Genomic DNA, 72,089 nt, shown 5'->3' with positions numbered 1-72,089 from the left:
GTAACCTTTTATAAACCATTTATAAATGTTTCCTTAATATAACGTAACTAAGATAGCTGAGAGTAGAAACTTACTGAACTGAAAGACTGAGGTTGTCTTTGGACTGTTTTTCAGGTACACAGCTTGGTTTAAAATGTTAAGAGTTTTTAAAAAAATGAGTTGGTTGTAAGAAGACAATGTTTCTGCATATAGGGTGTGTAGTAATTAGTGAGAAGACAGAAAAATAAACTAGCTAAAGTACAGGGTTACTGACTGTGGATGCTGTGCCAACAATGCATATGTTCAAGAAGTGAATGTCTTAAGAAACAGAAAAGCAGGAAAGTGGATTATTGAAATATTACAATGTTTTTAAGACATAACTTTGGGGACTAGGCATTCTCTATGAGTTTTTGTAATAGATGAGCATGAAAGGCAGTAGTTACACTGTAGGAAGCCAGACGATAAAGCAAAACCTTTGTACCTCTGATTCACTTATTATTTTTCAGTACTAAAAAAACAGTACCACTTACTCAAATCCTAAGCACTTGAGTCAGTTCATCAAACGTAAAGTTCACTTAATTCAACCTCGTACACCACAACTGATCAGGCAGTAGGTGGGTGGAGTGCACTGGGGTGAGCTAAATTCACCACCTCACTTGGACTGCAGTACAGTACTGAAGAGATGCCCACAAGCCCTGCTGTGGAACTTAAGTGGTTTGCAGGGCCTCATATGAGGTGAATTTTATCAGAAGTATTCAGTTTTTCACCAGGTGCAGTATTAGTCAATACAGTATACAAAGCCCCCTCCCTCTATTTATTTTTCCTTGGTAGGGGTAGAAGTGTTGATTAATAGCTTAAATCTGCTTTGAATATAGAATATAGTGTTTAGCAGCTTGAACTGGTTGCATGCTACATGCAGTATTGAGGAACAAACAGATGGAGAGTTATTAAGGGGTTATATATTCTGTAGATTGTGTACTTGTGTGCCTAATGATATAGTATTTTCTGGTTACATAGAACTAATACAAAATGTTACAGGGCAAAATTATGCCTTCAGTTACCTAGGTTCATATGCAGAATAACTCCACTGACTACAGGGGTTACACTACTGTAACTGAGAATTCATCCTTGGCCATTGTTTGTACAGTACTCTTGCTTATTTTAATTAGCAAAAATTACTATTACAGGTATTGTTCCATAAATATATTTTAATAAATGTAATATAGCATACCCTGTTAATGTAAGAAAATAATTCTAACATGCAGCCACTACCCACTGCATGGTAGCACCCTCTGCTCCCCCCAACACACACACACACAGTATTCTGTGCTATCTAACGTATGGCTTCCTTGTTTCAATGACAGTTTGGGCCATTTATGGCTTTAATGAATTTCAGAAGACTAAATAAAGTGTCCCTGCAGTGTTTGAAGTGATTTTAGCAATTACAATGCATTTTTACACTATAAAGCATAAAGCACACTACCATCAACACTTACATATTTATAATTCATCCTATTTACAAAACCCTAGTCTTCCTTTAAATTAGTTAGAATGCACCTTTTATAGGACTATTGTTGGAAGCCAAGCAAGTTGTGTGTTTACAGATGAAGCATTGTTTTGTAGACAGGCTTAGTGTGAGTCTGTGCCAAAAAAAATATTTGAGAAGTCTCTGTATGTTAAAGACACTTTAGGTTGAAATGCAAGTCACTGATTGATGTGTCCTGGATTTTTGGAGCCCTGTTCTATAGTCTTAAAGATATGCAGACTTATTCTCCCTCTGATCTACTGATAGGTAGGATGGTTTCAACTGCATAGCACTTTATTTATATAAGCTTAAATGGCTACTGGTTTGGGGGTTTTCAAAAATATATCTGCATGTGAATTCTGTGAGAATTCGCTAATTTTCTTAGATTTTTATTTAAATGATAAAATACTACAATTAGTATACTGTGTATAAGTAATATTGTATTTGTGCTGCAAATACAAAGTTGATGGAAAGAGATTTCTTTGCCTCTATGTAGTTCCATTCTTTCTCTGCAAAAAACACACACACAAACAAAACAAAAACTGGCATGGTTGACTTTTGTTCCTGAATGTTAAACACACTTTTGCAAAGTAATCGATTCTCCTCCCCTCCGCACTTCATGTAAAAAGGTGGTACAGCAATTCTTTTAACCCCCCCTGTGGGTCAATACCTGCTAACAAGGTAGTTAACAGAACAGCTTGCAGAATGATACTGACAAATTTCTGCTGGCTCATTTTGGCTCATGCACCTTCTTAATTCCTCCAGGGTATGAGAGAAGTGGGAGTTGCACTTTTGGTACAGAACACGGTGGGCTAGGATGAAAAGGACCGTCAAGGAAGTTTTAGCATCAATTTTGGGTTACTTTTTATTATTTGAGTTACTAAAAAAGCTAGACCCCAGGAAGGATTTTAGGTAGGGACTAAACATAGTATTTGTGGATTCTGTTCAGAGTAGGGTGAGGAGGACTTCATCTGCTTATATCACCCTAAAAATGTCTTCTGTTTCTCATGCAAATTGCTTATCAAAAGATTTCATATAAACCACTTTAAACTTCAGCATTTAAGGGGGAGATTTTCAAAGTCACAATGGGTAGTTAGGCACCCATCTCCCATTGACTCATAGACGCCAACTCTGTGAGTGCTGCAGGGTTCAAGTAACCACACACAAAAATATTGGGTGCTCAGCAGCCATGAGCCACCAGTAGATGGCAGGAGCACATACATGGCAGACAGTGAAACTGGAAGGCAGAAAGCACCAACTGGCAAAAACAAAAGTCAGTTGACTGTAATATTGAACTGCCCTTTATGCCTTTTGACTGTTCTTAAATTTTAAGGGTGATATTTTCAATCACCTACATATGTCTATCCTTTTGTCTTACCTTGATGTAGGAGGACATATGAACCTCCCACAACTTTGCCTGAGGACTATTACTTTCCTGAGTAAACTCATACTTTTCAACTAAAGGACCTGCAGTCATAATGCTTATGTTTGTTCTGTTCTTAGCTGACACCAATTTTGAATCATGCAATCACAGATCAGGGAACTAAGACAAGACCTTTTGGACCATCTAAACTAATCTGCTGTTTTCTTGAGGGTTGTCCTCAACATTAATTTATTAAGGGTTTAACTAGTCCGTTTTTTGTACTATTGCAATGATGATTTAGGCCTCAATCCAATTCAAGTCAGTGGGTGTCTTTCCATTGATTTCAATAGGCATTAGATTAAGCCCTCGGAGACACTTCTAGGCAAATTACCCCATTGTTACAATTAGAATATGTTCCTATTTTAACCCCCTGGATTCCCTTCTGCATTACTATCATTAATGAGTTCTGGTTGTTCCAATTAAATTACTTGTCTATCTCCCACTTCCCTGCATTACTTTGAATTTTTCTTAATCAAATCTGCTCTTTGGGGGCTTGGAACTGTAAAGTACAGTGGACCTCCTTACTTAGTCAATAGAAGTTATGGCCACCTCACCTCTTGGGAGGCTCTCAGCTTTCTATGAGTGAACACTGAAAGGCGCAAACTTACCATTATTTTCCCATGCAGCTCAAGTCCGTCATTTGTAATCAGCATCACCCAGCCCTGGGACCAAGAGAGCCAAGATCCAGCAAGCTGCCAGACTGGCTGTTTGTCACCATGGTGAATCTTTATGGCTTCAGATGTGTTTAGAACAAGCAGTCTTGAATGCCTTCAATCAATTTGAATTTCCAAAGAATCCTGGTTTCAGAGTAACAGCCGTGTTAGTCTGTATTTGCAAAAAGAAAAGGAGTACTTGTGGCACCTTAGAGACTAACCAATTTATTTGAGCATAAGCTTTCATGAGCTACAGCTCACTTCATCCGATGCATACTGTGGAAAGTGTAAAAAGAAAAGGAGTACTTGTGGCACCTTAGAGACTAACCAATTTATTTGAGCATGAGCTTTCGTGAGCTACAGCTCACTTCATCGGATGCTGTAGCTCACGAAAGCTCATGCTCAAATAAATTGGTTAGTCTCTAAGGTGCCACAAGTACTCCTTTTCTTTTTGCAAATACAGACTAACACGGCTGTTACTCTGAAACCTGTGGAAAGTGTAGAAGATCTTTTATACACACAAAGCATGAAAAAATACCTCTCCCTACCCCACTCTCCTGCTGGCAATAGCTTATCTAAAGTGATCACTCTCCTTACAATGTGTATGCTAATCAAGTTGGGCCATTTCCAGCACAAATCCAGGTTTGTGTGGGGTGGGGTGGGGGGGGTGAGAAAACCTGGATTTGTGCTGGAAATGGCCCAACTTGATTAGCATACACATTGTAAGGAGAGTGATCACTTTAGATAAGCTATTGCTAGCAGGAGAGTGGGGTGGGGGGAGGTATTTTTTCATGCTTTGTGTGTATAAAAGATCTTCTACACTTTCCACAGTATGCATCCGATGACCTGAGCTGTAGCTCACGAAAGCTAATGCTCAAATAAATTGGTTAGTCTCCAAGGTGCCACAAGTACTCCTTTTCTTTTTGCAAAGAATCCTGGTACATTTTTGAAGTCTTCTACAAATGCTGTTCTTTAAAGACCACATTACTTTCAAAGTCAGCCAATGTAATATTAAGTACAGTACTCACATTTTGTGTCCAAAAGGTTTGGTATTTTAAAATATTAAACATCACTAAATCTTTGTTTAAAAAAAAGCATGTTTTAAATAGTAATTTTTGCTCTAAGGTAATTGACCTTGAAGCTGCTACATCTTCTTGCATTGCTGTAAAGATGCAAAAGAAGGGACTCATTTGTAAAACACATTTTGATGAAAGGCAAGCATTTAGTAAATTTAGCATGCCTATTATGTAGCTCCCAAGAAGGGAGTATGCATAATGACAGGTAATTGAAGAAAACAGAATGTTAGAGTACAAACCAGAAAATATGGCGTAGTTTTAAACTGTGGCACCAGGAGCTTCTGGAGTAAAATATTGGGAATTTTGCCATTTATTTCAGTGGTGCCAAGGTTTCATCCCTGGTGATAGTTTTTTATTCACTATGCAAATTTCTAAAAGGTTTGTGCATGTTTTTAAATTTCATTGCATATCCTTAGGTCTTGATTCATTCACATTAATAAGTGTGTAGAAAGAAAGTGGTTTCACTAAACACTGCGGTCTTTCCATCTTCCAGATTAACTAAACTATCTCTTTTGAATGTCCTTTCCTTGACACATAATAATGACTATTGTTCATGCTCAAGTAAATCATCATTTTATGGCATTCACAACGAAAGTACATACGGATATAACTATAACATGGTGCTTTATCCTTGTAATGTAATTAATGAAAATAAATTCTGATCAAGCAGTTACATCAACACATTTGGAACTACGTCTCCTGGGTTGTCTTTTTGGCTTTACCATTTATGCACTGGTTGACATTGTACATATTACTTAACATCACCATGTATCAATTGACTCATATAAGAAAGGAGTCCCAATAATATTGTTTATGTACCAGGGTAGGGGAATGCTGAGGTAGTAGTATGTATAACAATTATTGTACTCACCTTCTTTGTGCACCTAACTTTAACTCTTTAATGAAGCACAGGCCCCAGTTTTATCTATTCATAAGTTTTTGAAAGGCACAGAGTATTCCAACTAAAGTCCATGTCTCCTGCTCACTGCTTATCTCCCTTTCTTTGGGCAAAAGTCAAAAGCTGAAGTATAAAGTATGTGTTATATTTACTTTCCTCATAGGAGTCTAGTAAGCCATAATTAATATTAGATCTTCTAACTAAAGGTGCTATATAAAAGCAAATTATTCTTTTTTACTTGAATCATAGATAATAAATTAACTGTACATAGTGTCAAAGACCTTGTGAGCTATATATTTAGAATGGAGGATTATTTTTAATACACTCACTACCCATGAAAAACCATTTGTGCTACAGTGTGTTGAGATACCCCAAACTCCCGAAGGTACAGTATTTCAGCGCTCTTCTAGTTATGACCCAAATGTATTATCATCTGTTATCTTAGCTTTCTTGTTGTCCTCACTTGTTCATATGTCTCTTGTGATGAGAGATGTCACTGGAGCACTGTTCCGGTTCCTTGCCATTAAAGAAATTTTGCACTGCCTTACTTTGGTACAACTTATCTAAATTATATCCTCAGAGACTATTTGCAAATGAAATTCAGTTCCTCACCGTCATGCCCTTCAAATCTGTTTCTACCTGTAATGACTGGGGACATTGTTTCAGAACTTCCTTTAGGTAGTACATAGCTATACATGACCCAAAAACCTAATGCTTCTGAACTCTCAAAGAAAATGTTTGTTTGTGAGATTGACAGAAGAAGAGGGTATTAAAGGAACTTCAATCTGAAAAGCAAAAGGTTTGGAGTTATTTACATAAAGTAAAATAAATTAAATTATGTTTAAAGCTCATTAAAATACCTTACCTGTAATAATTAGGCAAAGGAAAAAATCCCTCCAATGTTTCCCAAAGTAGATGATTTTTCTGTGATATTTAAATGAATGAGTGGTGCATTTTGGCCACAAGCAACATCAAAGTGTGCTATTCATGTTCTGGGATTAATGCCCTTCCGGTGCTGAAGTTAATCATCTTCACAATTATCCAATTATATGGGGAAAGTTAAGCTATCTTTTCATAGAGGAAAAGTGAAAGTCCCTGGGGTTGCTATTCAGATTGGAAGTAAACCAAATCTCTCTGAGAAACAGAAAAGATCTTATTCATTTTATGATTCCTGGGATGATCTGTGCACATAACCCTAGGCAATTTCATTGCACCTCTGGTGAAAGTTAAAGACTTTAAAAATGCTTCACATCATATTCATTAGATTTTCTTGGGTTCCGACTTCCAATGCGGTATTACTTACAGAATATTAGGAGAAAACCTACAATTAGTAATGAGTAACTGAGGCTCTAGAAGCTTTGGTTTCCCATTACATTTGAATTATTCATTAGAATTTACTGCACTGTAGCCCAGATTATAAAAACCGAGCAAAACACCCTACCCCCAAATATCAACAACAACAAAAACCCCTTTGTCTTTCTTCATCCAGAGGGAGATGGAACTGGGGACAGAATGCATAAAACTAACCAGCAAGATCATTTTCCATTCGGAGCTCATTGATTCATCTGATAGCAGGAACCTTCCTTCATATTTTGTCCGTAAATTATATGTCCTGATGTTACAGAATTAAAAGGAGGTATATTAGATTGTATGAATTATTCACAGGAAACCATGGAAATAGGAAAGACCATCAGACACAATGAATAGCAATGGTATTAATTCCAGTTCAGATTAATATTCAGCAAGTCATATATGCAGTAGATGAAACCATGAAAGCTATGATCAAATAATACTGAGTTTAATTTCAATCCACAACATCATTTACAGCAGTGGTTCTCAACCAGGTGTATGAGTACCCCTGGGGGTATGCAGAGGTCTTCCAGGGGGTACATAAACTCATCTAGATATTTGCCTAGTTTTACAACAGGCTAAATAAAAAGCGCTAGCAAAGTTAGTAGAAACTAAAATTTCATACAGACAATGACTTGTTTATACTGCTCTATATACTATACCAGGGATTCTCAAACTGGGGGTCAGGACCCCTCAGGGGGTCGTCAGGTTATTACATGGGGGGGGTCATGAGCTTTCAGCCTCCACCCCAAGCCCCACTTTGCCTCCAGCATTTATAATGGTGTTAAATATATTAAAAGGCGTTTTCAATTTATAAGGGGGTCACACTCAGAGGCTTGCTATGTGAAAGGGGCCACCAGTACAAAAGTTTGAGAACCACTGTACTATACACTGAAATGTAAGTACAATATTTATATTCCAGTTGATATATTTTATAACTACATGGTAAAAATGAGAAAGTAAGCAATTTTTCAGTAATAGTGTGCTGTGACACTTTTGTATTTTTATATCTGATTTTGTAAGCAAGTAGTTTGAAACTTGGGGGTATGCAAGACAAATCAGACTCCTGAAAGTGGTACAGTAGTCTGGAAAGGTTGAGAGCCACAGATTTAGAGCAGCAAAGCATAAAATTACAAGCTTCCTTCTCCCCAGCTTTTTCCCAAAGCATTATACTGGACATAGAGATTTTAGCACTTTGTTGTGCAAAATAACTTTCCCTTTAAAGACTTCTGCAATATTATATTATATATGCATAACTGGATGAAGGAGAGACAGAAGGTTTTTTTGCATAAGGAATAAACTGCAATTTTGGAGAAATCCTAATATAAGTCTGCACTGAAGCTGCAAGGTGAAACTTCCAGCCCGAGTAGAGATACCTGTGCTAGCTATAACGGAGATAGCGAGCTAAAAATAGAAGGGTAGCCACTCAGGTGTGAGCTGCGGAAGGGGCTAGCTGCCCAAGTATGAATCTGGATTATACTTGGGTGGCTATTTGCTGCAGTCTCGCGCCACACATAATATCACAGATACCTGCATTAGCTCTGATAACACTAAAAATAAAAGAGTATGTCTACTCAAGATGGAAATTTCCTCTTCCAGCTTCAGGGTAGACATACCTGTAGTACTATAAATAAAGACTGTATCACAATTAATATGCAAAAGAGGGCAGAATTAAGGTTGCACATACATTAACTTTAGCATTTTCTCACTTTTGACTACTTCATTTTGCAAGTTTAACATTTTCACCTATACGACAATAAAATATATTATTGTAGCCTAAATCTTTCTCCCGGGTGCTGTTAGTCTAGGGGTTCTTCTTAAAATGAAGACAAAGCTCACTGGCTCACATCCCTACCCAGAGTTTATGAGAAAACTAAATATTTTCTTTGGGCAACCTTGACAGGCATCACTTCCCCACTTGCAAACACTGAGGCTGATCTACAGTACGCGGGTATTTCGGAATTAGCCGAGTTACTTCGAAATAAAACTGATTACCTCCACACGACCAAACCAGTTTTTTTTATTTAAAGGGCTCTTTAATCCGATTTCTGTACTCCATCTTGGCAAGTGAAGTAGCGCTAAAATCGAGATCGCAGTTACGGGTTACAGGTACTGTGGATGCAATTCGACATTATTGGCCTCCGGGAGCTATCCCAGAATGCCCCCTTGTGACCGCTCTGGACAACACTGTCAACTCCGATGCACTAGCCAGGTAGGCAGTTAAAGCCCCGGGAACTTCTGAATTTCCTGTTTGGTCACCATCAGCACAGGTGACCATCAGCACAGTCCACCATCACAGGCGACCATGCAGAGTCCACCATCGCAGGAGACCACGCAGTCCTGGATTCGCAAACGAGCTCCAGCATAGTCCGAACGGGAGGTACTGGATCTCATTTCATGTTGGGGAGACAAATCTGTTATGGCAGAACTATGTTCCAAAAAAAGAAATGCAAATATGTTCGCTAAAGTCTCCAGGGCCATGATGGAAAGAGGCTACTCCAGGGACACGGAGCAGTGTCGTACAAAAATCAAGGAGCTCAGGCAAGCATACCAAAAAGCCAGGGAGGCGAATGGGCACTCTGGGTCACAGCCCCATACATGCAACTTCTACCGTGAGCTGCATGCAATTATGGGGGGTGATGCCACCACTACCCCACCACTGTCCATGGACACCTGACAGGGGGGAGTGGCACGGAGTAAGGAGGATGAGTTTTTGGAGAATGAAGAGGAGGAGGAGGAGGACAGTGCACAGGTGGCAAGTGCAGAATCTGTTTTCCCCCCTGGCCAGGAACTATTCTTAATGCTGCAGCCAATAGCCTCCCCCCACTCCCAAGGCATGCTCCTGGACCATGACCCTGGAGAAGGCACTTCTGGTGAGTGAGAGCTTGATCGGAGCCACGTGGTGGGGGGTGGGGGAAAACCCGGCCGCGCTGGGCTGTTAGCGTTTAGTTTAAAGGACTCATCCCTGCTCAGAGCCTCATTAGAGCCCCACGGTGGGTGGGTGTGGGGGGAGGGTGTTGTGTGAAGTGATCATCCCAGAGAGCCCGCAGGCCCTCCTTTTATATGGCAAACCCACCAGGCATTGCTTGCTATGGGAAAGGGTGCCTGGCAGTTTGAAAGCATTGAAATGAATGCGGAAGAAGCAGAACCCCGCGTGACCCTAGGGCTTACCATGGCTGGCTGCAAGCTGAATTCTGTTGCCCAGCCACATGTGATGGCTTACTCACACCAAAGTGGCAGGCACTTCAGTATAAGAGGCAAAATGCGACCTTATACAGAAAGAACATGTGCAGTGTACTATGAATTGCCTGTTTCACTGAGAAAGAGTGCCCCCTTTGTTCTCTAAAATGTATCTTTTAAAATACTACCCTCCCTTTTTCTCCTCCCACAGCAGGTGCAAATGTTTCAACTCAGCCCCTCTCTATTCCATCCCAGAGGCTGGCCCAGATTAGAAGGCATAAAAAACGGACTCGGGACGACATGTTTGCCGAGCTCATGCAGTTCTCCCGCACTGATCGGGCCCAGCTGAATACGTGGAGAAAAACAATTGTGGAGTCACATAAAGTGTTACATGAATATGAAGAGAGGAGGGCCATGCGTGATGAGAGCAGGTAGGATGCTATGGTCAAGCTCATGGGGGAGCAAACTGACATGCTCTACTGTATGGTGGCTTTAATGTGGGAAAGGCAGCAAGACCACAGACTGCCGCTGCAGCCTGTGTAAAACTGCCCTCCCTCCTCCCCAAGTTCCATAGCATCCTCACCCAGACGTTGGAGAACATGGGGGTGGGGAGGCTATGGGGACCCACAGTGTCAACCCCAGAGGATTGCACAAGCAGCAGAAAGCTGGCATATCCTAAATTTTGATTTGGTTTCTGGACTTGTCCTTCCCTCTTCCTCCACCCCCCCAACCCAATACCCCCCCTCCGCCATCTAGCTTCTGATTTCTCTCAATGTTTTGTGCAACAAATAATAAAGAACAGTTTTTAAACAATTGTGACTTTATTTCCTTTCATATATATATAGGGGGTGGGTAACTTTAAGAGAAACAAACACAACTGTCACACCGTACCCTGGCCAATCATGAAACTGGCTTTCAAAGCTTCTCTGATGTGCAGCGCACCATGCTGTGCTATTCTAATCACCTTGTTTTCTGGCTGTGCGAAACTGGCCACCAGGCGAGTTGCCTCAGCCTCCCACCCTGCCATAAATGTCTCCCCTTTACTCTCACACATATTGTGGAGCACACAATAAGCAGCAATTACAATTGGAATATTGGTTGTAATTTTCTGCTCTGGGAAGTAACTTCCTTCCTGTAGCTGTTCAAACAGTCCAGAGTTCCTGAAGATGCGAGCATCATGCACCTTTCCCGGCCATCCCACGCTGATGTCGGTGAAACGTCCCTTGTGATCCACCAGTGCTTGCAGCACCATGGAAAAGTACCCCTTGCGGTTTATGTACTGGCTACCCCGGTTTTCCGGGGCCAAGATAGGGATATTCATTCCATGTATCACCCCGCCGCAGTTATGGAACCCCAGCACATTAAAGCCATCCACAATGGCCTGCACATTTCCCAGAGTCACTTCCCTTGATAGCAGCTGGTCAATGATTGTGTTGGCTACTTGCAGCACAGCAGCCCCCACAGTAGATTTCCCCACCCCAAACTGATTCGCAACTGACCGGTAGCTGTTGGGCGTTGCAAGCTTCCACAGGGCTATGGCCACTCACTTCTCAACTGTGAGGGCTGCTCTCATTTTGGTGTCTTTGCGCTTCAGGGCAGGGGACAGCAAGTCACAAGGTTCCATGAGAGTGGCCCTACGCATGTGAAAGTTTCTCAGCTACTGGGAATCATCCCATACCTGCAACACTGTGCGGTCCCACCAGCCTGTGCTTGTTTCCCGGGCCCAGAATCAGCATAAACCTTGCCCAACGCCACCATGATCTCCCAATCACCACATGCCATGCTTCTAGGAATGTCTGTGTCCATGTCCTCATCACTATTATAATCGCGCTGTCGTCGCTTCCTCGGCCGGTTTTGCAGGTACTGCTCATACTGCTGGATAATGCGCGAGGTATTTAAAATGATCAAAACTGCAGCCGAGATCTGATCAGGCTCCATGGCTATGGCACCTGCATGGGTAATCCTGGAAAAATGGTGCAAAACATAGGAGGGCAGAGTGGCAGCAGAAGAGGTGCTGTTCGGTTCATGATAGCCGAAAAAAGGCTGGAAATGGTTGTCTTCTGTAGTTTTCATGGAGGCGGGAGCCCAGGACAGACAACATGGAGAAGCTTGGAAGCGTGGCAATAGTGGGAGAGCAGAGTTGGCGGTGGAAGCTGTGCTCCTCGGTTCACGATGGCCGAGCAGAGTTGGCAGCGGAAGCGTTCGATGAGGAAGAGAAAGAGTAGATAGTAGAGATTACATAGGAAGATGAGAGGAAATGAGAGGTGGATTTATAGTAGCAGGAGAGCAGCAGTGCACTGCCTGCTGAAAGCAGTATGCCGTCTGCACACCAAAAAGGTGTGAAACGATTGTCTGCCGTAGCTTTCACGAAGGGAGGAGCAACTGAAGATACGCACCCAGAAACACCCGCGAGAATGTTTTTGCCCCATCATGCACTGGGACCTTAACACAGAATTCCAGTGGGCGGTGGGGACTGCGGAAACTGTGGGATAGCTCTCCGCAGTGCACCGCCCTGACATTCGATGCTAGCCTTGGTACTGTGGATGCAATCTGCCAAATTCACGCGCTTTAGTGGGGACACAGAAGACCGAATGTATAAAATAGCTTCTGAAAATTCAAATAGAATAATTTTGAAATAATTTTGTACTGTAGGCATACCTGAGTCTGTGTATATAAAACAAAGGAAAATCCAATTGGGGACAAAGGACACAGCATCAACTTGGAAAAACCCAGCAACAACATATATAAATGAATGATATGTAAATGCTATGCCCCCATAGTACCTTTGGCAGTACTGGTATAACTCAATTCATCCACCCGTATATAGGTCCAATAAGCCAATGTTCCCTTTATCACGTCACTTCTCCCCTTCATCCTCTATTGCACCTCACATATGGTTTGGGACCAGTGGCTAGCAGAGTCCAAGATTGCAGCTGAGCAGGTCTGTCTCTAGTTCTTTGTGAAGCGTTGTTGCTTGGTCTGTTTCTGAGGCTCCACTAACTAACCCAGTTATAGTGATTTCAACTTTATTTGTGCTGGTGATGGGGGTTGTCACTGGAGTTCACTCAGCCGTATTGCCTCCCTCCACAGCTTCAGCAAAGAGCCATCTCTGAGCCATCTCTCATCATGAAGCTCTTTCTGTCATCTCTTTGCAAAGTCTTTAGTGGTGGAGGAGGATCAATGATCTATCATTTCTTTGAGCAGAGTTTTTGCAGCCAATGATGCATTCCTTGCCACAAGGTAGGGAAGCCCCCCTCCTCTCAGTTCAGTCCCACATCCCAACCAATTCAGAGTTTGAGTCCAGTACTCCTGACTCCCAAAGCACAACTTGGAAGATTTCAAGGTAGAAAGCTTATGCAAATGAAACTCAATTTGTCGCTGTACATCTCACTGTTCATCAACACATGATAGTACCTAGCTCACTACCTTCTATAATTTCAGCCCACAGGGCTTCAGATATATGTATTATAAATTTTATTTTGTTTCTTATATTGTAGTAATACCTAGGAGCCCTACTTATGGACCAAGACCCAATTTTGCAAGACACAAACACATAACAAAAGGATGGTCCCTGCCCCAAAGAGCTTACAATCTTAAATATAAGACAAGAGACAACAAGTGGATACAGACGGACAGAGGGGGAGCAAGGAAACAATGAGATAATGCTAGTCACACAGATTAAATACCATATTAAGGTACCAGACACTGGATGTTGAATCATGTTATATATAGTTATGGTGGACGCAAATGCATATACTTTCAAACTCGTCTGACATTATACTGGACTGTATTCCTTGTTGCAATGGTGTTGATGTGCTTTGTTTCCTATTTACCAGCTTGAAAAACAGGAGAAGAACAAATTGAGTATTAATGATATGGCAAATGCAGAGAACACTGAGGTGGAAAAACTTGCAAGTGACACAAAATAACTTAAATTAGTCAAGAGTAGAGAAGATGGAGGAACCTCAGCGGGACCTGGCTAGGCTAGCTGAATGGGGCATAATGGCAGAGGAAACTCGGACCACCAGAAAGAGCTAATGAAAATGTCAGGATGAGGAAAGGAGAGCAGAAAGCATAATGGTGGCCATAGCTGTGATATTTTGTGAGTTGGAATAAAGTATCCAATTAATCCTACTAATTTGGATCTTCGTCTTACATTATTAAAGCCAGTGTGAGCTGGATCAGGTCTTTCCTTTGCTTCCTTTGCTGATAGTTTTGCTTACAATGTTTCTGGCTTATCTTTATTTGATTTTTGTAAGATTTGAATACACTAGCAAAATGGCCTTTTTTATTACAATGTTTGCAATTTGCTGGAGAGTCTCCCATATGATAAATAGGCTTTGAAGAATTAGGTTTTTATCAGTAAATGTCAAATTCACTATACACACACACAAACCAGAGGAAAATAATATTTGCATTGATAGTAATCAAATTTTACAGATAGAAAAAGTAAAAAAAAACCAAAAACCTGCTTTCTGAGAACTTATGAAAGTCAAAATCCAGTTATTTAGGCTTCTCAGTTAGGCTCGTTATAAATGGACTAATGAATGAATAGTAAAAACAAGTGTGATTTGTTAATTGAAAATATACTTTGTATACATGATGTTGACAATTTATGTTTAACGATTATAAAGCTGTGACTTTTTGAATCTCAATATCTATTGTCATTAACTTGTCTGACCTACCCATGATTTCCTGCATCTGTGACAATTTAAATTGATTAAAAATCTTTAAAAATAAACATCAATATTATTTGCTGAAATTATTTTTTAAAAAAATTGAATTCTGCCAGGCCTAATGATAGACATCACCACATTTATTGCACAGGGGAGAAGGTTATTTTTTAATGTGGATTTTTTGTATACTTGCAAGTGTGAACCTTTCCCCTGAACATCATTTTAATTACTGCAATGTTATTAATGATCTGGCCTGTATTAAAAAAAATGAATTATGCCACTTTAATAGCTATTTCAATTCTTTGTACTAACTCAGTCTTACCAGAGATTAGATCTTTCTCTATTAGCATGTGCTCTCTAATTGGAGAAAGACTTGTCTTTTCAAGTGATTTGGGCAGGAATTGAGCAAGCTAGACTCAGGGCTTGTCTACACTTGTTACACTACAGCAGCGTGGCTGCACCGCCGTAGTTCTTCACTACTTATGCTGACAGGAAGGGCTCTCCCTTCAGCATGTGTAATACACCTCCCCAAAAGGTGGTAGCTAGGTTGACAGAAGAATTCTTCCACTGACCTACTGTTGTCTACATGGTGGGTTAAATCAGCTTAACTACCTCGCTCAGGGGTATGGATTTTTCATACTCCTGAGCAATGTAGCTGGGTTGACCTAACTTTTTAGTGTAGACCAGGCCTCAGTGAAGTAATGTTAGCCCAAAAACTGAGACAAAAAGTTGTCTGCAATCCTCATTCCCCATAACCCACAGAGTAGGGGCTTTCTGACTATCTGTGGCCTTGATTAAGCACAGGTTACGTTTAGGTTGGTGTTGGCTAACATAAGCTAGCTTAGCCGGCCCTAAACTCAGCCATTTTTCCTAGTCTATGTGAACCTATGTTGTACACTTCTTCTCCATAGGGTTACCATATTTCAGGTTCCTAAAAAGGGGACACTGCTGGGGACGGGGAGGAAGGAAGTGAGAGAGAGCTGGAGCGGGGATACAGTTGGGAGTACTGGAGGGATACCTGCGGCCAGGGTACTCCACTGGAGATGGGAGGCAGTGTTGCTCCCTGGCATGGTGGCAGGTGGCTGGCACAAGCCCAGGATGCAGAATTGGCCATCAGTCAGCGCCTCCCTGGAGGTCCCCCGTGACACTACACCCCATATTCATCATGGTAATATTATTATATGATTATGGCATAATTATAATGCATTTTGTAGAAGATGAGTCATGTAAGGTGTCATTGGAAAATTTATGATTTGCTGAATATGTTTATCCTATTTGTATGCATGTATCATTTTTGTATCTGAAATTATGAATATTGACCATGTATCTGAATTTTACATGTAGTCACACCTGGGTGACACCCACTAGGCAAGATGCTACCAGTCTAAACAGCTGGTTGTGAAAGGCCCATTCAGTATCAATAGGAAAAAACAGTAGGCTCCAGGAGAAGATGATCCCCCACCTGGTGAACCTTCCTGAGAATGCTCCAGACAGCCTGTGGGGGGAGGGCTCCTGCCTCATACTGAGAATGAGGGGTTATTTCAAGTGCTTATATACGAATGCACAAAGCCTTGGAAACAAGCAGGGAAAACTGGAGGTCCTGGTGATGTCAAGGAATTATGACGTGATTGGAATAACAGAGACTTGGTGGGATAACTCACATGACTGGAGTACTGTCATGGATGGTTATAAATGGAAGGACAGGCAGGGCAGAAAAGGTGGGGGAGTAGCACTGTATGTAAGGGAGCAGTATGACTGCTCAGAGCTCCGGTACGAAACTGCAGAAAAACCTGAGTGTCTCTGGATTAAGTTTAGAAGTGTGAGCAACAAGAGTGATGTAGTGGTGGGAGTCTGCTATAGACCACCGGACCAGGGGGATGAAGTGGATGAGGCTTTCTTCTGGCAGCTCGCAGAAGCTACTAGATAGCACGCCCTGGTTCTCATGGGTGACTTTAATTTTCCTGATAGCTGCTGGGAGAGCAATACAGCAGTGCATAGACAATCCAGGAAGTTTTTAGAAAGCGTAGGGGACAATTTCCTGGTGCAAGTGCTAGAGGAGCCAACTAGGGGGGGAGCTTTTCTTGACCTGCTGCTCACAAAACTGGAAGAATTAGTAGGGGAAGCGAAAGTGGATGGGAATCTGGGAGGCAGTGACCATGAGTTGGTTGAGTTCAGGATCCTGACACAGGGAAGAAAGGTAAGCAGCAGGATACGGACCCTGGACTTCAGGAAAGCAGACTTCGACTCCCTCAGGGAACGGATGGGTAGGATCCCCTGGGGGACTAACATGAAGGGGAAAGGAGTCCAGGAGAGCTGGCTATATTTCAAGGAATCCCTGTTGAGGTGACAGGGACAAACCATCCTGATGTGTCGAAAGAATAGTAAATATGGCAGGCGACCAGCTTGGCTTAATGGTGAAATCCTAGCGGATCTTAAACATAAAAAAGAAGCTTACAAGAAGTGGAAGGTTGGACATATGACCAGGGAAGAGTATAAAAATATTGCTCGGGCATGTAGGAATGAAATCAGAAGGGCCAAATCGCACCTGGAGCTGCAGCTAGCGAGAGATGTTAAGAGTAACAAGAAGGGTTTCTTCAGGTATGTTGGCAACAAGAAGAAAGCCAAGGAAAGTGTGGGCCTCTTATTGAATGAGGGAGGCAACCTAGTGACAGAGGATGTGGAAAAAGCTAATGTACTCAATGCTTTTTTTGCCTCTGTCTTCACTAACAAGGTCAGCTCCCAGACTGCTGCGCTGGGCATCACAAAATGGGGAATAGATGGCCAGCCCTCTGTGAAGAAAGAGGTGGTTAGGGACTATTTAGAAAAGCTGGACGTGCACAAGTCCATGGGGCCGGACGAGTTGCATCCGAGAGTGCTAAAGGAATTGGCGGCTGTGATTGCAGAGCCATTGGCCATTATCTTTGAAAACTCGTGGCGAACGGGGGAAGTCCCGGATGACAGGAAAAAGGCTAATGTAGTGCCAATCTTTAAAAAAGGGAAGAAGGAGGATCCTGGGAACTACAGGTCAGTCAGCCTCACCTCAGTCCCCAGAAAAATCATGGAGCAGGTCCTCAAAGAATCAATCCTGAAGCACTTACATGAGAGGAAAGTGATCAGGAACAGTCAGCATGGATTCACCAAGGGAAGGTCATGCCTGACTAATCTAATTGCCTTCTATGATGAGATTACTGGTTCTGTGGATGAAGGGAAAGCAGTAGATGTATTGTTTCTTGACTTTAGCAAAGCTTTTGACACGGTCTCCCACAGTATTCTTGTCAGCAAGTTAAAGAAGTATGGGCTGGATGAATGCACTATAAGGTGAGTAGAAAGTTGGCTAGATTGTCGGGCTCAACGGGTAGTGATCAATGGCTCCATGTCTAGTTGGCAGCTGGTGTCAAGTGGAGTGCCCCAGGGGTCGGTTTTGTTCAACATCTTCATAAATGATCTGGAGGATGGTGTGGATTGCACTCTCAGCAAATTTGCGGATGATACTAAACTGGGAGGAGTGGTAGATACGCTGGAGGGCAGGGATAGGATACAGAGGGACCTAGACAAATTGGAGGATTGGGCCAAAAGAAATCTGATGAGGTTCAATAAGGATAAGTGCAGAGTCCTGCACTTAGGACGGAAGAACCCAATGCACAGCTACAGACTAGGGACCGAATGGCTAGGCAACAGTTCTGCAGAAAAGGACCTGGGGTGACAGTGCACGAGAAGCTGGATATGAGTCAGCAGTGTGCCTTTGTTGCCAAGAAGGCCAATGGCATTTTGGGATGTATAAGTAGGGGCATAGCGAGCAGATCGAGGGACGTGATCATCCCCCTCTATTCGACATTGGTGAGGTCTCATCTGGAGTACTGTGTCCAGTTTTGGGCCCCATACTACAAGAAGGATGTGGATAAATTGGAAAGAGTCCAGCAAAGGGCAACAAAAATGATTAGGGGTCTGGAACACATGACTTATGAGGAGAGGCTGAGGGAACTGGGATTGTTTAGTCTGCAGAAGAGAAGAATGAGGGGGGATTTGATAGCTTTTTTCAACTACCTGAGAGGTGGTTCCAGAGAGGATGGGGGTTCTAGACTATTCTCAGTGGTAGAAGAGGACAGGACAAGGAGTAATGGTCTCAAGTTGCAGTGAGGGAGGTTTAGGTTGGATATTAGGAAAAACTTTTTCACTAGGAGGGTGGTGAAACACTGGAATGCGTTACCTAGGGAGGTGGTAGAATCTCCTTCCTTAGAAGTTTTTAAGGTCAGGCTTGACAAAGCCCTGGCTGGGATGATTTAATTGGGGATTGGTCCTGCTTTTGAGCAGGGGGTTGGACTAGATGACCTCCTGAGGTCCCGTTCAACCCTGATATTCTATGATTCTATGATTCTATAGCCTATGTATGGAAACCTGGTGAACTGCTTGTATTTTCAACCAGGGTGAGAGATTGCTAATAGATTGGTAAATAATCTAGTACTTTAGGCTTAGTTTGCAGTTTTATTTATTTACTAGGTAATCTGCTTACCTTTTTGCTGTCACTTATAATAACTTAAAATCTGTCTTTTTGTATTTAATAAATGTGGTTTATATTTTAAGCTAAACCAGTGTGCCTTTGACTAAAGTGTCTGGGGAAAATCTCAGCTTGGTTTAAACAAGCATATTGTGCATATTCCTGTCTACATTGAGGGAGAGGAGAACTGGGAAATAAATTCATACTGGTCAGGATTTTGATCAGGGCAGGACAGTACAGCTCTGGGGTACTAGGCTGGGAGGCTGGGGGTTATTTTGGTTGTAGCCTCTCTATTGTTGGTTCATGTGGTAGCTGGTCAGCCCGCGTGTAACTGCTGCTGGATGTGCCCCTGCCTGTGTGAATGCTGGTGGAAGTGTAGGACTGGGAGTGATCTATAGCTTGTCACAGCAGCACAGTGCTGAGAGGGAGGCCAGGCTGCCAGCAATGCCCCTCTGCCATGTACATTGGCCAAACCGGACAGTCTCTACGCAAAAGAATAAATGGACACAAATCAGATGTCAAGAATTATAACATTCAAAAACCAGTCAGAGAACACTTCAACCTCCTTGGATACTCAATTACAGACCTAAAAGTCACAATTATTCAACAAAAAAACTTCAAAAACAGACTCCAACGAGAAACTAATTAACTGGAATTAATTTGCAAACTGGACTCCATTACATTATGCTTAAATAAAGACTGGGAGTGGATGAGTCATTACACAAACTAAAAACTATTTCCCCATGCTGATTTTCCCCCTACTGTTACTCACACCTTCTTGTCAGCTGTTTCAAATGGGCCATCCTGATTATCACTGCAATTTTTTTTCCCTCCTGCTGATAATAGCCCACCTTAAACAATTACTCTCCTTAGAGTTGGTATGGCAACCCCCATTTTTTCATGTTCTCTGTATGTGTGTGGGGGTATATATATATAATCTTCCTACTTTATTTTCCACTGCATGCATCTGATAAAGTGGGCTTTAGTCCACAAAAGCTTATGATCAAATAAATTTGTTAGTCTCTAAGGTGCCACAAGTACTCCTCATTCTTTTTTTCAAAATATTTTGTTTCAATAAAAAATATTTAAACAAAAATATTTTGATGTTTCCAAATTGACTTTTTTCAGAATTTTCATTCTACAAAAAAAAATTCAAAATTTCAACTTTTTGTCCTGTTTCAGGATGAGAACAAATGTTGAAATGACAGACTTTCAAGATGGAACTTCTGAATTTTTCTCAGCTCTAACCAGTACTATTTTCTTTTTGGATTCAGAGTGTCAGAGTTCTCTTCTCTCAAAATGTAGAATAGTTTCTGTGTGTGTAGGATGCTGGCTGAAAGACAACTCTCCGGTATGCTCTACCTCCCTCTGCTGACTGGCTGAGCTGAGATAGCATTGCTGAAAGGACTTGCTCAGTGTAGCATTGCTCAATGGAGTTCTCATTTCTGCACACAGCTATTAGTCAGCTCTCAGCAGGGAAAGAAGAATGTGATGAGAGCACTGCTGCTGTTGATGGTAGCACTTCTGTCTATAAGGCAGAACTTTCCTTATCTCCTTCCAATCTCATCTCCCCAAGCAGCTGGAACTGTTTTGGGGGAACTTGTCCTCTTCCCGACTCCGTCTAAAATTGCATGTAGGACTAGGTGACCAAAATTGTATAGAGGTGATAAGGGTAAAAATGTCAAAAGTGCCTATGGTCCAGCTCCTCAAAGGTATTTAGGTGCCTGATTTCCATGTAGTGAAGCAACCAAAGACTTTTGAGGCTTTAGGCCTAAGTGACTTTGGGCCAGATTTTTAGGCCTAAAGATGCATACAGATGCATGGTGGAATTTTCAAATGTGCCTAGATACCTGTCACCCATTAAAATCAATGGGAGTTAGGTGCCTGGGCATTTTTGAAAATCCCATCTGGCATCTCTCTGCATCTTTAGGCACTAAAAATCTTTAAAATGTAGCCCAAGTCCTTTTTAAAAATGGGACTTAGGCACCTAAAATTTTGAAAATTTTACCCTAATTCAATTGATTGATCAGTCCTCTTTCTCCAAAAAAGCTATAACAGTCTACCATAACCAAAGTCCTGGTAAACCACAATCCTTTTCATATACAAGAATTGCTTTATCAGAAATTGGACAAGGAGGAACATCTGATGTGATGGGTGGTAAATTTAAAATGTCTTTTGTCTTTCAGGCCAAACAGCATTCTTTTGACTTGCAGAAAAGTTACCACTGTAAATCAGTATTTCTCAAACTATAGGGCAGGAGTCCATAGAGAAATTTTCCACTTTTACAATATGCAGAAACTTATTCTATAAGCGAGAGTTGATAATTTGTAAAGAACTTTGGGATCCTGTGTGGTGAATGGCACTAGCTACATTTCTATTATTATAATTATTTGTTCAGAGTTTGTTCAGCAGCATTAAATGACACATACAGAATTTTTAGCCAGTCCAGGTTTCCCCCACACCCGCTTCCATTCTGGGAGCAGAAAACAAATTAGATATACAATGTAATGTTTCATTAGGCAGCTTTGAAGAAAAATAAATGACAAGAGTGTCATATCATGTAACAGCATAATAAACCATGGCACAATTATTAAGTTCTGGATATTACCTTTTTATCTTTCTTTATTAAGTACTAACTGATGAGTTTAGGCTTAATATGTTTTTGGGGACAGGGACTGTCTTTTTGTTCTCCGTTTGAACTCTGCTGGTACAATGGGGTTCAGGTCCATGACTTGGGATCCTAGACTCTACGACAATACAAACAAATGATTATCATAACAATAGATGTGTGGCTGGCAGACACTACATATTCAAATGTCATATGACAATTGTAAGTAAGGAATGAGCATGGCACAGTTCATGCTCTATGACCTTTTTCTACCAGTTTTCTAACAAGTATCTGGAACTCCTGTTTGTATTGCTTCTTTGTTTTGAACTTCCAGCTTTTCTGTAGCATCCTTTATATTGTGTCTCACATCATATTGCCTGGCTCATGAACTAATGCAACATAATTCAGTGTGTGCTGGGATCACATGTCAAAAACTGAAAGAGCACATTTCCTTCAGATCAGACATTTGCTATCAATTTGAGAAGCCGGAACTGGTTCCAAATGTATCGTCATTGGATCACTGACAAAAAATCCTCATTTTTCATGCCAAACCTATTTTATTTTCACATGTGGTGAATAATGAGAATGTAAATTGGCCTTTGGTGGTGTTTTTTTTATTTCACATGCATGCATCAATACCACTCTAATCCTGCCTAATTAGGGCCAATTTACCATGCACAGGATAAAAATATTGTAAACATTTATTTACCAGTTAGTATATTTCCTGGCCAGGCACTGAACAGATAAGCTGACATTATGAAATAAAAAGCTATATCGTACAAATTCCATTGTATTAAACATCTAGCCATATTATGCAAAATAGCAAAGTAAAAGTAAATTCTAAAGGCCCTGTTGCAACTCATCTGTAATTCATAAGCCTGTTTTAATGCATTGTTTCAGTATTTTATTACAATTTGATATAGTTATGATTTTCAGTTCAACATGTCTTGTTAAGATATGTTTGTGTGCCTTTAAATAAGGAAAGTAGTAATTGTCCCAATGGGAAAATGTTTATTGACCAATTCTGTTAACATAAAACAGCTGTCTGTTCTTGTTTTGTTTTTTTGTTTGGGGTGTGTGTGGGTGTAGCTAGACCATTTAAATAATTCACTGTCTGGGATCTTATTGTCCAAAGTGATATAAAATAATGGAAGAGAAGAGAAAGATTCAATGAACTTTTTCTAACATGGGGAAGTGGGAAGGAGCAAAATGTCAATAGGCTTAGATGAAACAGGGAGCAAGTAGTTTATCTGTAAGAACATAAGAATGGCCATACTGGGTCAGACCAAAGGTCCATCCAGCCCAGTATCCTGTCTACCAACAGTGGCCAATGCCAGGTGCCCCAGAGGGAGTGAACCTAACAGGTAATGATCAAGTGATCTCTCTCTTGCCATCCATCTCCACCCTCTGACAAACAGAGGCTAGGGACACCATTCCTTACCCATCCTGGCTAATAGCCATTAATGGACTTAACCTCCATGAATTTATCCAGTTCTCTTTTAAACCCTGTTACAGTCCTAGCCTTCACAACCTCCTCAGGCAAGGAGTTCCACAGGTTGACTGTGCGCTGAGTGAAGCAGAACTTCCTTTTATTTGTTTTAAACCTGCTATCCATTAATTTCATTAGGTGGTCCCTAGTTCTTATATTATGGGAACAAGTAAATAACTTTTCCTTATTCACTTTCTCCACACCACTCATGATTTTATATATCTCTATCAATATCCCCCCTTAGTCTCCTCTTTTCCAAGCTGAAAAGTCCTAGCCTCTTTAATCTCTCCTCATATGCGACCCATTCCAAACCCTTAATCATTTTAGTTGACCTTTTCTGAACCTTTTCTAATGCCAATATATCTTTTTTGAGATGAGGGGACCACATCTGTACGCAGTATTCAAGATGTGTGTGTACCATGGATTTAAAAAAGGGCAATAAGATATTTTCTTATTTTCTATCCCTTTTTTAATAATTCCTAACATCCCATTTGCTTTTTTGACTGCCGCTGCACACTGCGTGCACGTCTTCAGAGAACTATCCACGATGACTCCAAGATCTTTCTCCTGATTAGTTGTAGCTAAATTAGCCTCCATCATATTATATGTATAGTTGGGGTTATTTTTTTCCAATGTGCATTACTTTACATTTATCCACATTAAATTTCATTTGCCATTTTGTTGCCCAGTCACTTAGTTTTGTGAGATCTTTTTGAAGTTCTTCACAGTCTGCTTTGGTCTTAACTATCTTGAGCAGTTTAGTATCATCTGCAAACTTTGCCACATCACTGTTTACCCCTTTCTCCTGATCATTTATGAATAAGTTGAATAGGATTGGTCCTAGAACTGACCCTTGGGGAACACCATTAATTACTCCTCTCCATTCTGAGAATTTACCATTTATTCCTACCCTTTGTTCCCTGTCTTTTAACCAGTTCTCAATCCATAAAAGGATCTTCCCTCTTATCCCATGACAACTTAATTTACGTAAGAGCCTTTGGTGAGGGACCTTGTCAAAGGCTTTCTGTAAATCTAAGTACACTATGTCCACTGGATCCCTCCTGTCCACATGTTTGTTGACCCCCTCAAAGAACTCTAATAAATTAGTAAGACATGATCTCCATTTACAGAAACCATGTTGACTTTTGCGCAACAATTTATGTTCTTCTATGTGTCTGACAATTTTATTATTTACTATTGTTTCAACTAATTTGCCCGGTACTGACATTAGACTTACCAGTCTGTAATTGCCAGGATCACCTCTAGAGCCCTTCTTAAATATTGGCGTTACATTAGCTATCTTCCAGTCATTGGGTACAGTAGCTGATTTAAAGGACAGGTTAGAAACCATAGTTAATAGTTCCGCAATTTCACATTTGAGTTCTTTCAGAACTCTTGGGTGAATGCCATCTGGTCCTGGTGACTTGTTACTGTTAAGTTTCTCAATTAATTCCAAAACCTCCTCTAGTGACACTTCAATCTGTGACAATTCCTCAGATTTGTCACCTACAAAAGGCGGCTCAGGTTTCGGAATCACCCTAACATCCTCAGCCGTGAAGACTGAAGCAAAGATTTCATTTAGTTTCTCTGTGATGACTTTATGGTCTTTAAGTGCTCCTTTTGTATCTCAATCATCCATGGGCCTCTCTGGTTGTTTAGCCGGCTTCCTGCTTGTGATGTACTTAAAACACAGTTTGTTATTACCTTTTGAGTTTTTGGCTAGCTGTTCTTCAAACTCCTTTTTGGCTTTTCTTATTACATTTTTACATTTAATTTGGCAGTGTAAAAGTTATTAGTATAGACCTGGTCTTAGATGCAGACACACATCTAAGTTATGGTAGTTATGGTTGCAACCAGGTTTCATTAAAAGTCCTATTTTTATTCCCCTAAAATTTGGACTAGTGAAATTGTTTTAGCTCAGAAATCATGCAGTTCATTCAGATGGTTAAAGACTTTTTTTTCCACTGCAAAATGTGGAGGAAACTTTCAAAACAGTTTAAGTTAGAGGTAATTAAAAAAAAAAAAGAAACAGATACAAATTTTCAACTCGTCCAACATTTTTTGTTGGCTCCAAAACTTGTTACTTTGCCTTTTCACATTGATTAGTTAAATGTCCTTGAAAACTCATGAATGGGCTATCTTTGAAGACAAGAAGTTGAAATTGAGCAAAGTGAATAGTGACTAATTGTAATGGTTGTAATATGTGGGAAAGCTGTTAGTACTCCTGCATGTGTGTCTGCATCTAAGACGAGGTCTATACTAATAACTTTTGCAAATATAATGATGTTGCTTAGGGGTGTGATTTGTTTTTCCTTTGCAAATATTTCTGTACCAGCAAAAAGTTGTAGTATAGACACAGTTTATACATTATATCTTATTTCTTTCAGGAAACTGGTATAAGCTATAATGGAAAAAGCACTTTTTTTTGCTAGTAATAAGCTGCAAACATTTTCTAATTTAGACTAGGCCACCGGGTATATCACACTGCAGACAAAAGTGTGTTCTTACCTCAGGTTACCTATCCTGAACAAATTAAATTAGATTAAAATAGTAGTGAAGACACAGCTTTTACCTCAGGTTAATCATAGCCTATAAAGGAGCCTGAGGTTGAATTTGAGATGCTAATCCAAGTTAAAGACAAGTTACTGTGTCTTCACTACTATTGTAACCCGTTAACTAACCCAAGTTAAGGACACATCTTTTATTGCAGTGTAGACATGCCCTTAGATATAACACTTGTACACAATACCACTGTATAGCGTTACCATATTTCAGGTTCCCAAAAAGAGGATGCTGCCAGAGGGGGAAAGGGGAAAGCTGGGAGGGGATACAGTTGGAGGTGCTGGAGGTGGTACCTGTGGCGGGGGTACTCACTGGAGGTGGGAGGCAGTGTTGTTTCCCATCACAGTGGTAGGGTGGCTGGTGCAGGACCCTTTCCCCAGGGCTGAGAGCTGGGGCCTGGATGGGCAGGATCCAGCCGCTGTGGCTTGCAGGGGAATGGACCAATCAGCTGCAGATGCCGAGAAGAGACCAATCAGAAAACGGACAAATGGGGGCTATTATTTTTAAAATCCCCCTGAACAGAGAAAGGAGATTAAAAAAAGAGGCTTTGTCTGGGAAAACCTGGATGTATGGTAACCCTACAATGACGGAGTAGCTCTGGTCTGTAGATTGAGGCTCGCCAGGGAGGGCAGCATTAAGGATGTTTTGGGAATATGCAATGAAATATTTTACATATACATGTTTAGTTAAGAGACAGTATGAATGGTGAGTGTTTGAATATTTTATGTTCCTTTACTTAGACTCATAGACTCATAGATATTAAGGTCAGAAGGGACCATTATGATCATCTAGTCTGACCTCCTGCACAATGCAGGCCACAGAATCTCACCCACCCACTCCTGCAATAAACCTCTCACCTACGTCTGAGCTATTGAAGTTCTCAAATCATGGTTTAAAGACTTCAAGGTGCATAGAATCCTCCAGCAAGTGACCTGTGCGCCATGCTACGGAGGAAGGCGAAAACCCCCCAGGGCCTCTTCCAATCTGCCCTGGAGGAAAATTCCTTCCCGACCCCAAATATGGCGATCAGCTGAAACCCTGAGCATGTGGGCAAGATTCACCAGCCAGATACCCAGGAAAGAATTCTCCGTACTAACTCAGATCCCACCCCATCTAACATCCCATCACAGGCCATTGGGCTTATTTACCATGAATAGTTAAAGATCAATTAATTGCCAAAATCATGTTATCCCATCATACCGTCTCTTCCATAAACTTATCGAGTTTAATCTTGAAGCCAGATAGGTCTTTTGCCCCCACTGCTTCCCTTGGAACGCTATTCCAGAACTTCACTCCTCTGATGGTTAGAAACTGCATGGTAGGGGAGAGCTCTGCACAAAGTTCATGGAAGGTGGCCTTCCACATTCGAAAGTTCTGCAGCCATGGCTCATGTCAGGGTTCCCTCCCCACTCTGAACTCTCGGGTACAGATGTGGGGACCCACATGAAAGACCCCCTAAGCTTATTTCTACCAGCTTAGGTTAAAAACTTCCCCAAGGCACAAATCCTTCCTTGTCCTTGGATGGGTACTGCTGCCAAGTGAGTTAGACAAAGATTCAGGAAAAGGACCACTTGGAGTTCCTGTTTCTCTAAAATATTCCCCCAAGTCCCTTCACCCCCTTCACTATCATTCTTTTAAGTGACTTCGTTGCAAGTTCTACCCAGTTTAGGACTATAGGATAGACAGTAAAGCAAGGAATTTGTAAAATAAGTAAAAAGAAACTTACTTTCTTTTTCTTATTAATGAATTCTGTTCTATGTAGGTTTTTATTCTGCATTCACCACTGTAGTGGTATCTGAGTGCCACATGCTATGGCTAGCGTCTATCATGTAAGCTTCTTTCTGGCTTTCTTTCTCTCTTTTCCTAGAAAGAAAATTGTGGAATGACTTTTAATGCTCTTACTTTATTTTTAAGCTGAATTTTAGTAAATACATTTAGCAAATCTTGTTGGTATTATGCACACCTTCATATCCTCACACCCTTAGATAAGGGGTCTTATTGAATTGTTCTGGGGGTCACTGCCAGAATAATGACTCTGTATAGCATCTCAGAGACTTGTTCTATAGGGTAAACCATCTATCTCATCTCAATCACACCTCTACCCCATTTTCTTACTTCTAATAAGGGTAAAGCGGCATCTTTGAACCATTTATTTCTCAGTGCTTTTCAGATTAAAGAGATGTGCTTATAGGGGAGAACTGAGAGACCAGTTCCCTCAGTTTCTCTTTGCAGGGGAAAACAAGTTAGGTATTTCATATTTTAAAACAAGGACTTGGACTTCCTAGTGAACTGGGCTTTTATGAGGAGTACTGGTAATATTTTAAGTAATATTTAAAATACTGTGACCTACTGATGCAAGCAACACCTAATTCTGTGAGTAAGGCAAGTGGGAGCTGATTGGGCCCTTCTCCTTTATGGTATCTCTGTTATACCATTTAAGGCACTTCACAAAGTTAATGAGTAGAGAAGATGAAAGAGAAATGCCTGCAGTCTGGCCTAAGGTACAGCCACAGACTAATATATACAAATAATATTTTAAATTTCCTGGGCTTGATTCACCATCAACAGTACAGAATATGTTCTCCTGTATCTCTTTTTATTTGTTTTACTGATCTTCCCCTGTCATTAAAATGGATACATCCAATCACTTTAACAATCTACAAACTGTGAGCAGCTACTGCAGGGGCCCTTATTTTATAATTTCACTGTTTCAGAACTTTCGTGTACCTTGAAGATACTGACTTGAGAGAGAAGTGCACTATATTGGATGGTAAAAGACAGAGATAGTTACTGTAGGCAAAATTAGAAACCTGTAACTCTAGCACCTTTCATCAAAGAGAGATTTTCATCAGAACTATTTAGCCATCCGTTCGGCATAACCTGTTTGAACACTTGGCTTGAAGTCTGTGGGGTCTCAGACACACCTGTAGCACAGTATTGCTAATGAGGTACTTACTGCTCTTCCTTTTTACTTGCAGCTTTGTACTCTAGATTGATCTGCCACTGTTTCCCTTGCTGAATAACAAAAGAATTGTTAATGCAACCAATGCAACACCAAGGTGCTGGAATATCATTTACATGTCTTTATCTTTCAAGTCAATAAGGCGCTAGCACAAGGCAGTTTAAATTAACATAATCATTTGATTCATGCTTTTAAAGGCATACGAACTTAGAATAAAAATAGATAACACCCAAAGTCAGAACTTTTCTCAGTGCGTGCGAGGTCACGCAGGAGGGTGTGAATCCATGCCATTCCTGGAAGTAGCAGACTGTCTGGTATTCTGGGGATGCCTGAGTGTCCGCTCTACCTGTTCCACTCTGTCCTGCCAGTAACGGTCCTTCTATGGACCCAGTTCCACTGACCACAATACATTTTCCCTATTTTGCAAACATTTTAACATTAGCATTAAAAACAAATAATTGATGCCCAGATCCCCACCCTTTGTCTCCTAGGCCAGAGGTTGCCTGAGTTGGAGTCTCAACTTTACCACAGATGGTTACTTGGGGTATGTCTACACTGCCTGCGTTACAGGGCAGCCGCAGCAGCGCTGTGACATGGGAAGTGTAGTGACATTTTATCTCCAGGGAAAGCTCTCCCAGTGATAAAAAGTAACCACCCCAAATGAGGGATGGTGGCTTTATCCCCGGCAGTGCGGAGCCCAGCGATGAAGCGCTGTCTATGCTGGTGCTTTTCAGCGCTAAAACTTTTGTCACTCTGGGTGGGGGGTTTCACGCCCCTGAACCACTGACGTTTTAGCACTGAAAGTGGAAGCGTAGACACAGCCTTAGTCTTTGGGATAGTTTGGTCTCCTCAATAGGTGACCTATCTCTGTGTCCCTGTCACCTATCTCTGAGTATAGCAAACTGTCTCTCTCTGGAGTATGGATGGTTCTCTGTCTCTGTTCTGAGATGACCTCTGTGAGCTCTCTCTGGGTGTTGGCTGCTTTCTCACAAGTGCCTTCTCTTTCTTCAGATCAGTTGGGCTGGGTTCCACTGCAGTCCTCACAACTGCTTCAGTCCTCTCCTTCTGATGTCCCTATAATGGCTGGACCCTCACAGGAGTGCCTGTATACAGGGCTGGTAGGTCCTTGGCTGACTTGCAGTACTCTAGTACCTACTTTCTCTGGTTGTTGACCATCTCCTCTCAGTGGTAACTCCATCCTGCTCACTGGAACTGGTCTTCCCTCATTGATACCAGGGTTTTGGTCTTTGTTCCATCAGTGCCTGAACTGGACTCTTCCCCCACCCCTCTCTTTTGCATCCCCTTCTTGTGATGAGGTATTCCTGTGTGCCAAAAATGCTAACAAGGGGTCTGAACTAGAAGAAACAGCTTTATGTAACAGTCTCTTAGCCATTTTCATGGCTGATTTCGCTTTACATTACTCTATGTCTATGCTGGGGAGAAGGTGTGGTGGTCAAACTCCTATTTGTGTATAAATTCCTTTAATTCTTCCCAGACAAACTGGGGTCTGTGGTCAGTGAATACAGTGTCCAGAATGCCCACAAAGTGAACCTTCAGTTTGCCAATCGCTAGTTTGTTTCTTGTATCTAGGAGGGTATCAACCTCCTAAAAATCCGAATAGTAGCCCGCTGTAATCAAGTACTGCTTTTCCTCGGAGGTAAACAAGTCCGCTCCCACCTTTTACTATGGTCAGGTGGGCAGCTCATGGGGTAACAAGGTAACAGAGTCTCTTTCTGTTGGTGGTTATCGCACAAGGAGCAGAGTTGTGTATTCATTCCTCGCCAGTAAACACGCACTCAAGTCCGTCTAAGATAGTAATCAATGCCCAAGTATGAGCCATATATTTTTTTTATGACATCCTTACATAATGAGGCGGGAACAACAGCTCTGCTGTAGAAATGATTCCACCCTGAACACTCAGCTCATCGTTAATTTGAAAATATGGCTCTGCTCATACTGATACTTGGCTTTTGCGTCCTTGCCACCCTGCTAGAATCTCTCTCTTGACCCTGTGTAGCTGGGTGTCATTTTCTGTCACCTCTTTCATTTCCTATCAGCTTTGCTGTTGAAATTGGGAGATCATGCAGCATTTTTATATATTCAGTGCTCTGATCCTCTTCCCCCAGCTCGCTGAGGATGGGTCAATATGCACTGCTCAGGGTGTCAGCTAACACTGGTAGTCGTCCTGGACAGTATCTAATCTCTACCTGGCGGTGCTTGAGGCACATGGACATGAGCTGCAGTCTCTTTGGAACACTAATAAGGGGCTTTGCCATGATTGTGTCTAGGGATTTGTGGTCAGATTGCTCTGTTCCTGGGTGGTCAGTGAAGCAATAGCTCCACTCCAAATACCACAGCCAGAAGATCTCTTTCTATTTAGGCGTACCACTCATCCAATTCTGACAGGGCTCTGCTGAGATAAGTGGTTGGCTGCTCCTGCAAAAGTGCTATAGCCAGTCCTTTCTCCTATGCATCACACTGGCATGCCCATGGCTGTCCTGTATTGTAGTACTTTTGACAGAAGCATCCATTAGCATTTGTTTCAGTGTGTGAAATGCTTGTTGTTGGGGACCTGCCCAGCGCTAAACAAGATCTTGCATTGTGAGCTGACAGATGGGTTCTGCTACTGAAGCCAGGTGTGGACAGAAAAAATATCCTTCCTATGAAGTATTATATCCCTTTTACACCCACACCTGGCACATCTCTGGCTGCCTTGATCCTGTTGGGATATGCTTCCTGTCCCTCTGCTATGAGCAGATGTCCAGTGCACTTCACCTCACGCTGTTAGAGTCATTTTTTTTCCCCTGGGTTGAGTTTTATGTTCTTGTCCCTGCTAAGTTGTAGAAAAGCTTGTAGTTTTCTGTCATTGTTTCATTCAGCTTCTTTACCATAACCCCCTTCACCTTCTGTGGTAGAGTACTGGGCAAGAGCATCTGTGCCTGCACTCTGATCACTGTATCATCAAGTTAATCACCTGGAGGAAACCTGATGGGCAAAACTGTGCCTGATTGGAATGGTCTGGGGAGAGTTAAAGTGCTCAGGGAAGAGAAGAATACTAAGGAAGTCTAAGGGGGAAGAGAGACTGTCTAGGTCGCTGGCTTGAGAGCCAGAGCCAAGAGAGATCTCAGAGGGAGCGATCTCCCCCATCTCTATCCTCTGTCTAAATGCGGGAGCTGGGGAGTTTATATGTTGTTGTAGCTAAGGTGTTGCACAGTGCTGTGAAGGTGACAGGGGAACACTGGCAATATACCATATGTAATGTTTACAAGCAAAGAGTCTCCAAGCCGTCTGTGTGTGCAGAGGAAGACAGGAGCAGGGGGGTGCCCCGTTGTATGTAGGGGCTTCTCCAGGATCTTACCTTGATCCATGCAGATGGACAACCTCCAGGGAGGGGCTGGTGTGTATTACCACAAACTTCTGTTGGTACCGTCTGTTGTTTTTCAGGTCAGTTACTGTGACATCATATTTTCCTGTGGGCTGCATTATGCTTTCATTGTACATAATTAGATTGCACCTGGTCTTTGTAATGGGTGTGTTGTAGTCCAATTCAACCCAATGAATCACACTGCAAGAGGCCCCACTATCCAGCTGACATTGCACAGCGTGTTTCCCTGTTAAAATCGTTGTATGCACAGAGATTGATATTGTCCATTATTGCTTTCCTGTCCCCACACTCTGAACCTGATGTGCTCTTGGAATCAAGAAGAGAGTCATGATATAATCATAGCTGTCTGTTGTGCCTCCCCCACCTCCCACATAAGTCTGAGTCTTTCTGACAGCATCATCTGCTCTTGCACACACTGCTAATGTGGTTCAACTTGCCGCATTTCTTGCAATGCAGTCGTAATGCAGGACACTTCTCCTGTATCCACTCCTGCTGTCTCCCACAGTAAATGCATCTCACTCAGGGTATAGAACCCTGGCCACTTGCTCTCCTTTCCTGTTCTCTCACGGCATGTACTTCTGTGGGTATTGTGTCTTCTAGCTCTTTCCTCCATTCTCTTGAGGATTCCACTAAATGCCCCCTGTCTAATGTGAATTGTCCTCCCAGATTAGCCACTCCTGCAGGTGGTGATCCCAAAAGCTGCAAACTATAATGTCCCCAATTAGGGAGTCTGCAAGCCCACAAAATTGGGCATAACAAGCAGTATGAATAGGGCAGTAACATAGGGGTTTGTTCCCCCCACCCCTTCAGATTGGTGTCTAATGAGAAACCTGTGTAATTCCCCAGTTTCATTCTGCTTTGAGGAGCAATAGTTCTGTGTGTGTGTGTGAGAGAGAGAGAGCCATGGCTCATGCTGCCAGGTACTGCACTTCAAAGAAATCAGTTCAGACGCTGTCCCATGTTTTATTTGCAAAGAGTGAAGCTGAATGCAGGTTAAGATGAACAAGGGAACTTTGTTAAAACCTGTAGATTGCTCTGTCCATGTGGGTGAGTTGCTTCCAGCCTAATTCCCCAGCATTCCCTGTTTCCACTGGTGTCTTGTTAAAAAGAGTAACTCCAGGGAACATGGACCCTCCAATTCCAGTTCCACTTATCATGAAACAGGGCAGGACATCATCTTTCCTGTGTATTTTGTACAGCATAGAGTACCTATTAGGCACTTAAGGTGTGATCCTGATACCCTTGTTCACACTGAGCAGCACGTCAGTCTTCAAACAGTCCATTTTCAATTGAAATGCTTAGGGAGCAAGGCACAACTCAAGTGGTCTGATCCAGAGCCCGCTAAAGACAATGGAAAGACTCCCATTGCAGTCAATGGGCTTTGGATTGGGGCCAGAGTGAATAAGTGTAAGGGTGAATAAGACTCTGGTACTTACCAATTAATTAATAATCATAAAATATTAGGACTGGTAGGGAGCTCAAGAGATCATATAGTCCAGTCCCCTGACTTCATGGCAGGACTGAGTGTTATCTAGACCATCCCTGACAGGTTTTTGTCTAACCTGCTCTTAATTTTCAGTTATGAAGATTCCACAATCTCCCTAGGCAATTTATTCCAGAGTTTAACGACCCTGACAGGAAGTTTTTCCTAATGTCCAACCTAAACCTCCCTTGCTGCAATTTAAGCCCATTGCTTCTTGTTCTATCTTCAGAGGTTAAAGAGAACAATATTTCTCCCTCCTCCTTGTTACAACCTTTTATGTACTTGAAAACTGTTATCATGCCCCCTCTCACTCTTCTTTATTCCAGAGTAAACAAACCCAATCTCCATTCTTGCCCCAGAGGTCATGTTTTCTAGACCTTTAATAATTTTTGTTGTTCTTCTCTGGACATTCTCCAGTTTGTCTACATCTTTCCTGAAATGTGTTACCCAGAAATAGACACAATACTCCAGTTGGGGCCTAATAGCGCTGAGTAGACTGGAAGAATTATTTGTTGTGTCTTGCTTACAACACTCCTGCTAATATATCCCAGAACAATATTTGCTTTTTTTTTCCTTTTTTGTGACCGTGTTACACTGTTGACTCATTTAATGATCTCCCAGACTCCTTTCTGCAGTACTCCTTCCTCGGCAGTCATTTTCCATTTTGTATGTGTGCAGCTGATTGTTCCTTCCTAAATGGAATACTTTGCATTTGTCCTTAATTGAATTTCATCCTATTTACTTGAGACCATTTCTCTAGTTTGTGCAGATCATTTTGAATTTTAATACTATCCACCAAAGCACTTGCAACCCCTCTAGCTTGGTATTGTCTGCAAATTTAATAAGTGTACTCTCTATGCCATCATCTAAATCATTGATGAAGATATTGAACAGAACAAGACTCAGAACTGATCCCTGTGGGGCCCCACTTGATATGACCTTCCAGCTTGACTGTGAACCGCAGATAACAGCTCTGTGCGAACAGTTTTCCAACCAGTTATGCATCCCCCTTATAGTAGCTCTTTCTAGTTTCTATTTCCCTAGTTTGTTTATGATAGGCTCATACAAGACAGTAGCAAAAGCCTTACTAAAGTCAGGATACACCACATGTACCACTTCCCCCGAAAGGTGGTCATGACTCTCTCCCCATCCATCAAGGTGGGAGACCACGCCTCCTCACTACAATGCTTCTGGAGTGACTCAGTTCAGGGGGAAATTAGCCAACAGTTAATGGCTCTGGCCAGCAGTCAGGCTGAGCAGCAGAGGGTCTATATGCGCGGGGCCCACGATCAGGGTGGGGCAGCAAACAGTTAATGGCTCTGGCCTGCAGTCAGCAGTCTAGGGGGATCATCTCTCTGGTGGGACAGTCAGCAAAAATGCCAGGCGTCCTAGTTCAGGTGGGCGAGAGATCAATGCAGGCTTCTTGGCTTGAAGGTGGGGAGGCTGCCACCCCCAGGGGTAAGGTGGCAGATGTAGAGGGATGCAGGCCCACCAGCTCCACTGCATTCCAGCCCAGGGCCCTAACAGTGGCGGAGTGCTCCGCCACTGGATCAGCGGAGAAATCTGGCCGCAACACACGGGCCGGCTTGCAGTCAGTAACACGGCTGAACACTATTTGGCTTCCCTGGGCTCCTTCCTACACTCCCAGCCGGGGGTACCTGTGTTCCGAGGTTGTCACTCTTATTGCTGGGGTAAACAGCAAGTGGCAGCCCCAACAGCTCCTCGGTGTTCCCAGCCTCTGGCAGCTCCAGCGGTCTCTCTGGTCTCTGGCACAAGGGCGGTCTCTGTCCAGTTCAGGGTCCAACAGTGGGAGGGAGACATCCTGCTCCTCTGGCATCTCTCCTCCAACTGAGCTGAAGGGCCTGCCTTTTATAATTCCGGTTCCTGTCCCACCCCTCTGCTTCTTGCGGGGCAGTTGCGGGTGTCCCAGCTCTGCCCACCAGGGAGCGGTCGTGGGTCTCGCCCGTCTGTCAGGGCAGGAGACCACGGCCCCCCACTACACCCACTATCCACAAGTTTCAGAGTAACAGCCGTGTTAGTCTGTATTCGCAAAAAGAAAAGGAGTACTTGTAGCACCTTAGAGACTAACCAATTTATTTGAGCATAAGCTTTCGTGAGCTACAGCTCACTTCATCAGATGTATACCGTGGAAACTGGTATTGTTTCATGATCTCTGTGTGTATATAAAGTCTGCTGCAGTTTCCACAGTATACATCTGATGAAGTGAGCTGTAGCTCACGAAAGCTCATGCTCAAATAAATTGGTTAGTCTCTAAGGTGCTACAAGTACTCCTTTTCTTTTTACTATCCACAAGGTTTGTTACCCTGTCAAAGAGAGCTATTTGGTTGGTTTGACACAATTTGTTCTTGAGTAGCTCTCTTCATCTGTAAAACAGGAATAATACTACCTCCCTACTCTTCAAAGTTGCTGTGAGGCTTAATTCATTTGGGCACAATTATACAAACCTTACTCTCACTCATAAACATTTACTCATACAGGGTGTTTCATTGTTCTGTATGCCCACGAACAGGAGTAAGGGCTGGACAACTGCTCATAACATTTGTTACGCACCTGGAGACCTTCGAGTGGAAGGTGTTGTTGAATGCAAAGTACTTGAATTAGTGAGCACAGACAAACACAGCCCCAGCCCTGCTCACTAAATGTAAATTAGATCTGGACATTATGATTCAGACACACAATGCACAGGTTGAAGTTATAATCTGATAGGAGTGCAGGTTTGTTGGCTCTTTTTAAAACAAAACAAACTGTGGATTTTTGATAGTGGGTTACTGATGAAAAGCTTAAAGAAAAAAATTGTTGTCAGCAACTTTCTGTTGAAGATAGTGAGGCCATCAGGCACAAAAGGAGAAGGGAGGAATTCCAAGCACAGATTGTAGCTTGGAAGACAGACTAAGGAGAGGGGAGGAAGGATAAAGAAAGGGATGATCAGGAGGAAAACCTATAAAGAGCATTAGCATAAAGAAGGGAAGTAGGAGGAACTTAGAGCAGAGATGCAGGTGGAGTTGAGTTGTGCCGGCCTTGAAGATGAGAAGATGCATCTTGAACTTGCTGTGGGAGGAGAGAGAAAACCACTAAAAGAGGGATGTGACCATGATTGAAATGGCTGAAGAGAGATTTTAGCAGCAGCATTTAAGATATATATTAGAGATAGATGAGATGAGAAGTCTGAGTTTAGAGAATGATGTAGTGAAGGGAGGTGAAGGAAATTTGAACTTAGAGAAGATTCAAATTATACTGTCTCCACTACCAATGCAGCACCTGTGGAGTGCCATTTAAAACAGGTTTCTGTGCCCAAAATTGCTATTGTTCTTGTAGCATGGGTAAAAAGGGGACATGTAGTAAAGGGCTCAGAAGAGGATGGTAGTGTTAAGGGCACTGTGAGGCGGGCCACTGGGATGGGGACTGTGAGCAGCTGCTGTCAGCCAAGGGGGAGCCCTGGATCAGCCCTGCATCCAGAGACATTTTGCTGCTGCTGTTGTTGCTATCTTTGTTCGATTTGTCCAGAGAGAGCGAGCAATTTTGGACAGGGACTGGCATTTGGGAGGGCAGCCTGCTGCAGCGAGTGGCTCGCTGGTCCTGGAAGGGAGAATAGGGTGCAGCTCTCCACTGCTGAAGGAGGCTGGTGTTGCTGGTGCTCCTTGCTGGTCACAGTCTGCTACAGGATTTGGTTTACCAGGCAGGGGAAGAGGGAGTAGGTGCAGCTTGGAGTTGGGGGCAGTTGGGCTGAGCTGGACTGGATCTGGTTCTGATGGACTTGGGAGCTGGGGCCAACAGAGGAGGGTGTATGGGGTGATGGAGTGGGGGAGAGGGGACAGGTGTGAATAAGGTGATTGGAGGGAGGGAATTGGTTTGGCAATGGGGAAGTAGGAGAGGTTTCAATGGATGGGTTTCCTGAGGAATGGTGAGCAGTGCTGGAGGACGGTTTGGTAGTGGGCATGTGAGGGTTTTGGGAGGGGAGGATGGGCTTGGGGAAGTGTTTTGGCATGATGCTTAATGGGGGTGTTTGGGGGGTTATGTGAAGGGTTGGGTTAATTTGGGGACTTAGTGTGGCAGGAAGGTGGGATGGGTAGGGGACAATGGCCGCAGAAGGTTTTATGGGATTTGGGTGGGGTTCTGGGGAGAATTTGAGGAAGTAGAAGGAAGTTGGAGTGTGCTTATTTGGGGGGTCTATGGCAGGGGACGGGGGGCTGTGGGAGAAAGTGGAGGGGAGGTGGGTGATTTGAGGAGCTATGGTGGGGCATTGTGGGAGGGAGGTTATTTGGGAGCTATGGCAGGAGGTTGAGTGAGGGACTGTGGGCGGGAAAGGGGGAAAAGCCTGGAGGACCGGGAGTTGTGTGGTAATGCTGGTGGTCAGGGCTGGCTGTAGCTGTGTCTGGCTTCCTTCTCCCCTGCCCCTTCCTAGGAACTTTGCTTGGTTATCACCATTGTCATTGTTGTCAGGTACAAAAATTGCAGTTCACACTTATAGAAGTAGAATGAGCACACTGGTCATTTTTGTACCTGACAATAATGACAATGGTTATAACCAAGCAAAGTTCCTAGGAAGACAAAAGGAAGATTTAACTGAAGAACGGATATGTACTTCAAAAAGTAACATAAAATTGAAAGGTATGTCTACACTATGAAATTAGGTCGAATTTATAGAAGTCATTTTTTTAGAAATTGTTTTTCTAATTTCGAGTGTGCGTGTCCCAACACAAAATGCTCTAAGTGCATTAAGTGCATTAACTTGGCGGAGTGCTTCCACAGTACCGAGGCTAGCGTCGACTTCCGGAGTGTTGCACTGTTGGTAGCTATCCCACAGTTCCCGCAGCCTCTGCTGCCCATTGGAATTCTGGGTTGAGATCCCAATGCCTGATGGGGCAAAAAACATTGTCACGGGTGGTTCTGGGTGCATGTCATCAGGCCCTCCCTCTGTGAAAGCAATGGCAGACAATCATTTCACGTCTTTTTTCCTGAGTTATCTGTGCAGACGCCATACCACGGCAAGCATGGATCCTGCTCAGCTCACTGTCACCATATGTCTCCTGGGTGCTGGCAGACGCAGTACTGCATTGCTACACAGCAGCAGCAACCCATTGCCTTGTGGCAGCAGACGGTGCAATAGGCCTGAAAACCATCCTCATCATGTCCGAGGTGCTCCTGGCTGCCTTGGTAAGGTTGGACAGGAGCGCCTGGGAAGATATGGGTGCAGGGACTAAATTAGGAGTGACTCAACCAGGTCATTCTCTTTAGTCCTGAAGGCAGTCCTATTGTACCATCTTATGGTGAGCAGGCAGGAGATGTGGATGGCTAGCAGTCCTATTGCACCATCTTCTGCCGAGCAGCCAGGAGATGTGGATGGCTTGTAGTCCTTCTGCACCGTCTGCTGCCAGCCAAAGATGTAAAAGATAGATGGAGTGGATCAAAATAAGAAATAGACCAGATTTGTTTTGTATTCATTTGTTCCCCCCTTCCTCCCTCCCTCAATGAAGTCCTGCCTGAAATACCAGAGGGAGGGATAGCTTAGTGGGTTGAGCACTGGCCTGCTAAACCCAGGGTTTTGAGTTCAATCGTTGAGGGGGCCATTCTGTGTGACAGTTGTTTTTGTTTCTCCTTGATGTAAAGCCACCCCCTTTGTTGATTATAATTCCCTGTAAGCCAACCCTGTAACCCATGTCGTCAGTCGCCCCTCCCTCCATCAGAGTAATGGCAGACAGGCGTTCCGCGCCTTTTTTCTGTGCAGACGCCATACCATGGCAAGCATGGAGCCCACTCAGATCACTTTGGCAATTAGGAGCACATGAAACACCACGCACATTATCCAGCAGTATATGCAGCACCAGAACCTGGCAAAGCGAAACCAGGCGAGTAGGTGACGTCAGCGCGATGACGAGAGTGATGAGGACATGGACACAGACTTCTCTCAAAGCATGGGCCCTGGCAATGCAGGCATCATTGTGCTAATGGGGCAGGTTCATGCCATGGAACGCCGATTCTGGGCCCGGAAAACAAGCACAGACTGGTGGGACCGCATAGTGTTGCAGGTCTGGGACGATTCCCAGTGGCTGTGAAACTTTTGCATGCATAAGGGCACTTTCATGGAACTTTGTGACTTGCTTTCCCCTGCCCTGAAGCGCATGAATACCAAGATGAGAGCAGCCCTCTCAGTTGAGAAGCGAATGGCAATAGCCCTGTGGAAGCTTGCAACGCCAGACAGCTACCGGTCAGTTGGGAATCAATTTGGAGTGGGCAAATCTTCTGTGGGGGCTGCTGTGATGCAAGTAACCAACGCAATCAAAGATCTGCTGATATCAAGGGTAGTGACCCTGGGAAATATGCAGGTCATAGTGGATGGCTTTGCTGCAATGGGATTCCCTAACTGTGGTGGGGCCATAGACGGAAACCATATCCCTATCTGGCACCGGAGCACCAAGCCGGCGAGTACATAAACCGCAAGGGGTACTTTTCAATAGTGCTGCAAGCACTGGTGGATCACAAGGGATTTTTCACTGTCATCAACATGGGCTGGCCGGGAAAGGTACATGATGCTCGCATCTTCAGGAACTCTGGTCTGTTTCAAAAGCTGCAGGAAGGGACTTTATTCCCAGACCAGAAAATAACCGTTGGGGATGTTGAAATGCCAATAGTTATCCTTGGGGACTCAGCCTACCCCTTAATGCCATGGCTCATGAAGCCGTACACAGGCAGCCTGGACAGTAGTCAGAAGCTGTTCAACTACAGGCTGAGCAAGTGCAGAATGGTGGTAGAATGTGCATTTGGATGTTTAAAAGTCTGCTGGCGCAGTTTATTGACTCAGTTAGACCTCAGCGAAACCAAAATTCCCACTGTTATTACTGCTTGCTGTGCGCTCCACAATATCTGTGAGAGTAAGGGGGAGATGTTTATGTCAGGGTGGGAGGTTGAGGCAAATCGCTTGGCCACTGGTTACGCGCAGCCAGACACCAGGATGGTTAGAAGAGCACAGGAGGGCGTGGTGCGCATCAGAGGAGCTTTGAAAACCAGTTTCATGACTGGCCAGGCTATGGTGTGAAAGTTCTGTTTGTTTCTCCTTGATGAAACCCCTCACCCCTTGGTTCACTCTACTTCCCTGTAAGCTCACCACGCTCCCTTCCTCCCCTCGATCACTGTTTGCAGAGGCAATAAAGTAATTGTTGCTTCACATTCATGCATTCTTTATTAATTCATCACACAAATAGGGGGATAACTGCCAAGGTAGCCCGGTTGGGGTGGTGGAGGAGAGAAGCACTGGGAGGGGTGGTGGAGGAGGGAAGGACAAGGCCACACAGCACTTTAAAAGTTTAAAACTTTAAAACTTATTGAATGCCAGCCTTCTGTTGCTTGGGCAATACTCTGGGGTGGAGTGGTTGTGTGGCCGGTGGCCCCCCCACCACGTTCTTGGGCCTCTGGGTGAGGAGGCTATGGAACTTGGGGAGGAGGGCAGTTGGTTACACAGGGGTCTGTAGTGGCGGTCTGTGCTCCAGATGCCTTTCCTGCACCTCAACCATACACTGGAGTGTATTAGTTTGATCCTCCAGCAGCTTCAGCATTGAATCCTGCCTCCTCTCATCATGCTGCCACCACCTTTCAGCTTCAGCCCTCTCTTCAGCCCACCACTTACTCTCCTCAGCCCACCACCTCTCCTCCCAGTCATTTTGTGCTTTCCTGCACTCTAACATTGTCTGCCTCCGTGCAGTCATCTGTGCTCTGTCAGTAAGGGAGGACAGCATGAGCTCAGAGAACATTTCATCGTGAGTGTGTTTTTTTCGCCTTCTAATCTTCTCTAGCCTCTGGGAAGGAGAAGATCCTGTAATCCTTGAAACGCATGCAGCTGGTGGAGAAAAAAAAAGGTCAGTGGTATTTAAAAAGACACATTTTATAGAACAATGGGTACACTCTTTCACGGTAAACCTTGCTGTTAACATTACATACATAGCACATGTGCTTTCGTTCCAAGGTCGCATTTTGCCTCCCCCCACCACGTGGCTAGCTCCTCCCTCCTTCCCCCTCCCCGTAGCTAACAGCGGGGAACTTTTCTGTTCAGCCACAGGCAAAGAGCTCAGCAGGAACGGGCCCCTCTGAATGTCCCCTTAAGAAAACCACACTATTTCAACCAGGTGACCATGAATGATATCACTTTCCTGAGGATAACACAGAGAGATAAAGAACGTACACACATACACTGCAATGCTTTGTTCGACAATGATTGCCGAGTACGTGCTACTGGCCTGGAGTGGTAAAGTGTCCTACCATAGTGGACAGAATAAGGCTGCCCTCCCCAGAAACCTTTTGCAAAGGCTTTGGGAGTACATCCAGGAGAGCCACAAATGCCAGGGCAAATTAATCATTAAACATGCTTGCTTTTAAACCATGTATAGTATTTTAAAAGGTACACTCACCAGAGATCCCTTCTCCGCCTGGCAGGTCCGGGAGGCAGCCTTGGGTGGGTTCGGGGGGTACTGGCTCCAGGTCCAGGGTGAGAAACAGTTCCTGGCTGTCAGGAAAACCAGTTTCTCTGCTTGCTTGCTGTGAGCTATCTACAACTTCATCATCATCATCTTCCTCGTCCCCAAAACCTGATTCCATGTTGCCTCCATCTCCATTGAAGGAGTCAAACAACATGGCTGGGGTAGTGGTGGCTGAACGCCCTAAAATGGCATGCAGCTCATCTTAGAAGCGGCATGTTTGGGGCTCTGACCGGAGTGGCTGTTTGCCTCTCTGGTTTTCTGGTAGGCTTGCCTCAGCTCCTTAAGTTTCACGCGGCACTGCTTCGGGTCCCTGTTTTGGCCTCTGTCCTTCATGCCCTGGGAGATTTTGACAAATGTTTTGGCATTTCAAAAACTGGAACGTAGTTCTGATAGCACGGATTCCTCTCCCCATACAGCGATCAGATCCCGTACCTCCCGTTTGGTCCATGCTGGAGCTCTTTTGAGATTCTTGGACTCCATCATGGTCACTTCTGCTGATGAGCTCTGCATGGTCACCTCTGCTGATGAGTTCTGCACAGTCACCTGCAGCTTGCCATGCTGGCCAAACAGGAAATGAGATTCAAAATTTTGCAGGCCTTTTCCTGTCTACCTCGCCAGTGCATCTGAGTTGAGAGCACTGTCCAGAGCCGTCACAATGGAGCACTCTGGGATAGCTCCCGGAGGCCAATACCATCTAACTGCATCCACGGTACCCCAAATTTGACCCGGCAAGGCTGATTTCAGTGCTAATCCCCTTGTCGGGGGTGGAGTAAGGAAATCGATTTTAAGAGCCCTTTAAGTCGGAAAAAAAGGGCTTCGTCGTGTGGATGGGTGCAGGGTTAAATCGATTTAACGCTGCTAAATTTGACCTCAACTCCTAGTGTAGACCAGGGCTTAGTCCGGTATTTGATCTGAGTGTTTCAGTTTGGTCACTCAGTCAGCTGGAATTCTCAGTTTTAAAATGTAAATAAGTCCAAGTCTTCTCAAGAGTATGTTGCCCATTGGTGTCTGAAACAAACTCCATGCTCCTTCTGATTTTTCAACTGAGATTTTTTTTCCTTTAAGAAAGTTTGATTTGAATTAATGTTCTTTTTAAATGATTTCATTAAATAAAAGTTTTACGGTGAGTTATTTTTTTCCCATGGAAAGGTGACGGATAGTCAAAGCATAATCCCTTCTCTCTGTAGTTTCCCTCTCCCTTTACCCACTCTCCATTCTTATTCCAACAGTCCCTTCCTTATCCACACTTCAACCCAAGCTTCCTTCCTCCCAAAACCACCCTAACATTAAGTTTTAGTCATATTAAATATATAATCAAATATCTTTAAAAAATACTAGTTGGGACTAGCATAGTGTATGCTTATACTCCCTCTGAAAACTATGGTACATCTCCTTACCACCCCATCCCTACATCTTTTCTCCATGTTTGTCTTTAAATTGTAAACACAAATCTTCCTCCAGGCTGTACTGTGTCACAATGGGTTGCCCAAAATCAATCTTTTTTTAAGTTAAATTTAGCTAGAATTCTAAACTTTTCTTTAAATAACTTCAACATTTCCCCCCTTTCCTTAAAGATTAATTATGATGATTTTACTGACCATAATTCCAGTGACTTCATTGGAGCTATATCAGTTTACACCAGCTGAGAAAATGGTCCAATGTCTTTTAAGTTTTAAGAATATGTAGAGTCTTTCATTTACATCAAGATTGTAAACTTTCAAGTGTTAATCTATTGGGAAACATACAACCGCTTTCATCTGAGACCCCACACTGACTTTAGCCTGTCAACTATAGGGAAAAGTGAGCAATATTTTCTTTTTAAATGTTCCTCTTCTCATTTCCCTCTCAGAATACATGCTTGATCCTGAGTGGATAAAAAGATATTCAGGATATTCAGCCAATCTCAGTGCATCTAAACTCCACCAAACACTAGATCCTGTGCAGTAGCCAGGACATATTCAATTGAACTGATAGGACAGAGGGGGCAAACATTTTCTAGCCCCCACCATAATTTAGAGCAGCCTTGAGGATGTTTTAAAGTATGCGTAGTTGCACATGGTCCTACGATCTGGCAGCTAGAAATAGTTGGAGTACAGAGATGCAACCTCCATACAGACTCCCCTGATCACACCGTCTGTGTTAGGGGGTGTGAAGAAGGATGGCATAGAACCTCTCTACCAGCTCTATAATATCCGGGGGTTCCCTTTAATGTGAGGGACTCACAAGCAGTCTAGATAAGGTATAATGGGAACAAGGACCTGGACCCAGGAATTTATTTTTTCAATTCTGAGTGCCAATCCTACCAATGGATTTAGTAAGATTTACCCCACTTCTTCTTGTTACTAATGGCCTGGTAGAGCACTTTATTCTAAACTGGTTGAAAATAACTTCAATTGGATCAACTGTACTGTACCATATTAGAACAGTTATTGTGACTGAAGTCTTTGTCATACACTTACTATTCAGAAACGGTAATGAGCTAAAAAAGCTGGTGCTCACTGGGGAATAAATTCTGCTTAAGGATACATCTCTGATCTTAGTTCAGCAGCTTCACTCTCAAGTTTCTTTGGCAGCACCTCTGCTTGGGAGCCTGCTGGCTCGCTGTTCCATCTTCAGAAAAGACACTCACTTGCTTAGATTCCTTCAAGCAGCAAATTTATTCACTGAGTTCTGAGCTGTAGAAAACAAAATAAAAAGCAATATTGGTATGTGTCAGCATCCAGTTACTGGATGGGGGTGATGAGATATGCACTTCCTGCTCACCAGGAGTAGAAGTTCATAACATATTTAAAAATTAATGTTGAACTAATATGGTTTTGGCATATTTTCTTGTTCTCCTCTTAACTATTTCAAACTTGATCTAAATTGCCATCTTATCTCGCTTGCTAACTTTCTGGATTCAGTTTATACTGATGCCACTGCAAAAACAGAATTTCGGTAGCTCTCCTCTGTCTGATGATGACCACACTGAAATTCTGACCTTACAGTCATACAGCATGGGTATAAACAAGGGAGGGGTTTAGCCCATTGTTTTCACTGTGTCTCGCAAACAAGCAACATACAGTCGCTTAACCAGCTATCTTCTTCCTTTACCTAGCTTGTCATAGCTCTGGTTGGGCTCCCTTTGCCTGCTGTGTGCCAGATTGTTGTGAGGGGAATCCAAACCTCTGGATCCCCAGGGATTTTAAGCTTCCCTGGGTCTCAGCAGACTGCAGCACTCTTTCCTCCCTTGGTCTCTCTGGAACATTTGATATGCATCACGCCTCAGTTTTTTGCCCCTTCACAAAAAGAGTCCCTCAGCCCACCTGCATAGGGAATGCTGACACCCAGTACACCTAAGTAGCCAGAACAAATGCTGACACCCAATACAGCTAAGTAACTTAAACATACACTCTCCCATAATCACACATAAGGTATGAGCCTTCTGGGTTATAGTTTCACTCTCTCAGGAGACATGAGGTAGATGTAATGTGTATAACACAGAGACACTTTGCACAGAATTCTAACACCATTGCTCTTTTATGTAATCACACAAAAAGTATGCAAATCATTTAGAAAACTTGTAACATCCTAACCACAAGTCTGCTCACTAGCTAACCCTTCCTTGGGGATTCTTAGGGCTTTCAGGTAGGCAGGCAGGGTCTCCTGCTTCATCAGGCTGGTACGTGCTGGGTTCCTTTTTTCTCATGGAGTCTTTCAGCCCAGCTTGCCTTCTCTGTCCTTGACTGGTCCATGCCCTTGCTCTCTCCTGCCCAGTGCTTCCTGTTTCTATGTGTATCTCTGAGTCTTCCTAGTTCATATATCCCATCAACATGTCTGCTTCTTTGTTCTATGTTTGGTAATTTTCCACTGTCTCCACTTCCTCCCTTCCTTCAGGCAGGAGGAGGAAGTGACTTCTCATAGCTTGAACAGACCCATTATCCCAGGGTGCTTCACTTTGAATACTCAGTCATTGAGCTCTAACAACCCACCATTGTTCCTGGTCTGGCAGAGATATGATATAGCCTTACCACCAATGACCGAATCCACATCCTTGTAGACAAATACCTTTTACAATAAAGCAATTTTTATATCAACAGCTCCACAATATCAACCAGAGTTTAAGTTGTACAGACAGACTCCCCCGAAACAGCACATAGCTTTTCCCTAACTTCCCATTTCTCCCACCACATTTCCTTTCAGTCCATAGTTTTGGTGTATGGTGTCTTCATTAAACTCCTCCCCATTCCCAGAAGTCGAAAAAATTGATGTATCAATAGTTCTCACTGAGTTGATGATGATGGCTTTTTCTATTCTTGACTTGGAGTTTCTAGGCTTAACTGAAAAGTAGCAGTGTTGTGTGAAACACTCCACCTTATATGTGTAAGTGACTGTGTGTCTTTGTGTAGGGAGGTGCGTGTAGTGCCGCATGTGTGTATACCTGTCTGAATAAAATTTGCAGCCTAACTCTTGACTTTTATTCCCTTTGCTGGCTTGCACACACAGAAATTGATGACATAAAATGTATGTGTATTCATTTCATAACAAGTTTTTAAAAGAGAAGGGAACTCTAAAAGAAATGTATTATTTCTTAAAAAGTGAATGTTGTTGACTAGTAATTGCAGAAGAGCCAATGTATCATAATTTCTCCCCAGCTTTGTCTATCTACATTATAAACTCTTTGTTGAAGATTCTCTCTTTTTATGTGTATGCCCAGCACCTACCATCCTGGAGCCCTGATCTTAGTTGCGGTCTCTAGGCACTAAACAACAATTGTAATAATAAATAACATAGAAGTATATGTGTTAGTGCATGCTAGATGTGTACACTTGAATACACATGTGTATTTGCATGTAGGTGTGGGAGTCAGTTTCTACAGGTTTTTTTTATAGGTATCTGGACAAGTGTGCATTTCTGTGGTTGTGCTCTATGGATTTGTTTGGGCTTCTGGAGTGGGCCTTTAATAGACCTGTTGCAGCTGTGATAATTTGTGGTCCTAACCGAAGGAAGGGGGATGGAGTGAGCAAGGGGAGGGGCGGGGCAGGGAAGAATTGGGGCAGGGGTGTTTGGTTTTCTGGAATTAGAAAGTTGGCAACCCTAATTCCATACCAACCCAAATGAAGCTGCCAGTGGGCTAGCACTGTGTCTTTCACTAGATAGGCATTTGCTCATTCTGCAAGTGGAGAGGAAATCTGCTGGTGAGTGGATGGCTTATTGTGAAGTACAGTATAAGAGTTCACCTTTCTGTGCAAACATAATAAACATTTTTCAATCAAGTTCTAAAATCAAGTTGCATATTATAAGAGTAGTCCCAACCTCTGGCTGTACTTGGACCCCGGGGTATGTACAATGATAGCAACCTCATGGACCAAGGAGATGGATGCCCATGAATCCACCAAGCACATAGTCCTTTTCCTACCAGTCTTCGTGTGTACACTGCCACTTTTTGGGATTACATTGTGCTAGTCACAAATCTTCAGCCCGTGTGATCAGAAGATAATATTTCTTCAGGGAGGAAGAATAGATTTGTGGTTAAGGTCTGGGTCTTGGGTAATCTGGGTTCTATTGCTATCTTGGCTGCAAATCACCTAATTTCTGTCTGCCTCAATTCCCCATCTGTAACATGCGGATAATAATATTTCCTTTCTCTCACCCTGTGTCTGTCTTGTCTATTCAGATTGTGAGGTCTTAGAAGCCGGAAGAGTCTCTTACTATATGAATGAACCATTATGAGTGGAAGGGGGGCCTCTAGAAGCTACAATAATAACAAAGATGCTCATTTGACACTATTGCAGCTGAGCCATGGGTGGTCTGTGTGTGGCTGCTGCGTGAAATGCATTCAGCAGGGATCGGGCCCAACACACGCATGCTTTCATGCAGCTGACTATTCATTTGAAACAAATACAGTTGATAGCGTTCTAAGGACAGTTAAATGTCACCATCAGGAAAACAGCCAGGCAGAGTAACAACTACAGTCATGGCACCAGGTGTGGTAATGATCGCACAGTTGTAATGAATGGTCTTTATTGAGCTTTGCTTACATAATGACATAATTATCTAATGAGCTCTCTTTCAAGTTATTTCCTCTACCTTCCTGACCCACCCAGAGCATTTTCCTTCTAAAACTGAAGGAATCATGCAAGATGTAATCTGATGCATGCTGTCCCCACTACACTATGTTTTGGAGTGATCAAAATAGGGAGGCTGGAATATGTCATATTGTCTCTTTTCTATCTCTGCTGCTCACCCTTGTTTTTCCCTGTTTGTCTCCTCTTTCTTAAAGAGAATCAAAATGTTGGAATCCAGATGTCAGAAGGGATAAATATATGTGAAAAGCAAAGAGACACAGTGGGCTAAAAGTAAGAGACTGCAGTGGAAGTGCACATAGTCCCTTCTTTAAAGGAGCTGCGTTCCTTTTAATGGCTCAGGTTTTACACACCGTTTAAGCCATTGTTCCGTTTCCTTGTTCAGTTAGGCAAAGGTTTTCCCGTCTTTACTTGTCCATAACAGATCAGAATAACACAGTGTTGCACTTGTAGCCTTCCCTGATAAGGCAATTGTACCGGCTCCAGCAGTCTCATAATGTAATAGCAAGGTTTATCACTTGAACTCATCAGAACACATTTCCTCATTGCTGAAGGATTTGCACTTTCTGTTAAACAGCATATTGATTACAAGATTGCTCTGCTCACGCAAAATACAGTTAACGGTCTGATCCTTTCATATCTGAATGACCTTTCTCTTTGTTTCCTTAGCTATGCTCTGCTGATGCTGGTTTCTGTTGATTCCCACTTGCTGTTTCTTTCTCATAAACAGATTAGGGTATCTAGATGCTCAGAACCACTGCAGAATTGTTTCACACCTTCAGTTTGAATTAAAGGACCACTGAGGCTTTCAGATCCCCACTAAAATATTACTTAATACATTTTATAAACTCATGAACATTGCAATTCTTATACTATTAGGAAAATATACACATATATGCTTATATTAAAAGTGATATAGATTATGTTATTGTTTATAAAATATTTTTAAAAATACAGCAACCTGACTTTAAAAGGTGAAATAATTGCCACAAGAAAATTAGAACTGAGTGATTTAGAAAACATGTTAACACACAAGCTTAGTTAAAACAAACAGACAAAACAACTAATCAAAACCCGAAGACAAGAAACCCTTATCCACATTCAGCTTAGTATCCGCTGGAAGCAAACGTTTCTTCCTAGCGTTTTATCTAGAGATGTATATGTTCACTGTTACAGAAGAATCTGACCATTTTTCCAGTACTTAACAGTAGATATAATAATAATCACACTCTTTCTCTCTCTTTTTTTTCTGAGCATGTAGGAGAAATAGTTCAAGTTAGTTTCTGCAGTCCTTTTAGTTTCTTTTAATGATTTATGTGTGAGTGGATATACTTGATATGCGTATGAAGAAATTGAGGAGAAAGGTAAGTTAAAGAAATGAGCTTTTCATCTCGGACCTGAGCCAAAGCCTAATGAAGTCAGTGGGAATTTGATCCAGAGCGTCAAAGAACTCTGGATCACCCTTAGTTCTGAAAGTGATTAATGGTTAGTTCCATGTTAATTCTTAATTCTTATGGAATTGAATTCCTTAGCCTAGGTCCAGGTCCCATGATAGATCTGTCTCTTGCACTCATAAGCCTCCACTTCTTGGTCAATAGTTTTGTTGTTCTAGTGCAGTGGTTTTCAACCTTTTTTCATTTGCAGACCCCTAAACATTTTCAAATAGAGGAAAATGCAGCAGGGAAAGATTCCAGGAGCAAGAAGGCAATGGGACACTACATTGCTAAAAATAGCTGTATCTTTATGCACCTAAGCAGGGCCTCACCATCTGCACTGCTTTTTGTACCTTTTTCTGAGCGGGAATACAGTGTATGTACTGTACATGCCACCCAAAGGAGTGTGCAGTGTAGCCATATCCTAAGGCTGAAATCCACTTCACCGGAATAAAAGCACAAATATGTGATGGCACATAGACAGAGGGAAGCACCATGAGGAAGGTTAAATCTACTAGCCCAACTTAGGGCCAGGTTGCAGTGCTGATAATGTACAACACTTCTGCATCCTATGAGCCCAAATAACAGTCAAATCACATCTGTGCTCAGGTAGTCAGGCCACTGTCTCTATAGAAACATACATCTATGGTTCCTCTCAAAGCCCTCTCCTAATGTGATCTTCTGTGTCAACCAATGTGATATCAGCATGGACTTCTTCTCTACAGAAAGTAGAGGGCACATAGGCACCCATGTCCAGACAGTAGCCTCCCTGCACAAGCCCTTTGCAAGGATTGAGAGATGTGGAGGGATTTACACTGGCCCTCCAAACCTGGGTGAATTTCATCTTGGGCATACAGTCACTGCCAGGGACATGTATGTGAATTCCTTAGTATAGATACTAAGGAGGTACCATATTGCCCCATAAGTACTCTAGAAACATTGAATATAATGGAAAAACAAAGCATAAGACTATAAAATTCCCAAGTTCACACCAAAATCTAAAGGGTTGGCAAATTTAATGAACATCCAGCTTAATGTGTTGTTTTCATTCCACCCACTTGATAAAGATACAATCATTTACTCATTTTTTATATAACCTTGTTAAAAATAGGGCACCTTTATTATATATGTGAGCAGGGTCTGAATGAGCTCTCCCCTGACATCTAGTAATGAGCTGGGGAAGAGCACTTCAGGAGCCGAACTTGTTTGCATGGGCACACCCACCTTGCCTGGGTGCTCAGAATGATGGGACTGCTTTGCCCAAATGATCACTTTTGGCTGATGTCGGATCAGAAATCACTTTGTGATTGTGGGGGCCAGGAAAATAAAGGGTTGTTATCCTTGTTGCGTGACTCAAGAGCAGCAGAACTGTGCTTGGCGTACTCACCCTCAACTAAACTTCACTCATTAGGCAGGGGACATGGGTGTCAAAGCCCAGTGGAGTTGAGAGAGGGTGGGGACAGGTACTTGTGCTTGGTGGTATGTGCCCTGCCTAAGGGTCCTAGATACTATTTGATTCTTCCTCTCTCCACTGTAATAACAGAGCTGATTAAGACTCAAGAGTCTTGTTGCAGATCCATAGAGCTGAAATCACTGATAACCAGGTCTAAACATTAGTCCTGCTTTGGGACAGTGTCTCTAATGTAAGAGACTTTCTAGTCTGCATTAGCAGTGAGGATCCCGCACTAACAGCTGAAATTACTGAGAGCTATGTCAAATGGTAGGACCTCAAGACATCCCAGAGGGTGCAATGCAGAGCTGAGCGGCCAGCCAGCCAGCAGAGTGGAGCAGCTGGCAGAGCAGAGTGGCAAGTGGCCTGCAAGGTGCTGGTGCCTGAGTGAGCTCCCAGACAGTGGAGCGATCAATGTGCCTCCCCTACCCCTTATAGGGTGAGAGGTGAATTCATGCAGATGGACCCCTGAATATTGGGTCTTCACTGACCAAGGACAACAACTGTGAGTGGGGTACGGTGGAGGGAGAAGGGAGCAGCGTGTTAAAGGAACTTTTGATTGCTGGACTTAAGAACCTGAGGTAAAAGGACACTGCCAAACGAACTCTGAGGTGGGTGTTGTGCTCATGGGTTTATGCTTATGAATTCTGCTTGCGGCGTTTCCCCAAGTTAATGCCTGGTTACTTTCCCCCTTTTTATTGAAAGTTTCTTTTCTACATGCAGACTCTGTGCTTCCAAGAAGGAAAGTATTGCCTCTTAGAGGCACGCAAAGGGTGGTGGGTAATTGTCCCAGGAGACTGGGTTGTGGCTCAAGCCAGTTGTGTGTTGTATTGTTGAAAAGGAACCCCTATATATTGAACCCAGCCCTTGTTGCTGCCAACTGCAACTGGGTTACATATATACAGTGTGTGATGTGAAAGTGGCAGATTAACAGCCCTACTCCACTCTCTCTGTGCTTATAAGGTGGTGCAAAGAGAATAGAAATCATCCATATTTCCCCAGCTCTGGATTCCTCCAGCAGGGCATAGATAGCTCCTAAGTCACTCTCTGCCCTGCAGCTTCAGCACACTGGACGGGACCATAGTTATCGAGGGGGTATGAGCAGTATGTGCTTTGTCCCCAGCTGGTGGATGCCCCTCTGTCCACTGATGTAGACTAAAACAATCCCTATGCTGCTCTCACCTATGCTGGGGCTAGTGCTGGGGTGTATTTGAGCATGGAATCAATGAGCCATAATCAGCTGTCTGATTCTCCCTTGCATGCACACCCCTGCTCTGAGAGGATCTTGGCCACCACAGAGAAACGAATGTGCTGTAAAATGTTTAGATTATTAGAAAGTACCAAAAAGAATACTGGTACTATCAGGTCAATACCCAGGTTCCACATGAAGTTTTGTCCTGTATTGATAGCTACAGTAGTGCTGTTATACTAACTTCGTTTTCAAGACACTATAGCAACTTTCAGCATATGAACTAGTACTGATCTAAAGAAGATGGAGCTCCTATGTGGTTTGCCAACTTTGGTATGTTTCATTTTAACCAAAGCACCTCAAGCCTCCAATATGCATTCTTCTTTTTCTTCTCACAATACTTCTGTGTGCAATTCCTTTCAGATCATGAAATGCAAAATTGTTTAGCTTGTTCTCTATAGAAGAAAGCGAGAGAAAGAAAAAATAGTGTATTGTTTGTTTTGAGGGTTACAAACTTTGAAAGCATGGGAACTATATTTCTGTGTAGGTTTGCCAGGTGTCATATCTTAAATGAGAAATATCAACTATAAACAGATGGTCTCATTGTTCTTTGAACTTCAGTGGTCTACTGCTAGTCTGCTTCCCCTTGATTGTCTTCTTTGTAAGTTTGTCTTTAAACTTTAAAGTCTTTAATCTTTCAAATTCCACCCTGGCACTCCTCTGTGTGACACAGAAACTAGATGAGAGAGAGAATAAGGCAGACCTCTCTTTCAACTATGGCAGCACTCCAGTATGCATGAAGTGGGAGCTGTTTCGTGGAATTAAACTTCAAATATTGATTAAAATTAAAGCTGCTGAGAAATGAAGCCCAAATTTAAAAATTGAGCTGCCACAGGGAATGAATTAGGACTTCACAGCCTCTGCTAGAGCTTTTGTCGTATTTGTTTCTAAATCCTTGTCTGAATTTATACTTCAGCCTAGCCCTCAGGATCCATCTGTGGAGAAGACTGGCATCATAGATTTGGGGGAGAGATTTTCAAGCACCGATGGTATTTAGGTGCACAAATCCAATTGACTTTTGTTGGAAATGTGTTCCTAAATCCCTATGAGCACTTTTGGAAAATCTTCCTTCTGATTAATAGCTATTGATTAATTGATTATTGGCTAGGATAATAAGAGCATTGAGCCCTTAAAAATAAAAGGAGACATTTTCTGTGAAAGGAGCTGGATATGATTTTAATTTTTATATAGTGCCACCATATCCACTTGTTCTTTTGCAGCTTGCTTGGCATAACTCTTAAGGGTAAAAGTATTTTCTCTTCTATAGCAGGGAAATTAAAGGACAAACCTGAATCTAAAGGAGAAATCTTCTTTTCTTTTAAAGCAGCTTTCTGTGGTCGCTTGATTTTCTGACTGTCTACCCATACAGGTACAGATGCCAGCTCTGCAGAAGTCCTGGAATATGTTACGATTGACTTGAGCCCTTACTTAGAGCTGATCTACTACCTGTGAATGTATCAGATTGTAAAATTGATACGGTTTTCCAGAGCTACCCTTAGCATTTTTGGGTTGGCTAAAGACACCAATTCATCCCCACCCCTGCAAACTTAACTGACTCCTGTCCACCCTGAGTAAAGCACTGGGAGTGGAGGAACTAGATGAAGGGAATATTTGGATAACCACTAACCTCTCGCCAGAAGAGAAGCAGACACCAGCTGTTTGTGTGGCATCATGCATAGCTTCCAATTTAAAAAAAAATATTCAAGGGACGGTTCTGCAAATAAGCAGGGGCTTGGTGATGCCACGCCCCTGGTTCTGGGAGGATTTTGTGTCCATTCTTGTGAATGTTGTTACTTTTATAACGGTCTACAAACATTCGCTAATGAATGATCAAGAGAGTCCTGTGGACCAGAGACATCCCATTATGCTCATTTTGCAGAATAGGAAAACAAAGATTGAAAATGTGGGCCTTAACTTTTCTAACTCAATAGGCTAAAATTGTACCTCGACCCATATTTAGCCATTTAATTTCCCATTGTCTTCCAAAGTGATTTGACTAGGGCTGCGTAAGAAGTCTGTATCAAAACCAGGATAAGCGCACAGCAATCTCTTGCTCTCAGTTCTGTGCTTTGTTCATTGTAGCAAGCTGTCACCTTACTCTACTGAGCTACTCTCCTCTTACGTCAAAAGATCAAAGCAGAAAAGCCCTCAGAGCTCAGTGACAGCTTGTGGCAGCCCTAACACCATAAGCACAAAACTGGCCAAATTTTACTGTTTCACCCCTAACCCGGGGCCTGAAGTTCAGGCAGTTGCATGGGACGTAACCAAGATTCAGATATGGTCTGTCGTTTGCCTGACTATTTTTTTCATTGTAGAGACAAGGTAGGTGAGGCAGTATCTTTTATTGGACCAACTTCTGTTGGTGAAAGAGACAAGCTTTTGAGCTGCACAGAGCTCTTCTTCTTTCCCAATACTCCTTTCCTCTTCCCATCTTCTGTGCTTGTTAAATAATCACTCAAACTGCATGTGCAAGTTTGCTTGTGTCAGTAGAATAAAATGTCATCCTTGTATTACTTCCATAAAAAAATACTAACAATTACTTTTTTATCTCACCAAAACCACCGTTTTTCCTTCAGCAAAGACTTCAGTGTTTATCTACAAAAAAGAGAACAGAGACGAAGCTTTTCAGTTTTTAAATTCTTTATGCAGGGCAGCTTACTTGGACTTTGGACATTTAAAAATGAGCGTCCAAACTGGTCTCTGTTACACCTATGTCATCCCACCAGTAGTGTTCTGCAAGTGTAACTAAGCTCAAATTTGGCCTGAGGAGTATAGATCGGCAGAGGACATTCTTTTCAGGAAATATTATTATTCCATGTATACCTTTAAACTATTTTGAAAGTTAAACATAAAGAAGACTTAAGTATTTGGGAACAAATTCTGCAAACAGGCAGGACTGTTGTAAGACAAGTGGAAATTCTATCATGGGAAAAGTTCCACTTCATACTGATCTGCTTATGATTTCTGAATTGTTTGCAATACTGGTTCTTGCACCACACCCCTCTCATTTGCAGCAGAACTCTCTGGTTTAACTGACTTGCATGAAGTAAAGTATATATTCGTTGGGGAAACACAAGCGAAGTAGCCCCTTGCCTCATTTAGAAATCAGCTTAATTTAAAAACATTCATAATGGTACATATCATTTTTACAGCATTTCCATTTAAAGGTCTCAGGCCAATTAATCAGCACTTGAGTCCTCAAGTCCATTTACCATACCTATCGTTTGTGGTAGAAGCCACAAAGATTCATTTAAGAGAAACCTTTGACAAATCTGACCCATGGTGACACAGGCTTGATAGGGATTGGATTAATATTGCATTAGAAGAAGTGCTAATTTTTCAAGTAGACTAATATTGATCTTGAAACAATAGTTCTTATCATAGTTTACTCTATCCCTTACTCAAAGCTTATCAACATTCCAAGAAAACTAACACTTAGAGGCCAAACCAATTGATATTGTGTGTCATTCTACTAATCAAAGAATGTTTATCCTCCCAGTGGGACATAACTAGCTGAAATGGCTGACCTGCAGATGCACATTAACAGAAAAATAAATCTTCCCTGTCTCTACAGATGGGATAGGAGAGTCAAGCCTGATCTTATTCTCATTTGAAAAGAATTCATTTGTCTTCTTAAACACTAGTTATGTAGCCTTACAATTCAACCTGGTTCCCAGTGCCTTCAACTATTTGATTCTAATGCTTGTTTCTTCCAGAAATACTGTGAAAACACTAAATACCTTCTTATCTTTTATGAAATAGTATTCCGTATCATCCAGACGATGCCGTATGCTACCCCCAAGATTAGTTCATCTTTTACACCTGTGGTAAACTAGACAAAAGATATGCTATTTTCCTCTGTTTTTAGTTTAGCGTCCAGGTGAAGGATTTCAAAATGTACTCTCCTTTTGAGAGTAAAAAGGAAAGCCTCTTTCTTGGAATTTGATTCATAAACTCACTGGTATCCAGAAGGTTTAAACTGTTAAACCTCCACGGCATATTCTACCTTTGTTCCACTAACTTCTCTGTATAAAGAAAAGGAGTACTTGTGGCACCTTAGAGACTAACCAATTTATTTGAGCATAAGCTTTCGTGAGCTACAGCTCACTTCATCGGATGCATCTGATGAAGTGAGCTGTAGCTCACGAAAGCTTATGCTCAAATAAATTAGTTAGTCTCTAAGGTGCCATAAGTACTCCTTTTCTTTTTGCGAATACAGACTAACACGGCTGTTACTCTGAAACCTAACTTCCCTGTATGTTTTCCCTGAAGTCTGAGTGAAGAATATGGTCTTGAAGGGGAAACAGGGAGAACTGTCATACAAAGCAGAAATAGCTTTTAGAAGGATGAGCCATAGCACGCAGAGAGGCAAACTGGGTGCTCACCCTCTTGAAAGAGAGTAACTGTCCAGAGATGAAATTGTGCATGAGAGGGGAGAAAGGGAGTGAGTGACCAAAGATGAAATGGAGTTGGGAAAGCCCCCTCAGTCTTTTTCTCAAAGTTGCCCTTTGCCCTCTTCCATTTTTCTATGGTTCCGGTCTTTAGCCACTGAAACAAGTGATTTAAAAAACAATACTGTGTGTTAACACTTTCCACTTCATCACTTGCTATTTCTTTTCCATTCAAACTCTCAGAAAACAAAGAAACATTTTTTTAAATCTAAAAATAAAACCTATGATAGCCATTATGTAAAAGAGAGCTTTGAGGTGATATAACAGCCCAGTGGTCTACCACAGAAAATTAAGTCAGCTTAACTTTGTTGCTCACGGGTGTGAAAAATCCATACCCCCTGAATGGCACAGTTAAACCAGTCTAACCGTCCATCAATCTAGCTGTTGCTCCTGGGGAGGTGGATTACTTACACCAATGGGAGAACCCCCCCTGTCTGTGGAGGTAGTATCTACACTGAACTTCTACCGTGATGGTCCTGCAGTCGTGCAGCTGTGCCTATGTAGCATTTCAAGTCCAGACAAACCCTTAGAAACTCTCTGTGTTAGAGAGAGGGAACTCAACTGACTGCCATATTTCTCTCAGCTCTTTCTCCAGGGTTGAGTCTAACCAATAAAGAGTATTAACAATAAATGACTGACTACTGATAAAGTGACTTCAGCTTGTAAAAAGGTATCAAAGGAAGAAAAACTCACCTTTTCAACTTCAGCTCTTCTTTTTTATTATGATGTGGCAGAAAGAGAACATATGACAGACTTTACTCTATGGATGAAATTCAACTCTGTGTAGAAGGCCTATGCACCACTTAAGGCCCACTTAAGCCCTATTTTTAGAGACTAAATTGAACTTAAATGCTGTATAGCCCTTGAACTACCACTCTACATAGCAGTGAATTTCACTCTATGTGCAAAACGTTGCACACCATAGCAGTATTTATCTCTCCCATGGATGAAAATGATAGCAAAAGTCCTAGCAAATGATAATGGATTAATAAAAGCCTTCTTCTAATATATACTTTTTGCTTTTATTTGGATATTTTAAAAACTGTTATAGCAGAACAATGCAATACAGAGTTAGAGATATTTCAAATCAAATATTGTATAGTGTCAGATTTTCATTTTTAAATTGAAATTATAACTTGATTAACATCATTGTACTAAAGCTTGTCCTATTACTTAGCTAATGCATTTAACACAGAAGTAGTTCAGGAACAATGGGTAATATATGTATGACAGCTATATTTTGCATCCTGTGGCGAAGATTTGCATATGTGTGGGAGTTAAGAAAGTCATGTGGCAGACCAAAACTAAATAAATGTAATATTAAAATGCAAAACTTCCATAAGCTATGAATATTGGAAATGGAATTTTGACACTAGTTGTTGAAAGGCTTCTATTAAAAGCACTTTTGAATTTATCACCTACTGTACATTTGTAAAATACAACCATAAAACTATACAATAAAGTTTCTCATGATGGAAAGGTACCTGCTGGAGGACTTTCACCAAAGTAATCCCAAATTACTGAAAGCTCTTCTGAAGATACAATACAGAGTTGAGGGGGCAATTTAAAATCTCCTGGCCTCTTAATGACTTTTCCCAAGTAAATCTCCTTCAGTGAGAGACAAAATGACAAGGGAAATGGTCCATTCTCAGTTGATATTAAGGCTTGCTTCTTTTAATTCTTTCTGAATAATCTCCAAGGAAGAAAGAAATTAAACAAGCACCCTAAATTTTTTCCCACTTCAGGAATTAACTTCTAGGATGCCCCAAGATAAGTAGCATAACATAGGGAGAACAGTTCTGCAGGAAACATCATTAAGTTGTGAGTTGTGAAAAACATGCCCCACCTCCAGCTCACCAGTTTTTTTTCAGATTAGGAGACTCAGAGGATTTAGTAACAGGATAGAAGGCTTCTATAACTGCATATTCAACCTAGGTCACTAGAGAAATATTTAGTGACTTGTGAAATGAGTAGGTCTGAGTCAAGTTAGTGTACTTACCATAACAATCACCATCAGAATTGACACTAGTTGACACCTCTGTTGGGTTTCAGTAGACAGGACAAGGATGAATAGACATGAAGACAGAATGGCGCTCTCACTCTGAGGAACAGAGACACATTAACAGGATGTGGTAAAAAGTTTACGCTATTGTGCAGGCTAAATTTTTTTGTGGGTAACTGAAGAACTTCAGCCTCTAGGGGAAACAATCTGGCAACTTTCACTTAAAGAGCTAACAGGTATTACTGCCATTCTTGTAAAGGCCTAAACAAATGCTGAAATTGTGGGGGGGAGAGGAGGGACGGTGGGAGCTCCTACGTGTGAAAACAAAGGAACCCACACCAAAAAATATTATAGAGAAAGAGCATTAACTGGGTCCACAAACAGTATATTATGCCCCAGAGTATTTCATAAAGCTTATTGTTTGCTGGCTATTGTTGTTTGACTTTAATTAAACTCACCTGGATGATGTATGAGCTTAGTATTATTGGAGACATTTCAGAAAATAAAAAGGGTACTCACCATATGGGTTTCTCCAGCTTGTGCAGCCATAATAAACAATCTTTCTAAAACTATCTAGAACTTAAACGGAAACCTGTGGGGGTGGGGGAGAAGCCATGTTTTGGAATTTACTGACAGAACATAATTATAAATAACTTTCCAGGTGACAAAGCTGAAGCTTTAATTAGAGTCATAGGTTCATCGATAGGAACCTTGCATAATTTGTCTTTCAAAAGATAAAAGGAAAGGAAAGAAAGGGACAAAATTTTTCATGTGTATTTTTTTTTAAAATTAAGACTCCCTGATGTTGTTAGGTATATTATACGATAAACAGAGATGTTTCTCCATGAAGATTTAAAAGGTGTGATTTTTTTATATGAGAATCATGCTCCTAAGGTACCTAGGTACTTTTGAAAAATCCCACTTTATATGTATTACATAAAAAAAAATACACTGTAAGTTAAGGTTGCAGAATCAAGTACTCTAAAGTTAGGAATGGTAGATTTATAGTTGCCTGTGCAATTTTAATTCAGCTCCTTTGTGCATATGCATTATGATAGTCTTTAATTATATGATCACATACTATTTTTTCCTGAAGTATCCCCTGCCTCATTTAGTGCACATGCTGGAAGGTGACACTGAAGGGATAGGTATTAAATATTTCTTTTTATACTCAATGTGTGATCTTATTCCATATTACTGTATGCTACTCAAACACTATTTTTCATGGGCATGGCAAAAGGCATATCCTTGACACTAGCTCCTTGCTCCAAAGCATGAAGGTGCCTGAGATTCGCAATGAAATGGTTTAAATAAATTTTTTAACATGGGCAGAACAATGTATTTTTTCCCTCCTCTTGTTCTGATGAATGGATGAACCATGTTTGCTGAAATTTTCAAAACAAAAAAAAAAAATCAGCCTGCAGAAGACACCCAGCAATGAAAATTTCACCCGAATGGTTAAAATTTACCAGTTACAAGTAACAGAAAATTAGTCTTATAATTCAAGTGTCAGGCAACTGTAAATATAGGCATCACTACTCGTGCTGCCTATAATATCAAACAGAGAGATGTTTCTCCATATAACTTAAATTCCTCCTTAGCTGGTAATGAAACACACCCAGAATATAGCTGATGTTTAGAGCCCAATCCAGTGAGATGCTGAGCATCCCTTATGAGCTGTTCAGTGTCCCCAACTCCCACTGAACTCAGAATCAGGCCTTTAACACCAAATTCTTGAAACAGGACAAAAAGTGTTCACATAAAATTACCTCTACATTGTGAATACAAGAGACCAGTCAAGCACACAATTACCAACATTGTGTGCACAACCATTTTTGCATGTGGCCTCTACCTTTTGAAAACAGTCCTCTAAGACAGTGGTTTTCAAACTGCGGGTCGCAATCCAGAACTGGGTTGCGGAATGTAAGGCACTGGGTCAAGTTGGCTCTGGTCAGCACATCTAACCGGCCCATTAAAAGTCCCGTTGGCAATGCTGCATGGCTAAGGCCGCTAGTTCCTACCTGTTCTGACACCGCCCTGCGCCCTGGATGCGGCCAGCAGTAGATCCAGCTCCTAAGCGGAGAAGCCACAGGGTTCCTAAGTGGGGGAGACACAGGGCTACATGCGCTGCCCCTGCCCTGAGCACCAGCTCCCAGCCAATGGGGCACGGTCTACGATGCCAGGAAGCCTGCCTTAGCACCCCCTCTGTGCTGCTGAGTGGGAGCTGCCCAAGGTAAGCCTGCACCCCAATCCCCAGCCCCAGCCCTGAGCCCCCACAAACTTGGAGCCCTCTCCTGAACCCCAAACCCCTCATCCCCAGCCCCATCCCAGAGCCTGCCCCCCCAGCCCAGAGCCTTGACCCCTTCCCCCTTCCTGTACCCCAACCCTCTGCCCCTGCCCCGAACCTCCTCCCACCTCCTGAACCCCTTATTCCCGGCCCCACCATATACCCCAACCCTCTGCCCTAGCCCTGAGCCTCTCCCATACCCCAAACCCCTCATCTCCAGCTCCACTGGGTCATGGGCATGAACAATTTTCTTCAACTGGGTTGCCAGAAAAAAGTTTGAAAACCACTAACCTAACATATTTCTGTTTTCAATATTCTGCTATCTCCTTTGAAGCCCTTCCTAAAAATACTCTGGAATATGGTAATTAGAAGAATGGCAACACAGTATCTGAAATGTTGATTAATTGGCACTGCAATCTTACTACTGGGACAATTACCTTTCAATGACATTGCTGCTGAGAATATCACTGTTCTTTAGTTTGGTGGTAAAGATGAGTCAAATGGAAACTGGGATTTACAAATACATTTCTGATGCTTGGAAACACAGGGTTAAGCAATCCAATCAAGTTATAGACTGATGCACATCACTGTTTTGAATTGTATCACTGCAGAAAGGCCACTCAAATGGTAATTGTGGGAGCAACGTCAACATGAGCACTCCTGGGTATCTCCTTTTTAAAAGAGAATTCATTTTCTTGTCCCTGGTTTCCAGTTTGTATTCCTACATCAGGCTAGTAGATAGCAGTTGTGGGGGCAGGAGGGAGTTTAATACACACCCATTTTTGCATACAGAAAAGAATGGCGAGTATTTTAAAATCTGCACCTTTGTAGGCATAAAAGCTGTCATTTTATATCTTGACCATATATGTGGAAATGGAAATAAAATTGATTGGTGTCTGTCACATTAGAAGAATGTGTCCCCAATCCTCCATATCCCCCCACCCTGAAGGAAATCTGAAACAGATTTCTTGATTCTTTATTTTGAAATAGAACATCTCACTTCTGTTGACCATGTCAGCTTGGAAAGTTCCAACAGGTTTTGCGTGGGCAGCTCTTGCATTTGGAAATGTAACCCCAATTTGTGCAAGACAGTATTCTCAATTACTTAACAAAAGACACAGCCAAGAATCCATCAATACTGATGCACGTCAGGCAGCTTTGAGCCATCCTGTGCTTAGATATTTGCTTTGACATTTCCTACTAAAAGCCTTTGTAATGAAAATTCCTAGACATTTAACAGCACTTTTTTTGCCGGGGCTGAGAAACATTGTGCCATCAACATCATGTGCACCTCCTGTCCTGCCAAAAGTAAAATCACAGAATTTTGTCCCAAATTTTCATCATCACACACACACACACAAACAGTTATTCACCAAGGTCATTTCCATCTGTGTGTTAATGTGAATAAATTCTACAATCTTATGGTTTAACAGATAAAAGAGAGTATCCATATGTCCCTGAAAATTGGAAATGGTTTCAAGGCTTCTCCTTTCATACTTGTCTGTCATAAACCACTGTCGTGTCCTGATTTTTGTAAACCCTGGTGAAATTGAGAGCGTGCTGGGTGAGCACATATTGATTCACAGATATTTGGCTCAGGGACCTCCCTAAGGACTGTCATACAATACTTCTGTCCTTCTGCCCTTCTTGAAGCACCTCTGAGGGCACCCTCCTCAAACCATCCCTCCCCAACACACAGTCAGATCCTTGTGGAGTCTTAGTTTGTGGACACTGCTGTGAGTGGCGATCCTACAGGCAGCAGGGCTGCACCATCCACCAAGTGCCCAGTTTTTTGTCCATGAAAATCTGGTTCTCTCTAAACAAGTTATTTTTCTTTCTAAATAAATACTGACTTGAATTATTAAACTTCAGTAAAACTTTCCCAGCAATTCAAATGCAAGCAGCTCAAAGTTTCAGAACAACCTTTCTGCTTTCACGCATACCAATCCATCAGGCTGTCGTCCTTAAGGCTTTGGGATATTTATGTTTGGGTGCTATCATTTCACTTGGCTCACTGAAGACCTTATTTAGTTTTTGATCCAGTAACCATTCAAAAACCTTATTACAGCAGAGCTCTGCCGTAGTAAGGATTGAGCATCACTTTCTGTTTACAGGTGGACTATTAGAACTGCTTTAAAATCCACATGGTGATTCAAATTGTCTTGACTTTTTCTGTGCCTCATTGAGATTCTGAATAGGGTTAGTGATGCATATTTTGGGATCATAAGAGCAAGGGGTTCCTGAGATACTGCCCACGTAAAACACCACAACATTTTACAAAATCAATTCATTATTCTAACGTTTTATACACATAGCTGGAGCTCAAACTATCATTCTAATCATCCCATGTTAGTTGCTTGTCATTTATCTCAACTAATGCATTACACACACTTCCCTTTGGAGTAAGCAAAATTGAAAAAGTTATTGATCTTAGAGTTTCGGTCTAGAAATAGACCCAAACTCTATCCATGCCAAATTGCACATCCAAAGCAATTAAAGCCTCTTGTCCTTTACAAGACCCACTTCTGTCATGATGCCTACCGGAAATTAATCAAGCTGGGGATAGCTGATAATTATAGGAAAACACAAAAATAATATTTGATGTTTTAATCCATCATTTGCTGCTTGCTGTCTCTTAAGAGGGCAGAGACTGTCGTATTTTGATTGTGCCTAGTACATTGTGGATATCACCATAATACAAAAAAAAAAAAAGTATGCAAAATGTGTATATCCCCCTAACACAGTATTAAGGAGTGAGAAAGGGAACTGACTATGTAAATATCAGAAAGAAAGCTATATTTAGGTTGCACATCAGGAAAAAACCTTCAATTGTGAGATGTCCTAAAAATGTTAGCTGAGGGTGGCTCCTACATGTTTAAAGGTAGACTGAACAAAGCACTGGAGAATCCTGCACACAGAGGGCTATGGACTAATTAGCTATTTCTATTTCTAACTTGTACTATCAGAACATTTGAGTCACTTGGGAGGAAGTCTTTAATGACTAGAAAGTGGTTTGTTGTCTCTAATCCTCAATAACATTAAACCCAAGCATTCTGGACTATTGTATTATTTGAAAAAGACATTCATATAATTGTAATGTCAAAATATATCAGTGCAGCAGTGCAGAAAGGGTCTGGCTGTAGGAGCTACCTGTGATATATACTTGGTGGTAATGAAGAGGTTAAACTTACACTATTGTTAGCCAAATTCTGCCTTCAGTTATCTCTGAGCAACTACACTGACTGAGGCAGAATTTAGCTCTTATAAATTTACAGCACTTATAATTCAATACTAAATTAAAGGTAATGTTATGGTTGAACTACTGAAAAGATAGCGTTAAAACTAAATGTGATAATTCCTAGTTTAATGTTTAATTTATTTTTATTTATTTGATCACTCTTTGTATTCAGGAACCAACTTTGAGTGGGTCGGAGGCCCTGGTGTAAATTTATTAATATGGATTTAGATGTCCACAGGGTTATTTGCATGTGTAATTGCAGTAACCACATGTTCATTGTGGTGCACACACTAGGACCTCTCTCCACTGAACATGTGGCCAGCATGTGCCTATATGAGGAAGTACAAACTCAGTTATTTATTAGGAAGATGATAAACTTAAAGGCCCATGTTACTGTACAGTTCAAGAGTGTAACATTACACACACATTTCATGGAAGTTAATCAATAGTGTTGCAAAAATATGGCTGAGAACAGGTTCAGTGTGTCAGAGTTAACAATAGGAGCTTGAACTGATTAAGTGAAATGTAAGAAATAAAAATTCAAGTAAACATAGTGTAAACAACCATTACATCTCATTGTCGTCTAGATAATGAATTGTTCCTCTTGGTGCACCAAAATCTTTAGATTAGCTGCTCTGTTTTCAAAAATAGAAATGAGACATTTCCATTGTTAAAAATCAAATTTTCTGAATTTCATTCAATTTTTTACAGCAAATAATGTGTATGCAATTTGGTAAATTTATACTGACACCATCACCATTTCTACTAATTCCAATAACAATCTCCTGGTAACGAAAGAGAGAGAAAGAGGCCAAATATTTATGTACTGGGGCTGGTACACTGGTCTGGTGTGCTGATTGGCAAAGCAGCCACAGCCTCAGTGCTGGGAGGCTGTACAGCAACAGCATAGCAGAAAGAATGGTCATCATCAGCTGGGGAAGTTGAGCACATTTCTTTACCAGTTTTCAGCTATGGCGCTCTATGGAGCCCCAGCTACAAACTAAAGTGGTACGCTACCTGCCCCTTACACATTCCCTCTGTGTGAATCCTCCTGAGGTGCCAGGCAACTAGCTAGGACAGGTAAGCGTAATGACACTACCCTGTGCACTCAGGGTTGAATCTAGCCATGTTATTGTTCAAATAATCTTTGATGATAGAGTTAACAAAGCTGTACTAAAGTATAGGTTTTGACCGAGAAAACCTTAAATGGCTTGTGTCTTGGATGTCTCAGAGACCACCTTTTTTCTTGTGTCTATTACCAGAAGAGATGAAATTATCCCAGGCACTTGATCTAACATCCTCACACATTTAATCATGAAGGAGCTGGAGAAGAGGTGTTCTCAATGAGAGATCATCAGCCGTGGAAATAGCTAAATCCATATGTTCTCCAACTCTTCATAACTTTGTTTGTTTGTCGGTATTGCCGTAGCACCGAGGAGCCCTAGACATAGGCCAGGCCTCACAGTGCTAGGTGCTGACCAGGCACAGAACAAAAAGATGGCCCTTGCCCCAGGAGTTTACAGTACCATGTAGCACATTTTAAAGAACAGAGTGAGAATGAGTGGGCAGGAGAGCCATAATCACATACACCATCTGCCCTTCCACTACCGATTATGCAACATCTGCCTGCTAAGCAAGGGAAATTAATAAAAGGAAAATATTTAAGTATTTTAGCTGCCTATAATGCATCTCCCACTCCCATCTGTTCTGTTCTTTTGACTTATCCTGCTCCCCTGTAATGTTTCTCTGCCACCTGATTTTCAGGTCCTCCTTTTCCCTTGCATGTTCTTGAAAAAAGGAGGAGTCAGTATCCTGTCACCTGCCAGTTCTTGATAGGCCACCAAGCAATGTGCAGCCTGAGAATTACAACTCTAGTCATTAAGAGGAGTAAAGAACATTCCTCTTTACAGATTAAGAATTTAATTAAATCTTATCCTCTGAGTTATTTCGGAGTCTATAGCTCTGAATAATTTTTTTCAGCAGACTTAATGTTCCCCAAAATGTATACTTTTGCATCATAAATCCCCTGCAGTTTTTTTCTGGAAATGCAGTAAACTATTTAAATTTCTTTCTCATTTATAAGCTGCATCAGAAGAAGAAGCATTCATATCTTAGTTTGGTAGAAGATTGCAGATTGGAGGAAAGTGAGATTTTAGGTCCATCACATATAATGATGCTTTTTTCTGTGTGGCTGCCACAACATGAGGCCAGATCATCCGCTGATAATCAGTGCCAATTTATACTACCTGACTCATCATTTTTAGACTGGTTATTCCAAGAATATCTGACCTTCATGATTTTCATTTCTTGGATAGTTGTCTAAGCCCTATCTAGTAGTCCTGTAACCCCTATCAGTGTACAGGTAATATCATGAGCAGGGGGTTGGACTAGATGACCTCCTGAGGTCCCTTCCAACCATGATATTCTATGGTTCTATGATTCTATGATTCTTCAGAGCTCTGTGTAGCCCTGTGATGGAGCTCCACTCACCACATTAGCGTCTCCTGCTGGCCATCTTGGAGATCAGCTCTGTAGGTTGGTACACCCACTCCCGGTGCTGTCTCATCTGCTGTCACTTCTGCTCCTGGACCTACCTTACTCAGCATGAGTCTTAGCAGCCAGCCAGGAGTTCTCCTTCACTCCCCTGTTTTTGCCTCACACTGCTCTGTTCAGGGTGCTAACTTCCTTCTGCCTGCAAGGCAGCCAGTCCTCCCTCCTGGAGCTCCAGGGAGCAATTGATCCTACTTTGCCCTGCAGCTCTTCTTATATGAGCCTGCCAGGCCCTGACTGGCTGCTCCTTGCAGCCCCTCTCGTATTGCTGCTTTTTGTACAGCCTCCCTAGGGCTCCATTAACCCCTTATAGGACAATGTGGGCCAGACACCCCATCACAAGTTCAAAAGCTTCTCTTTCATCGACAGAAATTGTCCAATAAAAGATATTAGCTTGCCCACCTTGTCTCACTTGTGATGTTGTACACAAAAAGATAGATAACTAATTACACTAATACAATCACCACTGATACAAAATTGCAATAATCTTGTACAAAGGAAAAGTTATAGACTGCTAGTTTTTATCTTGTTTAAATCCATGTGTCATCTTTGAATATGAAGTTATGAATATTTGCTATGTGTTTGTATTTCAAACATGTTGTCTTGGGTGACACCAGTCACTGTCCTCACTCGGTCACAGCTGAGAATACCAGATTCAGGACAAACTCCTGAGAAATGGGGAGACCCACCCCAATGGTTATTGTTACATAAGATATACCAAGCCAGTAACAAAAGTAAACTTCTGTCACACCACATTGGTTCACGAGAAGTCAGAAATGCAGTCTGCTTAGGCATTCCAGCATTTATTTCGCCACCCAGACACTAGACTTTATGATGAGTGATTATTTAAAACCAATTTAATCAAACTAAGGGTCTTTCTAATCCCAAGAGATCAGCAACATAGCCAGGTCAATATATAACTCAGATCTTACCCAGTAATCACACTGTTGCCAATCCTTAAGTATCCAGTGTATAAAGATTTATTTGTAAGAGAAAAGAAAGAGGAGAGAGTTAAAATAGTCAAAGAAATCATATAAATATAATCATTGCAAATTTATTTTTTGAGGTTTTAAACAATGATGGAATAAACTGCTGCCTTGTAAAGTCTCTGGTAACTTCCGAAACACTGGAAAGTCCTCAGTCCATAGTTTAGAATAGTTTAGATCCTTTTAGTGTAAATCCATTGTCCAGAGATCAGAGCAGGGAAGAGGCAAAGTGCAGATGCTTCCAGGGTCTATTATGCTGAGGGAATGTTCTCAGTCTTAGTTTGTGAAAAATTATAGGCACAAGATGGAGTCCAGGGTCACATGAACAAGTCACATGCCTTAACATGGCTTGATGACTCATAGGAGTAGCCATTACCCGTATTTTGGCTAAGCATCCACAAGAAGGCTCATCAGGTAGGGACAAGTTTCTTCTATGACCTATTGTATGAGCTAAGTGTTCTTCAATGGGCCATCAACTTGAATAGCTCGTTCACAATGTGCTGGCCAGACTGGATGTAAATTACCTTATAGGTGTTACTCCAAGAGGAAACACATTTGAAATACAAGTATATAGTCAATATTCATAACTATAGATACAAAGAAGATGCATGCATACAAACAGGATAATCATATTTGATAGATTGTAACTTTTCCATTGATACCTTACATGACATACTTTGTACAAGATTTGTTGCAACTGTCTAACAGTGGCAATATTAATTTCATAAATGGTCATGTTCCAATCATACAGCACCACAATGCCCCAAGACAGATTTGCATCCATGCTAGCCAGCCTGCTTGATGGCCCATTAAGGACAATCAGCTCACCCAGTGAGCCCTCCTGGAGACGTTTCAGAGAGCACTCAGGCAATGGATGCCCCATGACTCAGCGAGGCATGTATATGTGATCTAAGACGCCGTCTTTTTTCCAGTAACTTTCCAGGTACATGGACTGAAAGTATAAAAGACGAGACTGTGACATCACTGATTTTTCATTAGTCTTGCTCCACATCTCTGGACTCTGTTTTCTAACAACAAGGAAGCTTTGAACGAAGGACTGATGACTCCGAATCTTTTGGCTGATCCAAAGAGACTTATTGCAATCTAGCAGACTCACCATCTTTGCTATTATCCTGACTTACAGACTCTGAAATCCACTGTAATGTATATGATTCCTTTAACCATTTAATAACTCTCCCCCCCATTTTTTTATTAATAAACTGTTAGTTTAGTTACTAAAGGAATTGGCTGCAGCATGTTTTTTTGGGGTAAGATCTAAAGCATATATTGACCTAATGTGAGTGGCCAGCTCCTTGGAGTTGGAAGAACCTATTGTATATGATTTCTGGTTTTAATAATCATTTATCACAAAAGTCCAGTTGTCCGGGTGGTAAGACAGGGACTGGAATGCCTAAGAGGGCTATGTTTTGGCTTCTTGCTAACCAGTGTGGTGATACAGGAGCTCACTTTTATTACTGGCTTGGTGCAATCTAATTATATAATAAGCTATCCGTTTTGGATTGTGTTTGCCCTGTTTCTTACAGTCTGTCCTGAATTTGGCATGATCAATGGTGACCTATACCAGCAGTATGACATTGCTAATATCCTGGGACCAAACACAGTTACAACATTACAAACATTATTGCTTACGTCAGTTTGTCTTCTGGATTGTTCTTTCTCTGTTTTCCTGCATGGTCTCTGATATTGTGGAACTAACACACACTCTATTTGTTTATTTATGTGTTCATGTTTGTCATCTTTGCCAGCTAAAGGGGTTCCAATTCATGGATCTGACTTTGACTGATCTCCACTGATAAGCACAATTTGACATATTGAAATATTGTAGCTGCATAGAGTGGAGGGGGCATATATCAGTCTGCATATATTTTATGATAAAGGCTATAACTTTGGGCTTGTCTACATGGGGAAGTTAGTGAACATCAGTATGAATTTACAGTGCACTAACGACTCCACGTTAACTCCCCATGTGGCCACTCTTACTGCACACTATAAGTGTCGTTGAGTGTCATAGCATAGTACATTTTAAAGTGTATTAAGTTAAAGCACACAAAGACATTTTTAGTGTGCAGTAACACACTAATATTAATTAATTATATTCATAATCATCAGTGCACTGTAAATTCACACCTTTGCTTGCTGCACAATAACTTCCTGTGTAGACAAGCCCTTTATTTTAAGTCAGGTTAATGTATTCCCTTCTCCTCGATCTTCAAAAAAGTATTGACACTTCACACTCTTGCCTCTTGGAATTATATTAGAGTAGCATCCTACTGGTGATGTGCACTTGGACAATAATAGAGGATTTGATGTAACAATCACTCAAATACTGTGAAAAGAGCATATTCATACAGTGTATCTGCTACAAAAGTGACTTTTTAGTATTATATAGTGATTAGATGTAATGGTTTGTGTATTGAAATGACAGCATTGAACAATTCAGGCAAGTGGCTAAGGAAAAGTGGGAGGACTGATGGCCTTCTTCAGGCAGAAATTGCAACAATAGACTCATTTCTGCTGGCCAGCCACATTAGACGTGTCAGAATAGTCATCAAGTTGTTGCCACATGTTTGTGTGTGTAGATAGATAGAGTACTTCAGCAACAAAGAGAGAAAAATTACTGATCCAGAAGATCTTTGGAGTTTCAGATCTGTGCAGCCATATCTGTAACTTCAGGACTGGTCCCTCACATAGTAGAATTACACTTTCTATGGCTAGTTGGAAAGGTCAGTTTCCTCTTACATATCAAGATATTTACACACTTTTTTTACATTAAACCACATGCCTTGGACCAGATTTACCCATACAAGCACCAGGGAGGTGATTTTCATTTCCTTGCCCCCATAGAAGCATCTGCACCAGATGGGAGATTTACCTTGGGTAAAGGCAGATGAAGGCTACTTCTACAGCACTCCTTTGGGATTTCAACCACAGGAGATCCATTTTACAATCTGGAGAGCCCTGCTTTGAGTCCAAGAAGGCTAGCTGACCAAATCATCACACACAACTCGGGTACCCTAGCCCCATCTCATCCTCATTCGGCATCACTGAAATCTAGCAGTTCCATCTAATGATAATGGAAACCATATTTTCCTCGATGTGTAATCACTGTAGGACTGAGTACTATAAGCAAAAATGACATCTCAGTGTGCTGACGATAATTTAATACACTAAAAGGACAATAAAGGTAATAAAAGTTACAACATTTCTATTGTAATGATGAGTTCCTCCTTCACCCTTAGGTCTCTTTGAAGATAATAGGGTTTTAAGAAGTCCTTTTTTTCAGTTATGGTTTATAGAAAATTTGTCCAGTAGGTTACTTTTTGGAGAAAATATAGCAAAGAAAAGGCAATATGCTTTAAAAAGCTGTATTGTGTTATGTTTAATAGAAAATATTTTTGTTATCTAAAAAAGATATCCCACTATCTCCCAGCTATCTCCATGCCTGGGAAAGATTCCACACCTGGGCAAAGGATAGCTGAAGCTACAGCCAGGTACCATGAAGGTGTTACTGGTGGTTAGGGGGAAGCATTATGAAGAACTCCTCACTGGTGGACATCCTCCTTCATGGAGGGCTTTTACCCTCTGATTGTCAAGATGGTGAGCAGCCTGAGTACACTCCTCACTCTTACCAGGTACTAACTAGCTACATCTGATAAAAGTATCCTCATCTTCTGTGGCTGGCAAGGAATATGGCCAACAGTTTGCCAGATTTAGATTTGGCCATAGACATCCACTGAATTATTTCCATGTGGCCACTCAAAGAATAAAGTGCTGTTCAGTGTGTGTTAGGGTGGCAGAACATGACCATGTATGAGCAAAATTAGAGGCGGGTTTGAAATGGCATTTACCTCTGTAATTTAATGGAAGTGTGTGGTGGGGTGGGTGGATATTTGTGTGTTGTTCCGGGATAACCGAGCTTGATGAGGAGGAAAAATGTAGGTGGCAGTGTCAGGCATTTTTCAAGGTCTTATCTCTGTGTTTTTAGCAAGAGATCAGATTGTTTTGTTGTTTTCTTAGCTGTGGTTAATGTTTTAACTCAGCCCTTGTTTGGCTGGACATGGGGCATGAGCTCAGGGATCCTCTTGTGGTTATGACTGAATAAATAAAATTAGTTTGTTCTTCTG

General features: G+C 42.0%; 1 protein-coding gene across 2 annotated transcripts; it reads right to left on the bottom strand.

Annotated features, from left to right (window-relative positions):
• Positions 1-40,971: 40,971 nt before the first annotated feature.
• Positions 40,972-44,899, bottom strand: LOC125632279 (uncharacterized). 2 transcript variants are annotated; one of them, XM_048840171.2, is made up of 3 exons: positions 44,693-44,899; positions 42,165-43,291; positions 40,972-41,596 (listed from the first exon to the last, which is right to left on the bottom strand). In XM_048840171.2, the coding sequence occupies exons 2-3, from the start codon at positions 42,385-42,387 to the stop codon at positions 41,214-41,216; spliced, it is 606 nt and encodes a 201-aa protein (XP_048696128.2). In that variant the 5' UTR covers positions 42,388-43,291; positions 44,693-44,899; the 3' UTR covers positions 40,972-41,213. The 2 variants fall into 2 exon arrangements, with proteins under 2 accessions (XP_048696128.2, XP_074980864.1); XM_075124763.1 differs by lacking the exon at positions 44,693-44,899 and adding an exon at positions 43,832-43,893.
• Between the last annotated feature and the right edge of the window lie 27,190 nt (positions 44,900-72,089).

Source organism: Caretta caretta, chromosome 2, assembly GCF_965140235.1.
Source record: "Caretta caretta isolate rCarCar2 chromosome 2, rCarCar1.hap1, whole genome shotgun sequence".
NCBI classification, from domain to species: Eukaryota; Metazoa; Chordata; order Testudines; family Cheloniidae; genus Caretta; species Caretta caretta.
The sequence above is the reverse complement of the archived record's forward strand: the minus strand, read 5'-3'. Positions and strand labels throughout refer to the sequence as shown.

Bases quoted from the DNA above. Each gene is read 5' to 3' on its own strand.
- LOC125632279 (XM_048840171.2), bottom strand. From the start codon at position 42,387: ATGTTGTTTGACTCCTTCAATGGAGATGGAGGCAACATGGAATCAGGT. The intron at 41,597-42,164 runs GTGAGTGTACCT...TTTCTCCACCAG, and splicing joins AGGCGGAGAAGGGATCTCTG to CTGCATGCGTTTCAAGGATT.